This window comes from Harpegnathos saltator, unplaced genomic scaffold, assembly GCF_003227715.2.
Source record: "Harpegnathos saltator strain DR-91 unplaced genomic scaffold, Hsal_v8.6 scaffold275, whole genome shotgun sequence".
NCBI classification, from domain to species: domain Eukaryota; kingdom Metazoa; phylum Arthropoda; class Insecta; order Hymenoptera; family Formicidae; genus Harpegnathos; species Harpegnathos saltator.
This window is the reverse complement of record NW_020230067.1, coordinates 69,623-127,500: the sequence shown is the minus strand read 5'-3', so window position 1 is coordinate 127,500 and position 57,878 is coordinate 69,623. Positions and strand designations below refer to the sequence as shown.

Below are 57,878 nucleotides of genomic sequence, written 5' to 3'. Positions count from 1 at the left end.
ACGAATTGCGATTTACGTTCTCATGACGCGACGTCGGTGACGCTCAAAGAGCTCTCGGTCGTCCTCCGTGTCGGTTTTACTTGATAGCTACCGATGGACTTTGCCAAAGAGAACGTTCGCGAGGACGCTAACGCTAACGTCACGTTAACAATACCGTCTCGCACATGTGCGCATTTTATCGAACCTGGTCGATATTGTTACACGTCGTGATGAAAAGCGTCGAAGCACGAATATTATGATAAATCAAGCTTTGAATTGGCTAATGAAGGGCACGGAATAATGACACACGTAATTTCACTCATTTTCAGGAGTACAAAGAGCGCGAGGCTCGCCATGAGCGCGCGTTGCGCGCCTAACGTGAGAAATCTCACTTCCTCTTCCTTTCTTTTTTCTCACGTCGTAATGATAAAACGTCGCAACACACGACGTTGTGCTGGGCGTGCTCGGGATATCCCAGAGACATTCAGGATTTTACACGTACATTTTTTCCTTAAACCGCATGAGCCTATTATAGTTGTCATCTGTCCGATCGTGCGACCGCGCAAAGATCGACGTGCACGTCGAGTCTTTTATTTTCACCAGACCGCGCAACTTATTTACCGAATTATTTAATTAGGCAAGTGTATATTGTGCGCTCGCCTCATTCTTTTGCGTATGATACTTTAATGCGGATCGACAAGTTTATATCCTCGTAGCCCGAAAAAAGAGTCGCGGATCTTCGCGCGAGCAAAATCGCCGCGGCGATACGAAGTCACGGTCCTTCACTTATTCACCAGGTCGGTGAATAAAAAAAAGACTGCACAGCGCGCGGCAAGTGCATAAAACATTGAAAACGCTTAAAATCGATTGCGTTTCATTACATGGCAGCAGCGTGAAGCCGCGCGAGCGCGCACGTCACTCCGCAGGATTTTTTTACTTTCGCGAAGATACCGTTTTAGGTCGCGGACTCTCGCGCGAGTTCGTCGACCTGCGCACGAGAGAGAAAGACGGAGAGAGAATGAAAGAGAAAGAGATAGAGAGAACAAGAGCAAGAGAGAGAGCGAGAGAGAGAGAGAGAGAGAGAGAGAGAGAGAGAGAGAGAGAGAGAAAGAGAAAGAGAAAGAGAGAGGGAGCAAAGGGGAGAGGAAGAGAATTCAGTCATCATCGGAGGTCCTGCGAGAGATAACGTAAAATGCGACGCCGCTTTTCATCGTTATAAATAAAACGATTGGGAACGATTAATATATATTTAAAGCGAGCGAGCGAGCGGGCGAGCGCGGGCGTACGCGATACCAGCGGTGACGGGTGCGCGATACCGTCGCGCCGCGGTCCTTTTGGGCATCGACCCTGGAAAACAAATAACACGGGTCGTCGCGGAAAATGTATAAGTCGAAAAAGCGAGCGACCAACGCCGCTGCTACGCGCGCGCAGGTAGTTATAAATTTTATCGCGGGGAATGGTGGATGTATTTTTGCGATCAATTTTCCATCACCAATGACGTTCCTCCGTTTCCATCGAACGCGTCCGGCGTCTCCTCTCTTAGACGCACACACACACACATAGACATATATACACGCATGGACACGAACGAGCCGGTGAAATTTTTACACGTCCAACAACGCTCGAGTGACCGCTGAAAGATGCAAACGAAAGCAGTCGCATCGAAACGAGGCGGAATTGATTCGTATATAAATGACCTGGCTGTACCAAGTTCGATACATTTTTTACGCCGAAAGTCGAACCAGTTGTTTCTAATTCCGCGTTATCGCGCGATTGTCGTATCGCCGTTCCCGAATTAACCTATCAAAAGACGTGCGCGGACGGAACGGTTGTCGCTCGATGTTGAAAATTAAAGAAAAGCGCCGAATTATCCCAACGAATTATACGCGAATCCTCTCTCCACGCATGAAGCTCGACATTTTCGGAAGGTATCGCTCGCAAATGCGGTCGATTACGAGCCGACAGGATCAGGGCTCCGTTGATTCTCGTCGAAGCTTCGAGGACGCGTTCCCGGACCTGCCCATCGAGCACAGATCGAGAACCGATCGGGCCACCTAGGGAAGGAGGATCACGACGACAACGAGCTGGCGGGGGGGGGGGGGGTTGGGGCAGGAGGTGCAATATAGCGCCGCGATTGCCCAGTAAATATCGGGGTGAGGTTATAGCCGGCTCCGCGACCCGTAAACCAAGACATTAAATTTTATAATATTGCGTCCCGTCTCTCGCATCCCGTCCCTCTCTTCGACGTCCCCTTCGTTTCGTTCTCCCCTCACGCTCCACCCCCCTGGTCCCCAGCTTCTCTACGGCAGCCGCCCCCCTGGTCCTCCTCTTCTCGACCCATCCTTCTCTCGATGTTGCGTGAGCGCGCGCGCGAGCGCGAGAGCGCGCACAGCGTGCTTTTATTGGCTATTTACAGAGGAAATGGCCTCTAAATTAACTGCAGACTGCCGGATTGCTACCTATATCGAGCGGGCTCGTGTATAACGCCTCACCCGTTCGCCCGGTCGCGCCCGTTAAGATCAAAATCGCAATGACAGCGCAGCATCGGGCAACGATTAATCTCGCGTGCCGAAATCCGCGGTCGGCCACTTTCACACGGCGAATTCGGCCGCGTCGACTCCTTGACGACGGGCGAGGTCGATTTCCGAGTCCCGAAGGAGGTCAGATTGGCGGAACATCGAGGGATGATGCTCGTCCGATGTCAGTTTTCACACTTGGCGTTCGATCGCTCGCGCCGATCGAGCCCGACAGAGCTGCGAGGTGTTTTCACACGGCTGAACTAGTCGTGTACGCAACGGTAGCCTTGGAGATGAAGTGGCGCGCATAAAATCGCTGATCCGACAAAACAGCGCTCGTCCATTTATGTATTATACATTATGAAGTGACGCAGCTACACGAGCACTGAGTCCAAGTCGCGATGATTTCGAACACTTTTCGGCGGCAATAATGTGTTAATATTATCGAAAAGACCAACGGGGCTATTGATTTTATTATCGAAAAATAACACCCGAAAAAACGGCGTATTTACGCGGGCTAATTATCACCTCACTTTGATTCGTGAGTCAGCCCAAAATGCCAGTACCCTGGCAAACCGAGTGTAATCTTCCGTAATTCAACCCACGATGACCTAACTCCGTTAACATCCATCACCTTCCGCGCAAAATAACGTTAAAGTTTGACGAAGAAGAGACGACACACATGGAGGTTTCTTCTGCAGAAGTTGCCAGAGAGAGAGAGAGAGAGAGAGAGAGAGAGAGAGAGAGAGAGAGAGAGAGAGAGAGAGAGAGAGAGAGAAGGAGAAAGAGAAGGTGAGAGAGGGAAAGAAATAGACGCATCGAAACAACATTATTTTACGAACCAGTGGACACGAGTAAAAGTCTCAACGAATGTCAAGCGTAAACGACAATCTTGCTCCGTCCGCGTGATTATTTCGAACCCGAAAGCGTCCGTCATTTTCCGGGAAGATGTCGGCCGGTGCGAGATCTTCATCGAGACGTAGACGCTGATCGGTTCCGACTCGGGAGCTCCAAATAAATTTCACGTCTCAATTAATTTTTCGGCCACGTGTCGCCACGTGGCCGTCGTCCGCCCGGCTGCTCGTCCTCTCTCTTCTTCCTGCTCGCGCTCGTCCTACCGCCGCAGGCGCACAGAGGGGCGTAATTCACAAACGCAAATATATTAAGTGTTATCCGCGCGCCACGGACGCGACCCCTTCGTTGCAATGTCTGTTCTATTTAAACGGACGATACGCATCTTTCATATGTCTCGTACCTGTCGACGAGATCGTAAACGACAAAACGGCAGTATCGTCCCGGTGCGATATCTGACAAACGCATCGTTCCTTACGCATTTACTTTGTAGCGTAGTTTTTACGTTACCGTTGTCAGAGCTGGAGCTCTAACAACCCGAAACAGAGTCAGCGAGTGACGTTATAGTTGACTAATGGGATAATCAAATTAGCGGGCTTAATCGTGAAAACATGATAGCGGAGAATTTATAAACCGTGCAACAAGTACGGCATGTTGGAGAGATACGTCTGTTACACTAAACGTGTAAACTATCCATTATGATTAATTCGTGCGAATGTCGGTTTATTTTAATTATAGTTCTATCGATTCGCGCGCATCTCCTCTCAATTGTAACTTGAGGCAACGGTAGCTAACGATTGCGGCGATTAGAATCGCGAGTACGCGACGTGACAAGTGATTCATGTTTTCCGAGAAGAGCGTTGTCACGCACAAACTTGGGATTTTGTAAAGGTTTCAAATATATAAAAACTCGGGGAATCATGTAAACATACGTTGAACAGCGGTGCTACTTTGAAAATAAGAAAAGTGCAGGATCTCACCGCAGGACTAATCCAGTCGGATCAATTGCTATTTGCGCAAGATAACGTTATAACTTAACGTGACTTATTTCCTTCATTTGAACCAGCATTGATGAGTCGTGATTCAATCATTGTCGCGTCGCGTCGCGTCGCGTCGCGATTCGTCCCAGACTGGTAATCCTGACTGGTTACTTGATATTCGAGTCGAAGATCAAAAAATAACTCGAGCATCTTTTGCGCGAATTATATGGAACATGATTTTATTTTCCTCCGTAAACAAAATCCGCCAAGTTCGCTCGCGATCGTGGCGATGCGGAAACTGCTCCCGCTAATGGAAAGTCGAGGGCCACCGAACGCTCTGAAATCAAATAAGTTCTGACTTAGCCGCAAAAACCATCCACCGCATCAACACGATCACGAGGGACATATGTTTGAGAACGGCCGTGGTAATATATACATACTTCTACCTCAGACACATCCTCGCGTACAACATATTAACAGCTTAGCCGGTAAGCCTTTTATATTACATTTTTCCCTCTATGGGGTCACCTAATCCAATGGGGTAGCTCGCCTCCCTATAATACCAAGGGTGCACGTAGAGCGAATTCGACCTTGCCCAACGCTTGAACCTCGCACACGTCGAAACCGAACGACTACGACGACAACTACCGTGGATGGAAGGAACGATTTCCACAAAGAGAGAGAGAGAGAGAGAGAGAGAGAGAGAGAGAGAGAGAGAGAAACAGTTTTATTTCGCGAATACAGAAACGACTTCTCGTCAGGGCGAAATTAGCCGTATTACTTTCGCATGCGGGCCGAAGCCCGTATCGAATATTTTCGTCAGCTCGTCCGCGGTTTTTCACGCTAGAGAGGAGTGTGTTTACCATATCGCGCAGTTTCCCCAAATAGCACGAATGAAGTGACACCGCGAATAGCCACGATGGACATCTTGCGACGGACAGCCCTCGTGGCTCGAAAATCTCGTGCAAGTGAGACCTGAGACGCGCCAGCGCACGATCGCCAGTCTAATTTGCTCGCGGTCGCCGCGATGGATGCCTTCCTCCCTTCCTGCCCCTCTACGTGACGTTTCGCTGTTTCCCATGCGCGCGAGCCGCCCCGAGAACGCACCTCGGCGCGATCCGGCAAATCGTTCTGGCCCGATAACCGCTTCCTCTGACTTGACTTTGTGAGCATTTCACGCCCGCGGCTCCAATTAACTAGAATGACTGACCGCACGCGCCGTCGTAAATCTGTTGGCCTAGCCGAGCGCACCGAAAGTGCATTAACGGAACGGACAGAAGTTTAGCGTGCCGGCTTGTGTATTTGCCAGGGGCGCACCCTGCCCTGGGGTCGGCCCCATTGTTTGCCCCGAAACGCACGCAACACGGAATCATCCCTTGACGCGTGACTTACGTGCCCGTAAAGCCAAACACAGCGGGACGTATCGTACACACGCGCGGGCGCGGGCGCGGGCGCGGGCGCGGACGCGGGCGCGGACGCGCGAGAGGCCACGGAAATGTTTTATTTTGCCGATCGTGTGGATTTTCGCGGGGTAGCCTTCGAATTCTGTCGATGGAGCTCTCTCTTGGCAAAAATTCTTCGGATCGCTCGATTCCGGAGCCGCGCGATACCCATCGCATAGTCGCGTTGAATTCCGAATTTAACAAACGACGGCAGAGCGGCGGCACACGCGAAAGCGCGCAGATTGCGCGAAGGACGGGATCGATCGGTAAGAACTTGGAGACTTTCTCGCCTTTGGTCTCCATATTGAATAATAATTTTTTTTTCTTTAATGCAACAACTGTAACTTCACCCCGACGAGATTGTCCTACTTACTTACTGTCACGACTGTCACGCGTGTCTTATTTGCGGACGATTTTGCAACGATCGCCGACACGCGAAGGCGCGACTCCCGGATCTTGCCGCGAGAATCGGCGCGACGGTATTTTCGCCGTGGAACGACGAAGAGACGTTTACCGGCGCAGGAACTGAGGAACATCAGAATGCAGAACACTACATCGACTCGCCGGGATAGCGCGAAGAGAGTTTGAAGATATGAAAGGGCGGTAATAAATCTTTAGCCGGGACTTAAGTTCCGAAGTAAATCTTGCCACGTTTTAGCAGTAAGTCCAGAGCTCACTGCGAAAAAGGATCAAGCATGCCGACTTGCCGGATAACGTCCTGCATGGCGTCTTCGCCGTCCGCCACCGGCGGCTGCGTAGTCCGCGAAAGGTGCTAAATCCACTTGCGACAAGTTTAAAATCGACTCCTCCATCCATACTGATGTGTTTCGCTTTAATCCTGGAAGGAAAAAGAGACGCAGAGAGAGAGAGAGAGAGAGAGAGAGAGAGAGAGAAAGAGAGAGAGAGCCGAATCCAGCGATTCGCCGGAGAGACTATAAATATCGATAATCTACTTCAGTGCTCAGAATTACTTTCACCTTTCTAGCGATTTTTGGAAGTTTCCTCTAACTTACTTCCCTTTACCTTCTCTTTATTGCACCCACACGCCTGCTGGTCATAGATTAGACAGTCGCGCTCCCCGCCTCAGGGCCGTTGACATCTAAGAAGCAATTACCAATAGTTATAAAATTATTTGTAATTTTAACAGCTACTGGTAAGCGTCTATGCCGGTGATGTTGCCGATCTTAAGCGCTCCTTAAATAAAAAGAAGTAAGTGGGAGAAAACTCTCGAAAACCGCCTGAAAAGGGAGAATAATTTCAAGCACTTGATTTACTTCTAAACGCTTGTTTTCGCGGTACCATTGTTTCACTAAAATTACAATAGCTTCGTTATCTGCCTCTCTTTCCGCACATTTTTTTCTTATCGATCGTATTTCCCCGTAAAATTTAAAACGACATGCCTTACGACATGCAAGTACGACGCACTTCGTTCGACAAATACTAAATTTATAAAATGTTTGCATTTTATCCCACTTGAGAATTCTAGATTCTTATTTATTATCACGTGGTTCGTTACGCAGCATATACAACACGCTCTGCTTATATATAATGTATTCAAGAATTCGCCGAGCTAGCCTGGCACCTGTCTCACCTTATTATGGCGGCAAACAGTCGGTCGGTAAAAAGATGTATAAAAATATACTCACAGTAAGAAGTTGCCGGTGGAGTTTCCAATGGACGAAGGGAGATAAACTTCGGCCGGACTAGGAGAGAGAGAACGGCATGATTTAGATATCGCCTTCTTACGGTAATCAATTTCCATTAACAAAGTCTCGACACAGTTAGAGAGAAAGAGGACTGCAGAGGTGAGGGGGAGATACGAGAGGAGCGGTTGTGCGCGGGGAAAGGCATGGGATGGAGCGGCCGGGAGGGGAGGGGGTGTTGCAGGGACTCGAGCGAAGCGGTGGGAAAGAAGGCACGAAAATAGAAGACGGACCTTGGGATGTGAGCGCGCGATGTAATGAGGTCTTGTAAATTTTTATCTTAGAAGAAATCACAAATTGCCGTTGGTGAGAGACGCGGGAATTCTTTCCTTTTAAATGCCCTGTCAGTTTCAGTAATTGCGAGCGGTAACGAAGCAATCGCGCGACTACGCTTCACGAACGAACGATGGCCGGCGGGGGAGGGGGGGGAGAGCGGAGGAAGAGAAGGCGGGAGGGAGAGAGAGATGGAGCGGATGCAGAAATTTTCAAACGCGCGAGCGAATGGAAATAATGCACGATATCGCATATCAGAACGTGAGATACATGTGAGATATATTTTCGTATCTGCGAAACTTCGTAGCGAAACAGAATAGCCGTGATTTTACCCGCGATGCACGGATATAGCGCGGATTTGTTTTGTCACGCCTCGTTGTGTGCGCCCGCGCCGTTATTTTTGACGAGCGTAGCGAAAAGTCACGCGCGAACCGCTTTCCCGACGCGCACGCTTTCATTAACGTTTCGTCGCGGCAATCGTTCCAGCTTTCCCCGGGGCTAGCAATAAACAAATCTCGAACGAGGAAGAAAGTGTCGCGGCGCGTCCCCAGGCTTTCCAGATAAGTTCGTGAGCCGAGAAAATTGAAAAACTTCTCCCGGTAAAATTGCCCCGCCACTGCGACTTGCACTAAACTTAACCACCCTGTGCTCAATACATTCTGAAAACTAATTAAACTTTGGACGTATACACAAAAAGAGTCGCTGGCATGAGTTTCCTCCCCTGTCCCCAATTCCGCGAGGTGGATTAAGCTTTAGCGGCGGCCTATCGAAAGTTAAAGCGTACGAAAAAAGCGCACGCACACGTAAGATTGCCGCGTGCCTGTCAATTTTGCGGCAGATTCGCCTCAGCGATTCGAGCAACGCGCCAACGCGCCAACGCGCCAACGCGCGGCCGAATGCTCGAGTGTGAGAGAACGCGCGCGCGCGCGATATCTTCGGCGAGCTTCTTGCAATATTTATGACACAGAATTAATCGCTCTCCCGCTCTCCCGCCCGGGCACTGTCGGGAAACAACGCGGGCGCGATAAATAGTGTATAAATATCGACTAATTTAGAAAAATCAAGTCGACTCATTGCCACCGTAACGAATCTATTAATCACTGAGTCGAAATCGCCCATCAGAGCCGTAAAGCGCTCGTTACACGGGTTCTGATTAATATTAATAATCTCACTCGCGCGTCTCCCATCGACGCGACGTGTATACACGTATATTCCACGCGAATCGAGGCGAGACTAGGCTCGAAACACGATGAAATGTATCGCTCTTATTCGGACGAAGAAGGAGCGAGGCAGACGCGATAAATCGACGTTGAAATTCGGGGATCGCTTCGGGTATCGCGTCGGTTCGGCAATTAGGCGAAAGCCGACGGTATCGAGTGGCAAAATATTTGCAGAAATGTGGCATCGCCGATAACGGCCGGTAACTCGTTGGTAGCCGTACTAGGAATGTGAGATATGGGTGGAACTCGATCGACGTCCAAATGAAGCATGCTACAGAGTCGGCAAGTGCCTGGCTAGATATTATAGACCTGTGAACGAGGCTGAGGGGTGGTTTCGCGCTAAATTGAAACGCTCGAAGGTAACGTCTAATGAAAGCACATTCTGTGCGCGGGAGCTAATATCTACCCCACTAGAATGTAATAATTTCAGAATGGTACTTCAGAGAGAGAGAGCTGTACCTGTGCAACAAAGGTTAACCACGCGAACAGCAATTCGCGATCGCGCGCAGCGAGAAATCGTCGAGTCCGGCGCGGAAAAGTACCGAGACCCTGGAGGTGCGCGCGGATTTATTACGAGCTACCGAGCCGGATGATCCGCATATGCGTTACGTCGGCTACGCTATCCGGATGATAAGGATCATTGAGACCGTGCACGGGAAGATGAACTCGCGTGACCCTTGGTATTAGATGGAGGAGCAGGACCGGTAAGCGAGGCGTGTGGGCGAGTCGAAAGGTCGAAACTCGTTTTCGAGATTGTTGGAAAGCGAACGACCGCGACGATCACTCTATACTTGTTTGTTCGCTACAACTGCTTAATGTCCGCCAAACGAAAAGCGATTGCAAAGTTTTAGAGAGCGCGAAGGATCAAACTCTTGACTCTCATTGGAGATTCTTTTTCTTTTACGAATTATTATATGACGCGGTGCATGGCTGAATGCACAATTTTCATCGCGAGCGTATCGACAGCTCTCTCGACAGAATGCAATAATTACTTTGGGATACATGAGTCGGTTGAGAGATTCTCAGTTTACTCGGCAGACATTCTCAACTCCCAACATATCTCTTCCTCCCTCTCTCTCTCTCTCTCTCTCTCTCTCTCTCTCTCTCTCTCTCTCTCTCTCTCTCTCTCTCTCTCTCTCACTCAAAATGATACAATACTTACTGTGTATCATTTGAAATGTTTACCGACGGATTAACGATCGAATCTTATCGGATTTAGTTTTATCGCTTATATAAGAAGAATCGAGACGCCCTCGGAGCATATCGAGTTCCGTCGGTTCGGAGGAATAAGCGAATCATACGATGTAACTCGATGAAATGTTCAAGGAGGTACTCCTTTAAGTCTCAGAGACGCGCTGAGATATCAAGATATATTTTCGAAATACATTTCGCCGCATCTTCGACATTATTCTAGGTACAAGCGATCCGTCTGATGTCAAGACGTCACTGGAAATAAAGTGACCACCGTGCGCGCAGTGCACCTAGTGCATTCGCCGATGCAAAGCAGACTTATATACTACGTGCTCTAAAAGTACATTTCGAGTCGTTTCGTTTCGTCTCGTCTCGTCTCGTCTCGTCTCGTCTCGTCTCGTCTCGTCTCGTCACAAAGGCAAACTCAAAATAACAATAAATTCAATCAGGCCGACCGACAGAACGATCAATTTGTCGTATCGATGAGCTAGACGGTCTTCTAGTCGCACCAATTAACTGTCCATAAAGGTTCTTATTCCAGTGTCAGTCGCGAGCGCAAATTACGTGATATTAGTTACAGCGATTACGTCGCAATCAAACGAAGCTTACGCTTTTTCTCCACACATCGTAATATCTCGTTGCAGCCGGCAAGTTACGAGTAGCCAGTCGGATAAACCTTGATAACTGACAGTAATCCACTCCAGACGGGTCGATTCGTTACGAAAGCCCGGTGTAAAAATAATATCGAGGAGCCCGAGAGTGTAAGTGCATCCGTAAAATGAATTTCGTTGGAAAGGACCATCTCTCTCACAAACGTAAGCGCGCGTGCGTGCGCCGACAGGGCGTGCGGAGGGGACGTGAGAGCATGTAGGTGCTGTAAGCACAAATTGCCACAAATTGGAGAAAATTGAATGAAGCTTACGGCTTAACGAAGGCACTAAACCCTCGCAGAACGACCTATCTCAACATGCAGCCCATTTTCGTGACAAGTGAGGAGATGTCGCGCGTTTAAAACACTCCAACACCGGCGTGATCGGCCGACACCGATTCGTGTCCGTGTGATTTGCGCCGAGTCGGGGCGGGGGTTACGAGAACCCACCTTCCTCTCCGTCGCCACAGAGGAAAAGGAAGATGGTTCATATTCGCAGAGCGCGGCTAAGCGTCCGCGACGTTTCGTTCTCGCCGCGGCCATGCTCGCGACGCGAACCGTTTGAGCCGGCGCGGCGCGGCGATCCCGAGCGCCAGTCATATTTTCCGCATTTCGGCGAACGCGAGAAGCTCCGCTCTTTCCCCCTCCGCCCCCCGAAGTATTTAATAAAAAATCCAGCCACTTTATCGCGGTACTTCTTTGTGACATATGCCGTAGATAAAAACTAAAAATTCCACGTCGCGACGGAATATAACTACGCGCCATATGACGGTTATAAGTGAATTTTATTCTCATTCATTTTTACTCATTAGTCGGCATCACTTTTCCAGCCGGTCGGCTCATTTACGGCATTCTGATGCTCGAAGTTCCATTTGCGGCGAAAATTTGTTAATAGGAGAGGACGGGGCGAGGGGGAAACTAGTCGAGGACCTGTTCGCATTTCATCGCTAATAGATACGCGAAACATTTGCGCGAGCGATCATGTCGGGGCTGCCAAAGTTTTTCGCTCAAATGTGATGCGTGTGTGCGTTTCTTCCGCATTTTAAGCTCCTAGTTATATAGCCGGGTGTACATATCGACGCAGATATCTGCGCCGTCGATTGTGGAATATCGGACAACGGCGTATATGCGTTATCGTCGTCGCGGCGAAATTTTCAATTTTGCGCACAATCTTGCTTAGCGGAGGCTTAGGGGGGGAGGAGGGGCGCATCGAGACATCTCGAGCGAAGGCAACAGATCCCGACACTTTTCTACGACGGGGGGCTACACCATGGCGCATTATGGCGCGAGTCTAGACCGGGCATCGAAAAACGCGAGCACTTGCCGGGAACGACAAAAAAGTTTTGATTTTCCGATAGAAAAGGGTCGTTATTGAAGTACTTTGCCGCCGCTGAAGAACTCCGAAACGACCGTAACCGGTGGAAACTGGGAGGGAGGGCTCGTTCGTGTCCGACGAGGACGGAACGAGAGACGGAGCGAAAGGGAGCGCGAAGGGTGGGCGAGAGCGAGGGCGAGGGCGAGGGCGAGGGCGGCTGCGAGGCGAAGGGAGAGGAGAAGGACGGAAGAGGGCGAGGTTGAAGGAAAAAGAGAGGAAAAGGAGGAGAAGGGCGGCATGGCGGTTTGCAGCAAACGGGAGACGACACTGTGACTGGAGCGAGAGGCGTGCGTGCGAGTCGCGGAATATGTCTGGCGTATGTGGAGAACCTTGTACACTCCCCCGGGATCGTTATGGGGGCATTCCGGCTTCTGGTATGTAATATCAGAAATTCCTGTCTACCTGTGTGTCGCCTGTTGCCCGTGCGCGATGTTCCAATTGGAGCGGGCGAGGCGCGCACCGTGCGACTCGAAAGTGGTATTACTTGCGTCGGCAGAGTTGGAGGGCAGGGTGAAGGGCCAACAATGGAGGCGGGGGGGAAGGGGAGGGGAGAGGGGAGAGGGGACTCGACAGCCGGTGGCGTCGTTCGACGCGGACGAGAGCCGACGTTCGGTCGAGCGGAATTATTCGGCGCGACAAAAATTCGCTCGCATATCAGATGCGACCGCGAGCCCGACGGGGAGAGTCCGCGTTTCGCGGAATGAACGGCATACCCTCGATGGAAAAAGAAAAGTGTAGCGCGCGACCCTTCCGTGCACGGCAGTCTCCTTTCCCCACTCATCCATAGGCCTGCGATGGGCGGTGAAACTATAATGACTGTTGCATGCGATTCGTTCATTAATGTATTTTTCAAGCCGTTTTATGTTTAATTAAGCGATGAATAAATAAATAGATGAATAAGTGAACGCTAAACAATAATAAAAAATTACATATATACATATATATATGAGAAAAATATAAAAATTGCGCGAAGTTGTGTCGTCGTCTAAGCAAGAGAGATAAATTAGACACTTTGATTACTTTGATCATTATGTCGCTTGCAAAGACGCGTATCCACCGAGTCGACCGACAAGCGATCGGCATACTATAGACGTGGCTTTATATCCATTATTGGCTTGTATGCGATATACAATATACCGAGTCGATATTGTCTATCAAGCCAAGTACTGACAGCATGTCGATCGGTTGACGACAATGTCATCCAATCGCCTAATTTAATGAGACACACCGGGTAATTATTTATTAAACCGGCTTACACGCGCTGTACGATGTAAATTTTAGTTAATGTTGCTCTTTGTCTTTTTTAATATATTCATTTTGTGCGACCCTCGGTTAGTTCGATAATTCTCGTTAGAAACGCAGTGAATGATCTTGAAGGATGTGCTGCAACTCTACGCGAGATGCAATGCAGCAACGAAGCGCACGATACGTTCACAGAAAGGACCTCGGTTTCGTCGCGCGGCAGGGTAGTTTTAGCCAGAGGCATTGGTTGTCTGCATTCGACACATTGTCAATTTGCCGCTGTTCGTCTCGTCTGTTTAAAATCGATCGTGCAGGAGAGAGAGAGAGAGAGAGAGAGAGAGAGAGAGAGAGAGAGAGCACATACCTGCCTACCGAATACATTTTCGGTTTACGAGTGCTGTAGACGTCATTTCCCCGTTCCCTAACAATGCGCCAAAAAATAGTCGCTTTGTTGAATTTCTGTCAACCACGCTGGCGTATCGGACCGCGCATATTATTGTCGCCGACGACTTTCGACAATTTCACACAACGATTCCAATCGAGACTATTCTTATCAACATTGAATTCATTTTTTACATGGAGCTTTTTATTTCACACGGCTACGAATGAGTAATGTCGTTCGACGACATTATCGACCATTCAATATCTACACCCGTTTTTATTCTTTGATTTGACATCGAATAAACTTATATATATCTGTTACTTTGCAGAGAGAGAGAGAGAGAGAGAGAGAGAGAGAGAGAGAGAAAGAGAGCAAGAGAGATGTGTATAATTAAGTACTCGCCTATTATATTCGTTAGCTAGACGAGAGGGCTGATTACGGTAATAACGCTTAACGTTAATAATTATCTTATGTAAAACGGTTTATTACAGAAACAGCATGACACATCCCCCTCCCGTGAAATATTGCTAAAGAAATCCCTGGAATTCTAACGAACTGCGTTCCAACTGTTCCGTAATTTAAAAAGAGACTATTCCTCGGAATACAGTCGAGATTCGCACGGAACGTGGATACGGAAGTACGATGTGGAAAATGTTGGATTAACTTGCGACGATATTCGCAGTTAATAATGAGCCGATGCCGATCGGCAGCAATCTTGTCGTCCAAACTATGATCGAAAATGAAAACCGCAAACGGTGATACATTTGAAGTATGCCGCGACTGAGAATTCCGTACGGGCGATCAGCGCATACCGCACGATATCTATTTCATTATGCCAGAGATTCCACGGTATTTTTGTAATTACATGCAACGATCATCGCCACTAACACAGGTAACACAGGTTACATCGCTCATATTGTGTTAGCGAATATTGTCGAAATTTCTCGGGGACGGCCTGTGATCGAATACTCGGTCCAGCGACATTAATTATCTTTAATCCAATTAGCCGTGTATTTGCATATGCCGACTACGATGTTTTCGAGCGCTCGCTCGAGTCTGCGCTCATTAGTGCGTTGGATATGACGCAAATGAATGAAAAATAAGTCCGCACCAGTCGCCGACGCGTCATTTGAAAAGCGTAATTAAAAATCGTGTCCCCGCCCATTTCGTGGTTTTCCTTCCGAACGCTCGGAGAACGGCGAAGAGCGGCGTTGCGCGAATGCATTATTGTACGCCACGTTGTGCGTCCCCCTCCTCGTCGTCGTCGTGCCGATCGCACGAGCAGACAATTTGTATGCTAATAACAATAACCAAATAAAACCGACCGTTCCGCTAAATCGGAAACGTACGTTTCGCCCATAATAAGGCTACCGCTTGAAATTCCGTTCGTCTCAGCTTAGAGACCACACGGACCGACGCGGTCTCTCAGACCCACCGCGACGGATATTTTATGCACGAATACGCCGAGAACGTCGCTGGAAGGGAAATGAAAAATTGAACGTTGATTACCGTCGTAGGTAAGCGGGTTGTATATCTCCCTTCGGCGATACGTAGCTAATTAAAAGACACGAGGCACACACGTGGAAAATATTAACCCACCCGTTGTCAATTATTCCCAAATTAACGGAGGAATGTGTAAGTCTGGAACGGCGGCGCACCGTGTTTATTAAATATCTTCGACATCTGCCTGCGTGTCCCCCTTTCGCGCGAGACGCAACTTGTCTCGTTTGTGCACGTCCGACCTGAACTTACATCGCGCGTTACGGAATAAGTAAACTTATTACAGCTTTCATAACTCCGCCGTGCTCCGGAGCGCGCGATATCTCTCATCAGATGCGTCTCTCATTGGCACCGCTTTGTGCGCCGCTCTGCTATATTTATATATCCGAGTTGCTGAATCAGTCATTGACAGTTGCATTGTAAATCCAAGCGTGTTATCTTGGATCACTTATAAGCGTGCAGTTGGCTGCAAGCTTTCACTCGCATGTTACTTCGTCGTTTTGAATCGCGTCAATTTGATACGTCTCTATGTGCAAAGTAATGTCTATATGAATTAAATGACGTGATTTAAGACGTTAAAAAAAGAAACGTAAAAAAAAATTCAGCCAATCACATGCTTCTGCGCGTCGGAGTAACACGCTCGGATCTGCAATATGTACATTGACCCAGTTGAGAAGATGAGAGAAGGAAGAAGTTACATAAAAAGTTAAGCTTCCTGAAATTACACACTTTACACGACGCCTTTCGATTCGCGACTGATCTTTTTGTGAAAACGAGCTACGACGACGTGGCTCTCGTATAGCCTCGACATCATTCCGCGCAAGTAATACAGTTTGGCAAGTGAACGGCGTATTTGGAAATTTCACCGTGTTATATATTACGAGCAACAGCCGTCGCGCTAGAGCAACGAGCTAGCTGCAACGCGCTATCGATTTAACGCCTTGATAAGACCGTTATTTACAAATTGTTAATGCAAACGGCGCACGGCAATTGCTGCGAAATGACGCTCGTGCGAATAACTGAGCGACTTCGAAATTCGTCAAAGTATCCGTCGTCGAAATTCGACACGGTGCGCGAGTGGAATACTCTATACACCAATTCGTGTGATGTTAATAATTAAGTGCACTAAAAGCGGCAGCAGTAGCCCAAATCCGTTTGTGCGATAGCGACAACTGCGATGGAACTGCAGCAAGTATTTACGCAACTAGCGCATATTGCACACACACATACAGAGAGAGAGAGAGAGAGAGAGAGAGAGAGAGAGAGAGAGAGAGAGAGAGAGAGAGAGAGAGAGAGGGAGGGACAGAGGGAGAGAGGGAGAGAGGGAGAGAGAGAGAGAGAGAGAGAGAGAGAGAAGATTAATCGTTTAATATTATAGATACCGAAATGGTATCTGTATTCCCGGAAAATCGAGGCGCAGTTTTAAATGCGACAGCCCGTTCTGCGCGACGTGAAACATCGCTTCGGTGCTCCTGAAAATTCTCCAAGATCGTTCGAATCTGGCGCCGGTCACGCGCTGTGTGCAAGCGCGATCGACCACACACGTGTGTCCGATATAGCCGTGATGCATTACCGCGCGAATTAATGATGGGCTTCATTTCTCGTGAGATCGCAATTTCTCGTGAAATCGCAGTACCGCGGGCTGCGACGGCGCGAGATATATTCTGCAAGGGTGCGTGAGTGCGTGTGTGTACATGCACAAGGATCCAAGGATCGATTTGTCGCGAGCGAATCTGACATATCGCGAACTATCCTATATATACGACGATATCCCGTGATTATGAAGACTGCAGGTGGATCGGCTGGCGGATCACGTATCTTTTACGCTGGTCGCAAATGAGGTAGAACCGCGCGCTCGCGATTTCGGCATCGCACGCCATCGCGAAATCGCCAGTGCTGGTCAGTGCGAGTCAGCCGGCGCGCGTCAGGCTCTACCGCGATTTCCGTTCCCGCTGCACAGGCTGCCGCGTTATAAAAAGAGGTAGCTATTGAATTAAAAGGACGTAGCGAATAAGGCGGGCCGCAATGAGAAAGTGAGATCGCGAGCAAGCGCGATTCCAGAGAGCGCGGGCGCGAGTGAGCGAGCGAGACAGCGCGCGCACGAGGGTGCGAGGGTGAGAGGAGAGAGTATTGGCGAGAGAGGACGACAAGGGTAGCGATGCGAAGCGGCAAGGACGACAGGGATGGAGACAGACTGACGGGACCGGGACGAGGAGGGAGGGCGACGGCAGAAGGGGATGAAGAGAGCGGGGGTGGAAGAAAGGCGGAGGAAATGAGAAGAAGAGGGCTCTCTCTTCGCCTTCGGCCGGCCGTCTGCTCGCACACCCCTTCTCACCCCCGCGACTCTGCGAGCGGCGCGCACCAGCGCGCGCTTGCCGGCCATAAAAATAAAATTTCAATAAATCTCCGCCGTGCGAAAACTAGTGGGGCATCCCGAGGGCGGGCAACTCGCTCATTGGAGCTGCGTTGGCGGTGGTTACCGCCTACCACAAAGCGGAGACGGCGAGGGAGACAACGAGAGAGAGGGAGAGGGAGAGAGAGACGGTAACCTGGATAGAGTTTACCTCGGGATATAGGCAACCCTCGTACAGCTGCCAACCACCGCGGCCCGGCGACTGAAAATCCGATGGTAGTACCCGCTGGGCCTGAGTTCTGGTTCTTCCTCTCTTGTCGTTTCCTCCGTCCATCTCCACCTGCCTGCCACCTTATAACGCGCCCGGCGCCTCTTTTCATCCCCGATTTCTTTCGTCGTTTTCGCGCCCGAGGTCCCGGCTTACCGTGTCGCTCCTGTCCTCCTGGAGGAGCGTGCACTCGCGTGACCCTACAGACAGACGCGTGTTCGCGCAGTTACGCGTATCGCGTCTTCGCGATCGCCGTTATATAGGACGGCGGAAGGGATGCGCTAGTCAGGGATAATTTCTGACGAGGATTCGACCGAGTCTTCCGCCCGAAGGAAACGGAGGAATCTTAAGCAACTTGAATCTAAAGCAACAATTTCCCCCCGGGAATTGCTCAGGGTTAGGTTAGGTTAGGTTCACCGTGAGATAGCAACCAACACTCACATTTGCGCATCATCTCGATCGCCGTTCCAATCGTCGTCAAGCGCCATCATCGACTGTCAAATGAGCGACAAATTTTCGGTAATCTGCAGCTAATTAGTGCCCTCCTCGCCCTCCTCGTCGGCAGCGAAAGAAAAGAAAATCTTGATCGCGATTTCGGAGGAAGGTACCACGAACGGCTAGCTACCTTCCTGATTCCAGGTTCAGTACCTGTACCTGAAGGATAGGAGCGATTTAATATCACGCCCACAACGCGGAGAACGCGACGGAGTAGGGACCCTCGCGAGCCGGGAGTGCGAACGAGAGACCGCTGGTGAGAGCGTACACACGAGCGAGACGTCGTCACTCCCGCTAAAGCAGCCGTGAGTGGGGGTGTTCGCATATGGCAGTCGGCCAGTCGGCTGTTTGCCTTCCTGGGGCACGGGCCGTTCCTCAGGCTCGCCTGTAGACTCTGATATACTCTGATCCACGGAGAGACCGTGCGTTCGCGCGTCCGTCGCCGCCAGTCCTAGTTTCCTTATTTTTCCGTGGTTCCTCGAGCTCACGGGGGTGAGGTGCTCGCGGTGTGGCGCGGATTTCCGCTTCCGCGTGCTGTATCGGAGCTACGCTCCCCGTGAGCGGCATGCTCAACAATATCACCGCTGGCGGTTCCGTACACGGTATTTCCGGTAAGTACCGTACACACTGTCATCTCATCAGTGCGCGTTTCAACGATAACAGAGAGAGAGAGAGAGAGAGAGAGAGAGAGAGAGAGAGAGAGAGAGAGAGAGAGAGAGAGAGAGAGAGAGAGAGAGAGAGAGAGAGAGAGCACCATCGAATCGGCCTACCGAGTACCTCACCGAAGTAACTCACTGTACGACAGGGGTTGATAGCCCGGAGCTGGCCGAGAGACCCGCGAAACTCATCGATTCCCGTCGCTGCGTTTCGCGCGAGGGTTCTATGGACTAAACGTTTCCGCTAAATAAACAGCCTGTATTTCGTTATTTCTTGGATTGGCAGCGAAACATGGTAAACCCAAAGCGCGAGCGTCGGTTGCGAGTGGATTCTGTCACCCTTCACCCTTCTTGACTGCACACATATACACTTACACACTCGGACCTACCAAATATCTCTTATTGTGCGGCTGTCCTCGGTGTGATTTTTAGATTGTTACCTCAACGATACGCGCAGATAATACAAACATACTTGCGCGAGCGCTTTCTCGACGAGGGCTTTCCTCGAGTCACGGTAGCTACTGATGCTCTGTCTGCTGTCGCCATCGCGCACGCCGCGCGTTCAACTTTGCACTGGTCATTTTTGTATATCCCGTCGTGTATTTCTAACTGATACTTAAAGAAGATTGGCGTGAAGAAGGTGTCGAGCGCGATTTGATCGGATTGCGAGATCGGACGAGCTGGCACTTGCACACTTGATCACCTTCAACGCGAGCTCCATCGTCCACACGCTGGAAGACGATCGAATCGTCGAGTTATATTCTCTAAATTACAGACTGCGAGAAGCTATCGGATCGAATAGTAGTATAACGTCCTTTAATCACGATCAATGTTGCCGTAACGAGGATATCTTCAATTCATTCATCCGTTGGTGCGCTTCGTATTATTACACAATCACGTCACAACGTTTCCGTAATTCCCGAAACAAACGCTAAAACGACGTCGACAACTTTCGCGAGTTCAGCTCGGTCCCGCATATTCGAACGAGCGTGCAACGGGGGTGAGAAATGCGACGGCATAATATCAATGCGGAATCAGCGCTAACTCTGCCGTTTGATATCCTCAATCTTGGATTTAAAGAGCTACGAGCCGAGTAGCATTGTCAAGCATCAGGTGTCCCATAAGAAGCACGTTTCTTCGCGGTTTTTATAGTGCGAGCTAGTCGCCGCGTTTACTCGCTGCAGAATTCCAAACCCAGCGTTTCCCGGACGTTAATCCTTACCTCGGCGTTGCGTCTTGTTGTGCCAGCGTACCACAAGCTTCTCGAAAGTAATTTCGTAAATTCGTTCATTAATCGAACAGCGAGCTAAAGAATCGTTTGAAATTTCCGTTTCAGGTTTCGGATACCACTGTATAAGAACGAACAATTATTTATTCGAGATTGAACAAGATGCAGCGTCCGGCATCGACGCCGAGCGCCCAAAGGGAAATGTCAATTCCTCTTTTTTTATCATCGCGAGACGATAATCGTGCTGAAAACAATGCGCGCAAAAACCTGCGGCTCGAGCGTTAGCGACGCTGGCGAGGTTCTTCGCGAAGCTTGTGATCGCTTTCTGCGCGAAATGTGCGAATTAATAAAATAAATAGCAGCCCTATTGTGAGCGGCCGGCGAATAATTATTACCAAAAACGCGAGCACTAGGCTTCGCGACGTTTGTTTGAAATGCTACCAATCGGGAAATTTCGCGAAGCGGTATTTTTTTTTAATGCGGCTTTGTTACTGAGCGTGTCGCAATAAATCCACATTTTTTATTATGCTTATCAATAAAATATAAATTTGCCGAGTGCGAGTTCGCGAATTCCATGCTTGATCAATTTGATTTCCATCGTCCGCCGGTTGGCGTAGGGACTCTTTCGCCCGGCTAATCCACTATGAATATAATCTTACCGAATGGCTGCGGATTCAAATTAATATTGTGTTTTTCGCTATAAAATAATGATCATTTCAATCAACGTTCTCTCGTGTTCGTTCAAGAGGAGATGCATTTTTTCGCACCTTCGGCAAGCGGGGCGACATTCGCAAAACTTCCGTAAAATGTCTAACCTAATTATAAGACAATGATTATGTCTGGATAATTAACGAGTTGCTCGATTTTTATACCATGTACGATACATGTACTTCTGACGCGCGTCGCGTATTATCGTATCCAACAGAGCTGCAGAATATGGAATATCCTTTTTCTCTCTCTTCACGCGACTATTTCAATTCTCCCAAAGGTCAGTGGAGTAAAAAAATCCACACTAAGGACAGACTAAGAGTAGACAATCGTGCGGAGAAAATAGCGTGTTGTTGCGTCGGTAACAACACGTGACGCACGCGCGTCTTGCTTCTCCTCGGTCTCAAGAAAGCCGCTTCTCGAGTTTGATGATCTTAATTACCTCAACACTGATTACATTACGCGGGAAGTTGAGGAACGATTTAGAGAGTCAGAATATTGCAGGGTGAAACAAGAACTGGGCGCACGCGTTAACACGGCTCCAGAGGATCACGCGCGCGATTCTTCGTGTCTTTTCGTCGCGACCGACCGCGGCAGCGTCTCGCAACGTTTCCGGCCGGCCGTTCGTATCTCTGAAAAATCCTCGTGTCATCTTTCGCAACTTGTAACATCGTCTTTCGTTTGGTCTTGTTAGATAAAACGCCCTCGCAATCGTCGGACAGACTCAACCTTTAAAGCGGTTTGCGGGATTTACTTTGAAATAATTTGAAGAAATCCCTCCTTCGACGCGAGGGATTTTGCCCAAAGTTTCGCGTCGATCACGCAGCGCTCGCACGTGATTACGGGCGAGTTCACGCGAACGCTTACGATGAATCTCGCAAGCTTCTCGTCGCGCTAATCGCTAATCGCGCTAATAAGTCGCGCTGATCCATCTTCCGTCGAATGCGATTAAACATATACATAACGGCTGATCAATCGGCAACCGCGCGAAGAGAGACCACCGCCGCCTTCAATTATCTCCCTTCAAGCAGTGCGATATTGAAAATGCGAAGTTCCGCCGTCGGAAACGGGTGAGCGCGGTCGCGCGTTCGAACCCGCGCACACAATTTCGCGTCGGCCTCGCTTCAAGTGCGCGTCCGTTAAAATTTTTTATGATATACGTTAATTGCATTTGGTGCGCATCGGTGCCATCCATTGAGACAAGGCGGGCGCCGCCGCTCGTGAGCGCTCGTGACACGCGAATAAATACGTCTGTCACGACATTTCCGGATAGTAATGTGATTTATGACTTTATTATTCAGACGTTTCTGCGCGTGGCGGACTGTCAATCACGAAGTTTTCGAACGCCGATAAATACGCGGCCGAGTGTTATCAAAATTTCTTCCTCTTTTTTTTTGCCGTCGCCGCAGCCACCTCCTCGCGTATCCTGAATTACTGCGGAATCGAACCGAATTGGCGGCGAGTAGTTACGTCGCTATATTAGATGAGAGAGTAACACATACACACACACACACACAGAGAGAGAGAGAGAGAGAGAGAGAGAGAGAGAGAGAGAGAGAGAGAGAGAGAGTGAGAGAAGGAGAGGGAAAGGAAAAAATACACGCGCGCGGAACGGACAATTAGCTGCACGTCGCGGGAGCGATCCTTTAGTAATTACCGTCTTAATTTGATTAAGACTTCCGATAATCCGGTCAATTAATGCGGGATTAAATAATCATTCTCAGTCATTAACAAGAAGAAGGAAGGTACGGCCTCGAAGTAATGCGGCTGTAATTACGCGCGAGGACGGTAAACGCATCGGCGGGGCGAATTGTTCCTTTTCCATTAGCTGGTATAAGTTGAGTTGCGCGCGACATCGCATACGAGCCACTTTTCGAGTTTTCCTGTGCGATGAGACAAAGTTCGCCATCGTAAGGGGCGTAAGGGGCGAGGGGGAGAAGGAGGGATACGCGACGAACACATCAAAGGAACTCTCACCGAAATCTAGCAGTATAAAAGGGACCCGTAGACACCGTCGCTACTACGTCACTAAAATCCAAATAAAATCATCAGGGCCTGTAAAACTAAAACACGAATAAAGACCTGTCGTAAAAAGTTCATTCATACCGGGTATTCCGTTCAGCGGCGAAGCCTCGCTACACGGTGGTCCGATAATTCGGTATCGATTCTGGGGATTTGTACGGCTCCGTAATTACGAGCGAATGGAACAAATAAAAATTTTAACTTCATCAATTATGTTGCATATGGACATAATTGTACGATATTTAGCCTCTGCGCTCGTTTATTGTTAATAATTAACGCAATCAAGTAGATTAAATAGAGAACGGTCGAGAAATAACAAATGCTTTCGAGCACACCTTGCAAAACGAACGGACTTCTCGGAAACTTTTTTCATTCAATTTATCTAATTTGATGGGAAATAACAGCGCGCGTCTCACCGGAGAATTCGACGTTGGCTCGTCGAAATTCACAATCGTAGAAATTGAAAATACCTCCGTGCGATCGGCGCGGCGGGAGCTTTTGCGCCGAGCGCTCAACTTTATATGAAATTCCTCGTGCTTGCAAATGCGCGCGTCTAACAAACGGCAGTTTTAGATAAGCCGTCTCGTCGTTTCAAACTTTTTTACATTCGCCTGTATCTCGCACGAATAGGGCGATTCTCGGAGCGTAGGCGGGCAGACATTTTTTTTTATCGGCACTCCTCTTCTCGCTCGCTCGCGACAAGCAGACGCATCTTCTGCGTCGCGAACGGGTCTACCTGACTAAACTAGTTTACCTCATTACGTAAGCACCTTCGACAATGCACAACGACGTGCGATACCGCCGCGATCAGGCACACGGTCCGAGAAATGTGGATGTTGGTCTGACATGGCGACCCTTCGCAACATACACACACACGTGCGAGTTCAACATTCACATATACACACGCAAAGTTATACATACATGTGCACATGAGGCTACATACACATACAATCACATCCACACACATCATGCATATGTGCTCATGTGACCGTGTAAGTGTATATCTGCGTGTGTACGTGTGCATGTGGAAAATCGAGACATGTGTTTGCTCGCCTAGAAGCCGAAGTACGGTGACGATTCTCGCACCTCCTCGCTAAGTGATCCGTACGCCCCTCGGCCAGCTTCTGCTCCTATACAAATTTAAACTACGTAGAGCGGACGCGTGTGGGGAGATGTGCGTGGAGCACGAGGAAGCCCGGCGAAGAAAAAGTGAAGGGAATAAGAGAGAGTAGAGTAGAGTAGAGAGACAGGCAGAAAGCGAGAAAAAAAGAAAGAAACGTATCGGAAGAGAACTGAAGCGGCTCGTATTTTCTTTCTCTTTTTCCGCTTCTTATCCTCCCTGCTGCCTGGTGCTCGCAGGAGTGAAGGATGCGCCGGATTTGAAGCGGTACGAGAAGGAGCACGGAGTGCTGGGTGTGAATTTGGGCTCCAGTCTGTCTGCGGGTGGTGGCCTCGCACTTCATCAGGAATTGATCATGACTATGCCCGGCGCAGGTAAGCTAGCATTTGAGAAACGTCCGGCTTCGTTAGTCGATGAATCAATCGCGCGCACGTAGAAAGTGAGAGAGAGAGAGAGAGAGAGAGAGAGAGAGAGAGAGAGAGAGAGATTGAATGGCTGGCGCGAGTCGCGAACTTTAACCCTCGATCCAAGGACTTATGAACGAGCCTGTCCGCGAGTGTCTGCTATATTCGTGTTCGGAAAATATTTCCACAACAGAAAAGTGTGCATCGCGAGGTGGTTACAAATTTACAACGGCGGGATGAGAAAGAAGTTAAGAATTTGATTGTTTTGTTTTTCGTTCGCGTCTCTCATTTGCATTACGATGTGAGGTAGCGTCGTCGTGAACTGGTTATGAATGGCTTGAAGTGAGATAAGTATAGATAATCGCGCCCGAATTTATACGTGCATATATATACACACACACACACGCGCGCGCGCACACACACACATACACACACACACACACACATAATCACACACACATACATTTGGATTATATTTATTCATTAAGTGAATGGGAGAATGACGATGGCGAATGTGAAAATAAGTCGCATCGATCTTCTATGAATCCTGGGTGAGCAGCCGTGATAAGCGCGCGGGATATTCTCAGAATGGATTGCGCGATATTTGCATCGCGAGTTAGAAGATCGGGAACCATTTCCCTGAAAAAGTTCACGCGGACGACGCCTCGGATTTCTCCTCGGGATCGTTTCAAGGGACGCGTAGCGTTTCGGCCGTTTACATCGAGAAATTCACCGCATGTTTTTACCAACGCTCTTTTTATATTTACCGCAATCAGCTGGCTACTACTTCTCGAGCCGAATTCCTTCGACGTACATACGTTAAACTGTAATCGCAATGACTGAACTTTGCACGTGGATAATCTTGATTGTTGAACACTTAGAGCGATGGAAAATACTTTGTGCGATAATACATATTAATATAACAGTAAGATAATAACAATCGTGTCTTTTAACCAATAGCCCCTTAACATTGCGGATTAAAGGATAACGTATGTCGCAGAAGGTCGATCTTTGCAATTGCAATGTTATTTCGTTTACGTTATCCGACGGTTGTTGCGCGTTCTAGGGAGCGCAGCGGTGATCGGGCAAGGTGATGACAAGCCTGCGAAGCAAAAGCGACATCGGACGCGGTTCACACCGGCACAGCTCAACGAGCTGGAAAGGTGTTTCGGCAAAACTCACTATCCGGACATCTTCCTAAGAGAGGAAATCGCTCTAAGGATCGGCCTCACGGAAAGTCGCGTTCAGGTAGGTGTGGTCGGAATGATATAGTCCCCCCCTCTGTGTTGCTCAGTCTCCCCCCGCCTTCCCACGTTGCCCACCCGTCGGCACGAAATGATTAATCCAGCATGCGGCAGAGCTTATCGCGTGACCGCGCGTTTACCGTCGTCGTGCCGGAATTACGCGAATTTCTATATGCAGACGTTGCACGTATTAAAATGGAGCGGTAATCCGCGGCCGCGCGCGTGACGTTCCCGACGTACGCGTCCGCTCGGCGTATTCTCTCGAATCGCGGAAAGACAACACCGCGTGATTCAACTTTCTTGCGAACCGGGAATTCATTGTTGCTTTTTTTTTTTTCCTAGAGAACTGCAGAATTTCACCATTTATGACGCACGCGCTCGCCGCGACGATTGATTTACTTACGTAAACGGCTTGACTGTTTGTCGCACCCTGACGTTACGACGTTACGATTGCACGATGTTGATTGAAATATTACGCGAGTTTCAAGGCGGTGTTAAGAGCGGTGCAAAAGCGATGAGCAAATGAGAGAAGAGTTGCGCGACGTTGTGAGCTTTTGTAGCCACGGCGATTTTGTAAAGCTCTCGCGCCGATGTGACGTACGGCGTTTGATGCGCGAAAGTTTACCGACACTCGCGTTTCGCGTAACTGAGCGATACGAAACGGTAAGGGGTTACAAGGTAGCACATAAATTGTCGCGGTGACCTCGCGGGTATCCTCGGAACGCATACCCAGACAGTATAGCGGAACTCCGGCGGAATCAATTGTGCCGGCCTACTGTGGCTTTTTGGGATTAAAGTGAAACTTGGAGCAGCGGCTAAGCCCTCGCTCTGCGGGGTTCCGAATTTTGGTGGTGGGTTGTGAGACGACCGCGCAAACTTTCTGCAAGCTCGCAATTCCTGTGTCTACCGTCAGGAATTTCGGGATCGAAGATCGGGAAGTCTCGAACGCGGTTTCCGCTGCTTCCCCTCCTCCGCCGCGATATGCCACGATCTTCCCTTCCCTTCCGCCTTTTTTGCCTGTACGATAGACCAAACTTGTTATCATTCGACTTCTAATGAAGCTCACGGGATTGAATCCCGCGAGTTAAATTCGCAGAGGAATGGCTAATAGTCCTGCGGTATTATATTAACAGGACGAAATGCAAAGGACCGAAAATAGTGGCAAACACATTAGCGAGGAGCATTAAAAATAGACGGCTCGCTCATAAACGTCAAATCAGATTAAAAAGCATCGCATATCGAGTGCGCCTTCCGCGTTACTTCTTAACGAGGATAATGTGTTTTTCGAAGCAAGAATACACTCTTCATTTCCGCAGTTTAGCTAAATACGGAGTCGATCGAAATTTACGATATCTCCTCGAACGAAACAAAAATTTTCGCGTATCTGTTCCAGTCGTGTAAAGATTCAGCGACTTTACCGTTTGGTATAGTTCAACACTTCTATTGATATTCGTTCGCTTTAATAATCGAACTATTTTATCAGACATTTTCTTCGCGGAATCAGATATCTCGCGCGAACGAAACGATCCCATTTGATGAATCACCGATTCGTTTAACGATCGCTTCAACCCCATCGCGAGCTTGATCCAACGCTCTGGAAAAAACGAGAGGAAACGGCTTTCCCTCTCCGCGGGACGTCAGCTGACAGAACTTTTTTAAGTCTCCGGGGCACGTCCAGAAAAACGGAGTTAATAGAAATTCATGAAAATTTTATTCGCAACTCTGAGGCGTCAGTCAAGCCGGGCGTTGTGCCGCATATCAAGCAGCCACGCTGCTCCGTCCCTTTCGCGCACGTTCGTGTATAAATTCGCACATGTGAGTTATCAGATATACATATATATATATATGTATATTGTATATTTATTTATACATACGTATATATATATATATATGCATGCCCCCTTGTTCTTCGCTCTGCGTACAATAAAATGGCATATCGCGCTGACGGTGGGAATAGTTATCCCGATAGGTAGGATCGTAGAGAAGATATTCTCTACGAGATTTCTCTAAGATTTATTCTCGTGGAGATACCTTTAGCACACGGTGAAAAAAGCTTCTAAGATCGGTCGTCTGACGCCAGAGACTGTAGATACGTAAATTTTAATTTACGACCTTTGTTACTTATTGATTACCCCTTTTCGCTAGCATGTCTAAAATCTTTTCCAAACACTGATACGTGACTATATCGTGTTACTCTCAAAAAAACTAAATCAGACTAGACACTCGTCTTTCTTAAATTTATGATTAAACACGCGAGGAAAATTGTGCTTTATTGGGTTTCTGTTGAATGACCGATGATAAATTTCCGCTGTCACAAGCAAATTATCCGACTCGCGTCTAAGTTCGACCGACGTTGATCAAGCGCAAAAACATGCTGTTGAGATATTACGCTTCGGGCTAGGATGTGAAATTATGCGAGTCTTTGTGAACTCAAACAGCGTTATAACAATTGCCCTTACTCTATGTCGCCGGAGATCAATGCGATTTACGTGTACACATGCACTATGGAGGATGACGCTTCGTGAGCGTTGAAGTTGGTCACTCACGTTCATCGCACGTTGATATTCAACGACGTCCAGGTCCACCGGTGAAATTCTCCGTTGCGTCCCGCTCGTATCACTCCGCATTCGTCCGGCCTCCTCAGCATTCGGCCGTTATTCCACGTCGATTGCACTTCGCTTCGCTTCATTTCACTGCACTGCGCTGCATCGCACTCGCGACCGCTCGCGATAACTTCGACGGCGCTTAACGATTTAACGAAGAGTATATGGTAAACTCCGGCGCTCGAACAATACACTCGCGAGTCGCGAATCGCGAACCGCAGATTATGCTTTTTTTTCGTTCTAACTTTCAATTTCCTTTAAACTTGCAAGATCAACGGAAAATCGCGAGATATCAGAAAGTAAACAGAGGCAAATATAGCAAAAAAGGAAATAAACAGAAGTGAAAAAAAAGGTTAACGAATTATTAGAATAGAATGTTGATTAGAATGTTAGATTATCAAAGCTGTCGTGAATATAAACTTAGATTCATAGTTTCGGCTTGTGTATCAATGGGAACTGGAAAAAATATCTCGCGTCCCACGGACAAAACAAAGTTTTCGTCCCGTGATTCCCAATTTAAAAAAAAAAAAACTAATGTACGTATTGAATTTAGCGATGACGTCAACTAAGATGACTTTATAATCCATTGTGTATAAATGATCCTAATATTTCGAAAAACGAATGTACATCTCGAATTTAATGAGGACGTCAATCAAAACGACTCTATAGTCCGTCGCGTATAAAAAAATTCTGAAAATTGATGATCGCAACGGTATCGTGAAATCTGCGCGTGATTTACGCATGATTTTTGAGTTTAGCGACGCAATATTGATGCACATTTTTACATCGCTTGAGACAATCCGGGGTACGCGTTATGTAAATAATTTCATCAAAAATATCTTTTACGTCTTATATCAGAGATAATACTTATTCACAACTTTTATATGCACTCTTGTTTAATATTAAAAGATTAAAAATACATTAAACGTACAATTCTTGTATTGGGTGAGTGCAAAAGTTCGTGCGGAGTTTCAATAGATGGAGTTATAAGCGTCGTAAAGTGTTGTCATTAATACTTCCATCTACATATTATATAACGTTGGAAAGGTGACGCCTTCAGCTGTTATTAAAAAAAAAATCATTTGTTTTCATACAAACTGCTTCGAGAAATATCACTTTAAAAATGAGTATCGATAAGGTGCATTTACGGCATGTTATGCTTTACGAGTTTCGGAAGGGAATAAACGTTGCCGCAGCCGTAAAAAACATTCAGGATGTTTATCAGGATGAAGCACCAGCTAAACGAACTGTGGAATAATGGTTTGCTAAATTTCGGCGCGGAGAATTTAACCTTGAAGACGAGCCACGCTCTGGTCGACCTTCTGACATTGATGACGATGTTTTGCGTACTTTAGTGCTCAATAATCCGCGAATTTCAACAGAAGAAGTTGCTACAGCACTAAACGTTGACCGATCAACCGCTTTTCGGTGTTTAAAAAAGATGGGATTCGATTTGAAGCTCGATATATGGGTGCCCCATTTGCTGACCGAGAAGAACAAAATCAAACGAATTTCTGCAGCCGTTTCTTTACTCGGGCGGCTCAATAACGAGTCGTTTTTGGATCGACTAGTGACGGGCGATGAGAAATGGGTCCTCTACAACAATGTTCAGCGCAAACGGACATGGAAACAATCAGGTGAGCATGGTGACGCAATGCCAAAGGCCAGTTTGCACCCGATGAAGGTGATGCTCTCTGTTTGGTGGGATTGCAAGGGCATAATCTATTTCGAGCTTCTCCCCGCTGGCGAAACGATTGATTCGGACAAATACTGTCGCCAATTAATCAATCTGAATCGAGAAATAAAAGAGAAACGTCCGATTTTGTCAAATCGCAAGGGAGTCGTCTTTCATCACGACAACGCCAGACCACACGTTTCGAAAAAGACGCTGCGCAAACTGAAGAGCCTGAAATGGGATGTCTTAACGCATCCACTATTCTCCTGATATCGCACCATCTGACTATCACTTGTTCCGGTCATTGCAAAATTATTTAAATGGAAAAAACTTTGACTCTTTGGAGGCCTTAAAAAACGGCGTCTCTTCGTTCTTCGAATCTAAACCGCGCAGTTTTTATGATCGAGGCATCCGTATGCTGCCAGAACGTTGGGAAAAGATTATAGAAAACGATGGAGAATATACCATTGATTGAATAAAGATTTTTGTTTGCCTAATCACTGTGTGACTTTTACTCACAAACTCCGCACGAACTTTTGCACTCACCCAATACCTGCTAAATAAGGCATTTATAAAAAAGCTATCTCCTGATTGTTTCGAGCCATGTATTTTGTGCAAAATATCTATAAGACTAACAAGAGGAAGCTACGATATGGAGGTCACCGTTTTTAGTAAAACTTTAGGAGGTGACTCTACATCGAAAAAAAGTGTACACATGTGCGAGCGTTTTGTCCAATGCTCATACTGGACCGGGAAATAAAATATTTGGTTTTTGAAATAGCGTTATTTACTTTATTTCCTTAAAGTAACTTTGCAATTTAAATATAATGAGAAATCATATCATATCATTACATTCTATATGATTTGAGTTTTTTTCTTAAAATGGAACAAGAAGAATATTATGTCTGGCAGTCGTCGTTTATAATGGGAAATCACTCATATTTGAAAACACCTCATAATGCTGAATTGGTATCTTTCTGAACATAAGATTAATGCGTAGGTATCTCTACGTCAGAACCTTCTCTATCTTTGAGAAATTTAACGAAAATGTCTTCGGACTGGTAGGTTCTTAAAATTTAAATCTAATACATCTAATACATCTAATACATTTCTACATCTTGCAACATTTAGGATAATACATGATGTAGAAGCATTCAAAGCATAGTGACGAATTACAGTAAACACAATTTACGAAGGAGGGTTTCCTACAAGTTTTTCAACGTAATGAGCTATTTTTTCGCCAATTAAATACGACCTGCGAGATACATTTTCTCTGTGAGACATTGCGATAACACCTCTTTCCAATAAAATGTCACGACAAACTTTTAATACGTCTGCTATGTCATTATGTTTCATCACACCGTTATTCATTCTGTTCGTGAGATTTTGAGACATGATGAAAAACACAAATTATAAGCTACGTAAATAAGTGAAATTCAAGTCAAGATTCAAAAAGGCCGCCGAATTCAGAATCAAATTAAAATCCAAAGGGAGATCGAATTCAAAACAGAATTCAAAATGAAATTTAAAATTAGGTCAAATCTAGAGCCAAGTCGAAACCAAATTCAGTTGAAGTGTAATCGAATTCAATCCAAATTCAAGTACGAAGATAAGATGAAATCGAGAGCTTAAATGTATCTGTAAAAATCAGGAAATAGCAATTGGTAAGACAATGACGTGCAACATGATGAACTACAGAAAGACTGTGATAGTACTTGAACAAAATGTAGAATATGTATGCACCTCCAGACGCTATAAATCACTTACTTACAATTAAATTGCTTACCTATTTTATCAGATATAGGGTTCAAATGCTTTGTAGCTTGGACGTAAAAAGATTCAAAAGCTTGTAGCAGTCCAAATTTTGCAACATGCGAAACAAATTATCAATCAGTCGACATCTTTTAATAGATTTTCAAATGTTTTTCTTGACTTTCACGTAAAAAATAGAAAAATTTATATGATTTTTCATTATATTTAAGTTGCAAAGTTACTACAAGAAAATAAAAATATTTTATTCCTCGGTCCAGAATGAACATCAGACAAAACGCTCGGACACGTGTACACTTTTTTTCAATGTAGAATCACCTCCTAAAATTTTATTAAAAACACAGTGACCCCCACATCGTAGCCTCTTTTTGTAAGTAAATTAACTCCGACAAATTTAATAAACACCTATCACTTGCAAACCTAACGTCTTTCATTTCGTGACTCACCGATCTTCATTTTTCTGACTCACCGATAAATCAGGAACTCAGGATCGGCCGCGTTCAGCTACAGATCTGTAGTACAATTTCATTGATCAGAATTACACGGTCGATTTCACGAAAGAGTTTGCATAGACACACGCGAGTTAACCATTCGCGATCGCACAATTCAACAAATATTATCCCCACAGCTATGTCCCAATTTTCCGATCGCGAAGGGCTGAACGCGACAGTGCGGCAAGAGTGTGGTAAATCTACTTTCAAGCCGACCCTGCTCGGCCCGAACCGGATCCTCCGGTACGACATCCGCGTCCTGCGTCGGAACTGCACCCCCGAGAACCGCACCCATCGCGTGGCCGCGAGCTCTGTCGAATCTGGAACAAAGAGCGAGTTTCCGATCAGTCGTGAGAGATGAGTGTCGCCGCACGGAAGCTGCGTGCGTTTCTTTAAAACCGAAAGATATGAAAGCATAATATCTTAATAGTCATCAAGACCTCGGGATATTGCCGCTGCTTAGAACGACGCTGGCACGCACTCGCGAAATATGTAACGCGCAATTTTTAGCATAAAAAGTTTAATACAACGAACCTTTCGCACGATTGACTCGCAAGAGCGGAGAATCGTGCGCGATGCCTCCCGATCCGCTTACCTTCGCGTCAAGGTTTGTTATGATCGCTCAGCAGTTACGATATATACCTCACGGTGTATCTTTGCGACTGTGGTCACGTGTCCTTTAACCCTCTTGTGGTTCTGTTTACTGGTAGAAATTAATATCAAAATGGTTAAATTTTTTCTGCGGAGGAAAATATTTATTTTTATATTTCATAATACTTTTTTCGAACGTGCTGATTTCAAATTTGAGATTGTCCTTGCAAACTTCAAAATGGCGGATCAAAAATGGCGGACCTGGAAATAATAAATCTTACCCCGAGTCAGACTCGGGTCTAACCGGGTAAGCCGGTTAAAGGTCGACGAGACGCGCCGTTACGTTATTTATTCGCTTGTCTCACGCTCGCTACATCGCGCTATTAATATTACTGCCCCGTGCGATATTAATGTTACACATTATTTTGTAATGTTATGCTTTATGTACGTTTATTGCGGCGTCTCGTTCAAACCGCCGCGCCGAAGCGCGTAACGCGAGAGACAAGCAGCGCGCGTCGGGTTTCGCGTCGGGATGGTCAATTAGCGTCGCGAGAAAGACGCAGCGACGAGTTCATGTGTGTCTCCTGCCTTTTCAACATGGAACATATTTCTCCGCGATTTCGACGACCTTCAGCTTTTACGCGCGGCGATTTGCAAAAGTCGGACGGAAGTTGAGCCCGACGTGTTCGCGTCACTTTCACGCCCCGCTCCGATCCAGTCCGCGACTTTCGTCGGCCGAGATCGCGCGCGCACGCGACACATTGACCCCGGGCGCGCACTTTCCGGAAGTGTTTAACAAATTAGTGGTTTCAAAGTCACCCAACCCCGGGCACCTTCCTCGGGCCACCCCGCCGGAGGCCGTCTTGTGCGTGTTCCTCGTTCGACGGTGAACGTCGGCAAAGGTTCGCGTCGAGCAGGCGGGAGTGCGGAGGGAAGAAGCGAAAGGAAAAGAGATAAAGCAGGAAAAAGGAGGGAAAGCGAACTGGGATTCGTAGGTCTGTCGGGCGGCAGGCTGCCTAATTGAAAGAGGTTTTCCATGGGCGAGGGTAGACATCAGCGTGAACGAAGCGTTTCCAAGGAAACCCGGCGGCGGGCACTCGTGTGGAGAGGGCCTTCGGCACCAATGGGGCTGCGAGGGAAAGGCGCCGGCGCTTAGCATCGCGCTATACTATCGAGCGTCGCTATCAAAGGTTTCTTGACTTGCCATGGCGGATCCATCGCGTATTTTGAGAACGACTTAAACGAATACTTCGTCGTTCGCTCGTCCTTGCCGCGCTTGTCTCCCCCCTTTTTTTTTTAATTACGCGTCGTCGGTTTATCGACTATTGGCTCCGCCGATGACCAGTCTCCCGCTGGGACACCCCGATCGCGCGTTCGCACCTTTCTCTGCTCTCCCCCGCCCCCCCCGCCCCACTGCACCCCAGAGTCCGCGTGAGATACTTTCTCCGGCCGAGACGGCACCACTTTTATATTTAGAGATTCGAGACGTCGCACGTGCACCGCTGAATTATGAATCGCTCAAGGGTCGAGGAATTTCCTCCAAGCGTTCCTCGGGGTGGACGCGTCGATGCTGACGCGCGTTGCGCGCGATCCGGAGGATCGTGGGCGCTGATGAATTGTTATCATTCGCCTCTCTCTCTCTCTCTCTCTCTCTCTCTCGTGAAAAATCCAATTTGAAAGCTCGCTCCGCACGCGCGTTTTTGCAGCACGCGCGGCACCCCCCGCCGCCGCCGCCGCGCTGTACGCGACCGGCGTAAGTTGCGACACTCCGTGCGCGTCATTGACACGGTAAATGTAATAGCTCTGTTGTATAATCGTTGCATTAATGGGTAGAAAATTGCTCGTTACGAGTGCGTTGCGCGTAATAGCGAGCTCTTCCCTGCCCTCTATCTCCCTGATAACTGCGATAGGTGCACGATAGTTACACGCCGATTGTTCCGCTTGGCGCGCCCGATAGGTATTGCTTATCCAATCATCCTTTACGCGCGTGCTGGGCCTCTCTTTAAATTTCATCGAGCGGTCCTTCGCGTGGACGCTCGGCGAGGGTCGCGTGGCGAGGGCGGTGTCGGTCTCGAAAAGAGAGCGCGCGCGTTTGTTTTCCCTTTTTTTTTGTTTTTGACCTTTTCCACGTTTCATGCTCCGTACATACCTCGGAGCATGAAAAACGACACACGCGCACGCGTTGCGCGCGCTTGTGCGACTCCGCGATTACTCTATTATTATTATACAAAGAATCGAGAGGTATTTTTACATACGCGCGCGCACACACACACACACACATGCACGGACGCAAGCGCGCACGTACGCACGCACAGTGCGCCGCGATATCGTGCGTATGGAGCGCGCGGCGATTAATTCCCAAACGAAAGGAAGCTTTTTGTCGTTAACTCTCGGCGCACTCAAAATTCATCAGTGCCGCGAGTACGCGCTGCGCGCGATTGGTAGGATTTCGCGTACGAATCGGCACAGAGCGAGAACGGTCCCACACGGTGAGATTAATCAGTCATCATTTTTCCGGATCGCGCACAATGCTGCGCGGCGTAACAATGAGAAGCATCCGTGATTAGCAACAAAATACTTGAAATAGTATAATGAAATATTACTGTGGGTAAGCGGGGGTGGGGTAATGGGGTCAAGAGGGGGTGACGGGGGACCGGGGGGGGGACCGGGGTCCATCGATTTGTAGTTTATTACCGTTGCTGCGCGAAGAGAGCCGTAATTGCTGTTCCATCTCTAATTCCCGTTAATGAACAACTATTAAATTGCACGATAACGCATCGTGAGAACTGCTGTGCAAACAACAATTACTTCGAAGTGGCATTACGCAGCTATTTCGAATTATGTGTAACATTTAATTAACGTCTTAATACGATTATTGTTGCGCTGCGAACTCGTTAGCGCGACGATACGTATTGCTTGAGATAGGCGACGAAGGAGACGCGGTGTCGACTCTTTCTCTCTTTCTCGCACAGTGTTGCAAAGTTTCGCGGCTATAGCGCGACTATCGCCGAATTCAGCAGATGTGACAGCGGCTATGTATCAAATGGCCCCGCGTTCGCTCGAAATAAAATAATTAAGAGCCGCCGACTTTATCGCTGAAAAATGCACAAGCTTTTGGTGAACGTTCACTCCGCTTAATTAGCCGTAATGGATATAATGAATTTTATATTAGACCGAGTTTTATTATTTTCGAATAAAAAAAGGGAACGTGCAAAAAAAAGGGATAACCCGCGCGCACCTTCCCCTTTGTAATCGCGATGCACCAACGGCGATGTGGCGCATCGCGCGGATCATCCCCTTCGTTGTTGCGTCGAAGCAGCCGCGAGGTTGCCGCTGACGTTCGGCATGCGCATGCGAAAGAGCGAAAGAGCGTAATGACAGACTCGCGATACACGCTTCGACGCCGATCATTTTAAGAGCTCGGTGAATTGTGGAGTGTAATTTCGAAGAGAACGAAGAGAGAGAAAAAGACGGGGTACGGGCGGGGGGCGGGGGCGGGGGATAATTTGATGTACGACAAATAAAAACTGTCGAACGATCAAGATGATTTTGCAAAATTTATCGGCGATGGAGCGAGAACGCTGACACGCTTTACGCTGAATTCCAAGCGAGTGATAGAGAATAGAAGAAGGGGAGGGGAAAATAGAACGGGCACGAGAGGGATGAAAATAGTCGCGACAAAATATCGACAGAAATTGCGCGTGCGGAGCAGAGCGTCCGTTTATCAGAGTTGCCATAATATTTCGGAAACTATTCCTCAATGGAGGCGTCGCTCGGCCATGCATTATTTCGCGCGCGGCGGTAAACACCAAACGCGAGACACCGCCGCCGCCGCCGCCGCTCTGCCGCCTCAGCCTCGCGAACGCTCGCAAGCGCGCCGGGAATTCAGTACTGACACACGGGGTCAATGGCTTTTTTTCATGCACACGGTTGTGCACGGTTTTAGAATGCGCCGGAGCGGCGTTATTCCTTACCGTCAATCATATCCCGAATATTAATTCGCCGCGTTCGACGCTTCAAATAAAGTTCAATCATCCGCGAGATCGTCCGGTGCGAGCGCGAGTTTGAGACGAAAGCTTTTTTCAGCCGGACATTTATTGCAAAGCCGACAGTTTATTTCGGGCGGCGTATCGGCACTTTACGGTTTTAATTACGCGTATTTTAATCCACCCAGGAGACATTTTCCGTTTCGAGGGGGAGAGAGAGAGAGAGAGAGAGAGAGAGAGAGAGAGTGAGAGAGTGAGAGAGGGAGGGAGAAAGCCGCACCTGGGCAGAACGAGCTTTATTAGACTGCACATGGTCGATTTAAATTTAATCATAATGAAGAGGCGATTAAAATTGCAATCGTCGACGGAATAGAACCCATAGCGCCGGGCAGTTAACGTCTGCTAACAGGCATTTAACTTAACTGCCTCAGGTAACTGCTCGTTCCTAGGCTGAAGGGTCCTTTCGATTGCTACCGCCGGAAATTTTATGGGGCACGACCTTTCGTCGATGAGCGCGAACTTTTGGGGCAGGGGCAGGGGGCGGGAAAAAAGGAAAGCAGGGAATGTTCGCCGTGCGCGATAGTTTCGCGTGGATTATCGTCTGTCGCCTCGTTTCGTCGCGTCGTGCGCGCCGATTCGACGAATCTCGATCGATCGTTTGAACGCCGAATCGGTGTAAAATCAGTTAATGCGCGAATTGCTCCAATTGCCGTCGGAGCATTTCCACGATAATGTCACTTTACCTCGTGAAAACACCGTGAGGTGCGACATGAGGATCGACGAGCAGCGAAAACATTGTCGCGATATTCTATGATAGAACAATGTAAAAGCGAGAGAAAGAGATCTGTCATCTCGTCTCGCTTTTGATGAGCCAGACTAGTCGTTACGAGAGAATACAATCGAAAACTTGACATCGACAACGCCTCGACAACGAAAATAAGAACGACGGATTTTGCGTGCTTGTTTAACGCATCGTGTCACGAGACGAATCTCGGCGAGGGAAAGCCACGTCATTGTTGAAGAATCTCAATCCCCAGGAAAAGCCGGACGGCTAAATGCGCGACTTTTCTCACCACGCGATACGTCGCAAGTTCTAGGAGTCACATATGCCACGAGAGATGGTAGCTCGTCCATGGCACTGAGTATTGCTTTCAAAGTATCCCCCGGGAGCCGGATGAATGGCGATGTCATTCGGCCGTCCTTTGGGATAAGCAAGTGACTGCAGTGAGGATAAATGTAGTTCGTTATTGTCTTGCCTCGAGAAATGGGAAATGGTTTCGTTGTCCTCGCGACGTGGCGCAGAACTCACTGCGACTTTTTCCAACTTAACATCGACGTTCGCTCCGTTGCGTGCGCAAGCTTTTTTTTATTTCTCATGAATTTCGCAATTTTAACGAATGACAATTCTGCAAACGCGATTGTGCGTTTACAATAAAGCGCAGAAATTGTTTGCAATTCGCAAATTAACGTGATCACATTTCATCTGTTTTAATCAAACGCATGTTGTAAAAAGAAACCTTGTTTTGTCTTTCCCCTCTCTCTCTTTCTCTCTCTCTCTCTCTCTCTCTCTCTCTCTTTCTCTCTCTCTCTCTTTCTTGATTTATTCGATATCATTTCGGTCGATTAGGATATAGAAAATATTTCGTAGATGTTAATTATGTACCAAGATAAGACATATCGTGCGTCATTATTGATAATCTTTTATAAACGGGAAATTATACGCGCCGGAGAAAATATCGAAGCCGCGTAATATCGTCTCTCTCTCTCTCTCTCTCTCTCTCTCTCTCTCTCCCTCTCTCTGTTGCGCGCGCGCACGCGGAGAGTCGATAATTCCGCCGGTGGTCGACTGTGCGAAAAGGAGGCGCGAGTCCGAGAACGTTTATTGCAAAATCAATACCTTTAACACAAAGTTACGGTATCGCGCGCGCGGCATCGAAAGTCGAATATGATCGAGATGCGATATTGAGTTGTAAAATTTCCGCGCGATAAACTATCACCGATCATTCGCTCGTAGGTACACATTTCGCGTGTATAGCCGGACATGTGTACGCGGCAATCGAGTGTTTTATGACGGCGCATCAAACACGCGAGCGTCAAGTTACCGCGCGTCGCGAATCACTCTCGATCATGAACGTACGTCGCGTTAAATCATCGTCATTGTTGCGCGTGGTCGGTCATCTTCTTTTCACGATCCACCCCTTTCTCTACGTGCCGGCGATACAATTACCCCGTGTCGATTTTTCGCATCGCCACGACCGTGCACCGTGCTGTCATAATCGGTCGCTTTTTATTCGACGTGTATCGAGAGAAGCGTTGCCGACCAAGCGCGTCGCGAAGGTTCCGCTTGTTGCCACCTTTGCCACCTTTCTCGTTATCGAGCACTCCGCAATTACGCTAAATTCTCGTCCGTCCGAACGCCGTCCGAAATTTGCGCTAACGCAACGTCTCGCGGATCACGGATGACGTGACTCGTATAAAGTCCGCATCGATTCGAATCAATTTGTTCGTCCTTGCGCGCGAAACCGGGGCTTCCCCGTGAGCGAGGTGAAAAAGCGTAAAACGCGTGCGCGGATCTCGCCTCTCGTCGCTTTCGCCTCGGCGTCGCGCTGCGAAGATCCAACGCCTCTGCTATGCAGTGGTCTATGCATTTTAAGGGAGGGGTGATTTTTAATGCCGTATAAATATGCATAGGCCATGATATTAGCTCTTACGTGTCGCCGGCCGAAAAATATCACGTGTGGGGTACGGCGGGTATACGTTACACGCACAGGGTTGCGCGCGTGCGTGCGCGTATACCCGTGTATGTGTGGGCGGCATGCGCGTGAGACACGGGGAGGAAAGCATCCCCGTGTAGACGCGAGGTCACAGGACACTATGGAAGGGCATTAGGGTTCTCGATGGATAAATTGTGTCGCCGCGATGACCCCTGGGAGCATCGTCTAACGCCCATTTTGTTATGACGTCTGCTGCACTGAATAATTCCGAGGCGATAAAAATCTGCAGGTCCGCTTGATTGATTGAAAGGTTTGCGAGCACCTACGTTCACGGAGAGACGCAGAGAGAGAGAGAGAGAGAGAGAGAGAGAGGGCGGGAGAGAGTCAATCTTACGGATGACTAAAGCGAAAATTGACAAGTGCATAACTTAGATAAGTAATTTACGATAATACGATATGCAAGAAATATTATCGCTGCGACGGCAAACGATAATCGATAATTCACGATCGATGGGATTCTAGAAGAAGAGATTCTGTCGTTGTTGGAATTTTGAAAAAATTGACAACAGTCGGACAAAAGAGAGAGAGAGAGAGAGAGAGAGAGGGAGAGAGAGAGAGGGAGAGAGAGAGAGGGAGAGAGAGAGAGGGAGAGAGAGAGAGAGAAAGGAAGGGAGAGAGAGAGGAATAACTCAAATCATTTTATCATTTTATAGACTGTTTTCCGTTGTCACGTGTGGACACTTTTCGATCGGTTTCCACGGTAAATCTGAAAATTAGATAACAGGAATATAATGTACTCCAAAGAGAGAAATTGATATCAAGGAGAGACATTTCTGGAGACACATTATCATGGTCGCGTCGCTTATTATCCCGGTACAAAAAAATGAAACGAGAAGAAATGCACGATCGCGAAGGTGGCATCTAATATATTCGGTAATGAGAGAAAGAGAGAGAGAGGGAGAGAGTGAGAGAGAGAGAGAGAGAGAGAGAAAGAAAGAGAAAAAGAAAAAGATTGCGTCAAAGTTACTCGCGAAAAGTACGAACCGCGGGAAAACGATTGATACGTCGCTTTCTTTTTCCGTAAACGTATGGTGTCATATAGAGCTTTTGCGAGCGAGCTTATTCCGGCAAGTAAATCCAGTTCCACGAGCAATTCGAGCTAATTTGACGACAGGTGTCGTAAGCCGGCGATATTGCGCCCGTGAAATAATAATAAAGTATAAATGGATCAAGTTTATGGTCGCGGTGCATGTGAGAGCACCGAGTATGCATTTTATCGCCGTGTTACGCGTCAAACCCTTTACGAGATTTGCGCTCTAGAGGAAACCGCCCGCGTTTCCTTGTCACGATCAATTTTTCGAGCCATTCATTAAGCTTCCCGTCGTTCACTCTCCGTCCTTCCCAACCCCTCGCACGTCAATAAAATGGTTAATATTTCTACAACTCGAAGGTGCAAAAAGTATATTTTTGCATCTGCGAGCTGAAGTATGAAATTTGAAATTTACATCGAAGAGATTAGAAGAAAACATGCACGGAATCTCGCTCTCGGCGTGAAAGCAATATCACAATAACTTATTATTATTAATAACAAATGATAGATCGTGCCTATACGACGCGCATGTCTCAAAGTTGCGCGATGAAAGAGCCGATTTTTAATTCTGGCATTAGAAGTCGGGCGCTCCACTAATGGCGCGGTGGAAATCTCTCTCCTGATGGCGCAACGCAACATGAAACAGTGGGAGGTCTGGGTAATGCGTCTTGCCACCCTCAGACTCTGTCTCCCGGCCACCATCATCAATCAGGGTCACATTCTGCAAACTTATGTAGTATTTATTTTCATTAAATTTATCCACCCGGACCGGCGCGACGGAGCGACCTTTTGTTCACTCACGGAGGAAGTTCGGCGTCTATAAAAATATATTACAGCTAGTAATGCGCATATTGATAGAGAAGAGAAAAGGAGCTCGAAATAGAGGGGGAGAGAGGGAGAGAAAGAGAAGAAGAGAGAGAAAAATTTTAATTTACAAAATGACGTTTTAATCGATAATTTTGCGGATATGAAATATTTAATTATACGGGAAATATAGAATATGCTTAAAACACTAACATCGCGTTTGCAGACGAAATTGGGTCATACGCTCGTGTCACTTCGAATTCGTTAAGGGCTGCTCGTTAATCAATCTATACCTAACGGTTTAATCTCTCGTTCGCTTCTGCCGCGCGAAATTTCAGTATGCTTCCCGAATTGCGCGGGCCTGGTTTATTTGGAAATAAGTTGCAAGAGTGACATTGCGCAAATAGCGACGATATCGGCGACAAATGTTGGATCACGATCGGTCAGGGCACTCCATTCGGGCGAGCGAATACGCGGTCGTATAAATTCGCCATATCGTCAGCTCATAAACTATTCGCTTCTCGTGTTGTTGCAAAATATTAATCCCGTAAATCGACTATCTCCGGCAGTGAATCAAGATTTCATCGCGGAAAGCTGCTCCCTGTGCGGTATCACGAAAAGAGAAACGTTATCTCGTTTCGCGGCGATTTCAGGCGTTTTTCCGCGAAGTGAGTCGGACTATTCTTCAATGGCGTGCTGAAAGCTACTCCTATATATCTTGGAGCCTCGGGCAGATCCCGCCGCTTGCCTTGATGGCAAGCTCAATTTATATCAGCGCCTGCTGAAACCCCCTTTACGAGGTCTCGCCACCTCTTCTTCACCCCCTAAACCTCACCCTCACCTCAAACTACCCCTGCCTGGCCAATGCTCGCGCCATGCCACCTTCGACCTCCCCTTGAGGGCTCGAGGGCTCCTTCGGAGTTAAACTAAGCCATTCGCGATCGACGAAAAGAAATAGAAAAAGTCGCCTCCTCGAAAGATTCGCGCTCCTCGTCGTTTTCTATGATCCTCTGTCGTTATGGAAGTATTCCCGAGAAGCGTTACAGTTTGCGTCACAGTCAGTCCGATAAAGCGAGTCCTGCCGGATCGGGATGTACGATACGCCTCGGCTTTTTCTCATACGACGGAGCTCGTTGCGCGATCAGGTCGTCGGAGATCCGTCGGAAATGGATAATTTTATCAACGATCGTTGCAAGGTTAACGACGCAACGCCGCAAAGGCAAAATTCCTCGAGAGGATCAATCTTTCAAGAAGGATCTTTGCGCGCGCGCGCGTGCGACGCCAATATATCAGAAATATTGAACCGAAAGAGGAAAGAGAATAAATTATTATCTCAAGAGGAAAAAGTTTAAAATTAAGTAACAGCTTTTCTTTTTTTTACCAATTTAAATACATAAAATCGTTAAATGTGAATAGAAGTGAATAGAAGTTATAAATGATTATTTCTAGTAAATAAAAAAATCGCAGTTTTTTCTCACGTTTTATAACATTGTTGAATAGAGATGCGCGCGCGTGATTTAATAACACGATATCGTTATTGAAATATCGATCGCGCGCGTATTACACAGTCGCGTTACAAATATGCTGAGCGATGGGAAATAACTCATTTAACGGATGGAATTGCTTGAATCTGAAATTAATGAATAGCGAATTATAAATGTAAATAATCTGTTATGCAAATTTCGCGTAAGCTTCCTGTGCAAAAATGCCGGCGGTTGAATTTATGGCGACTTTTACAGCGGCGGGCGAACCGTCGAACGCGTTCACGAGATATAAATAAACGGACGATATCGCGCATATTATCGCGTTTATCTGATATGCAATATCACTCAAACGTCAAGACGTGAATTGAGGCGAACTGCCTTTCAAATACGTATGAGACGACTTGTAAGAGATGCATCCCAGTGAACATGAATTTCATCGCCGATGTTAATCGCAAGTTTATATAAAAACGCAAGTATTATTTTTCTTCTCGATGTTAACCAATAATAGACACTCGAGATTTCTTCCGTATATCAATATCCTCAAATATGTCGCTAAGATTTTATATCTTTTGAGAGGCTTACTTCTCAAGCGATCGAACGTTAAGCCAACATTCATATCGAAAGTCTGCGTAATTCGCGTGGGCTTGCTTCGAGGTATTCGAAAAACTCGAAACGGACGAACCGTCTCGAGCAGTCGGACTGTCAGGAAACTCAACACGTCGATTATACGAAAGCAGCAACGTCCCGCCCGCGCCGTATCCACCCTCATCCTGATCCCAGGTGCTTCCTGGGAACAGCTGCCACGGCGCACGCGCCCTTGCGCCAGCGGAGCAGTGATTGATCAATTTTTAAAAAGCAATGTTCCTAATTGACCCGCCGCGCCGGTTCGCCAGGACGCTCGTATCCTACGAAGAGGCATCGGTCGAGGCATCTTAGTCATCGAAAGGTGTGTTCCGTCACGAATCACGCCAGTTGCGAGCCTCGTCGGACACCCTTTCGAGTCCGCTCGCCAACAATGAAGCATCAATATATCAGCTATCGTCCATCGATCTTTTATTAGTGTGTTCACGATAGTGCATAGAGGACGCTTCAACTTTTGCGCGAACATCATCGCGATTGCGCAGTCCCGATAAATTCTTTATCAACGATGACATCATTTTTACGTGTCAAATGTACGCGTACGCGTACGGTGGTAATATATGGCCGATGTTAGCCCGCCGTTTATTTTGCGTTGCGTATTTTTTTCAATGTCACGATGTCTATTGCCTTGTATACAGTTGCATTTGGTTATGTTCTTCCGACTTGCTCATTTCCGACTCGATTACTGTTTTTCGAACAAGCTGAGACATCGGTATAAGCGAAAGTGTCGATTCGCATCTTTGTTGTTCCTTAGGCAGTTCAAGTTTGATTCACGACATCGTGACTGTTCATGACGCAGTATCGCACTATTTTTGCAGTGCGCTTTAGTCGTGCTTTAGTCGATCGCGGATTTTAATTCGCTCGGAAGAACCGCGGAATCGCTCAGGATACGAAGACCGTTCCAGGTGTACTACATGGGCTGAAAAGTCTTTGGCTTAACAATGAAAAAACGATTTTTTTAATGAAAAAAGTGTTTTATTCCTCGACATAATCTCCATTTAGAGTAATGCACTTAGTGTAACGGTCCGCTAACATTTCGATGCCGGTCTTATAGTGCTCGGTGTCAAGTCCCTCAAAATAGGCATTTGTTTCCAACTTGACCTCCTCATTCGAGTAAAATCTTTTACCAGCGAGCCACTGCTTCAGTCGGGGAAAAAGGAAATAGTCGCTGGGGGCCAGGTCTGGAGAATAGGGGGGATGCGGGACCAATTCATAGCGCAATTTCTTTAATTTATCGGTCGTATCGCGAGCCGAGTGAGTTGGAGCATTGTCTTGGTGAAACAAAATTTTTTTCTTTGCCAAATGTGGCCGTTTGACCTTGACCTCGTCGTCCAATCGATCCAGTAATGTACAGTAATATTCTTTATTGATAGTTTTATCATGTTCAAGATAATCAATGAATATTACGTTATGCGCGTCTCAAAAAATACTGGCCAAAACCTTGCCAGCTGATTGTTGTGTCTTCGGGCGCTTCGGACGGCTTTCACCAGACAATAACCACTCCGCTGACTGCCGATTGGACTCCGGTGTGTAGTGATGGATCCATGTTTCATCCATTGTGACAAATCGACGCAAAAACTCCTTCTTATTGCGGTTAAACAGGGCCAGATTTTGCTTTGAAAGTCGAACACGTTCCGCTTTTTGCTCAATTGTCAAAAAACGCGGCACCCAACGCGCGCAAAGCTTTTTCATGTGTAAATATTCATGAATGATATGACCAACGCGTTCCTTTGAGACTCCTATGTTAGCTAGTTCACTCAATTTCATTTTGCGGTCATTCAACACGATTTCACTGATTTTCTGGATGTTTTCTGGAGTAACTGCCTCATTTGGCCTTCCTGAACGTGGTGCATCATTTGTGCTCGTACGGTTACGACGAAACTCAGCAAACCAATATTTGATGGTTGAATTCGGTGGAGCAGATGTGCCGTAACATTTATCAAGCTATGCCTTTGCTTCAACAGTGTTTTTCCCATCAGGAAGCAATGTTTAATCAAAACACGAAATTCACTTTTTTCCATAGTAAAGATAAATTCAGAGGTAACGTCACTTCGAAAGCTATAACTTGTACACGAGTCAACGAAATATCATGATATTTTTACAGCATCTAAGTTAAGGTTGGTACTCTATAGGAAATATAAGGATTTTTAGTTTGTGGCGCCATTTATATGTCAGGCCAAAGACTCTTCAGCCCATGTAGTAGACCTATCGATCCCATCTTGCGCGCGACGGGCTGAAGTCCTGCTGCAAAGTATGCGGTACGCAGCGACTCGTGCTGATCTCATCGCGTCATAATGCGCTCCTCACGTTGGAGTGTCCATGGAAATCTCGGTGTATCGCCGAGTGATAACTTGCCTGACGAGAATGCCGATCGGTTGCGGTGATCAGCGCTTTGTCTGTCATTCTTATCGGCAAAATGTGTGAGCAGGAGCGCGGACGTTTATTTTTACGCTTAAGTGCGCCGGAAATATATAAACATATATATAAATATACAAACATGTCGTTGAAATTCGCAGAGATAGCATTTCCATCGAATATTTATCAGCGGAATAACGGCTGCAAGTTTCCTTTCGTCACGTTATAAAACATGCACGACACTCACGAAAACCGCTGCGTACCTCGCTGCACCGTCTCTGAAGTTAAAACACGCGGTGATGAATAATCCCAAGAAAATCCCCCCGTCCTTCTCCATGGGGAGATCCAGAAGCGCATGTTTTCATGTATCGGTCGCTTCCAAAAGGAAACCATCGTGTATCTTTGATATCGGAACGGTCGTAATTATGGAAATCCCGTCTATTTTCGGCGCTCGTGACACTCGTCAGCGCGTTAAATATCGTTTATCGGTTTTATTATCGGGAATTATGCGACGCCGAGTCACTCGTGTCTTTTCGTGTCTGGCTTCGTCACTCGTGCGCCACTCGTCGATATATTCGCGAATTTAGCCGCGATGGTGTCACGGAATGCCGTTCAAATACACATAATGAAATGCGTTCCGCTTTCTTCGCGTTCCACCATTTCCGCGACGACGAATCTCCGGCTGTCAGCGTTTGCCGAATAGAGCGATTAACCGAATAGATCCGAGTATATTAACCGGAGACGAGACTGCACCGGCTTTTCAGCGACGAATTCAGGTTGAAGACAGCGGGACGATTGCTCGTCGCCGCTCTCTGAGAGCGAGTGAGAATCCGCGATTCCGGGGCGAAGTAAAGATAAAATCATCGATCGCGCGGTCCGCGCATTAACTTCCGGTATCGGATACGCACGTCGAAAGCACTCGTTCGCGCGTTGTTGTTTCGTAACAGGAGTCATTAGCATCCGCCCGCGTTAATTAGCGGAAGTTCTGCCGTACGTATATAGGCTCGATGCAGCGGCCGAGCGAGGTGGCGGGGGGGCGGCGGTGGTACGTGATAATGCGCGATATATACACGTAGGCAGTCTCTCCGCCGTGCTTTTTCCCACTTCTCGACGCGTATCGGCGCGTAACGGCGAATTATCCACGGGCTTTTAGCCGCGGTTCCACCGTAGTTCTAGCGTGAAATCGACACGCCCACGACCGAGGCGAGATTTGTCGTCGACGGGGTGAAGACATTGTGAATATACGAGCGTAGGGCGGCTCGCGCGTCCATCGCAACGTCCGCCCTCGTGTGTCGCGTCGCGCGATTGTATTTAAAAATGAAATATTGAACGCGTTTTGAGACACACGCAAAAAGTCGCATCTTGCGGTTAGCAGCTCGATGAGCGGATAGCACCGACAGGACGTGCGAAATGTCCGAAGAGAGAGAGAGAGAGAGAGAGAGAGAGAGAGAGAGAGAGATGAATGTCCAAAAAATATCTTTCCGTTCTGACGTTCCGACCGCGACGCTCCAGACATTTACTTGTTGTCTGGACACCGCGCGAATGTCAACGGTGGAAATAACGCACGAAGTTGCCCATCCATTTAACAAAAGAAAAGAACAAAAGGGAAACGGACTATCACATGTATAGCTGCGAGCACGCGGAAAACCATAGCGATCGACCGAGTGACACGCGTATGTCGCGATCGTCGCGAAAGAGAGATGCTCTAAAGGATACGAGAAATGGAGAATGGCGACGCTAATATGCAGTAGTGATTGGCAAACATGAGCGCTATTTAGATTCTAACTGGCATAAGTGACGGTAGTTAACGATTAAACATTAACGGCAGCGGGATTCGCGATATTGTCGCCGCTCGCGCGCGCGCGCGCGATTGAGTGTAAATTACATAATTTTTATATAATCGTACCTCTCCGCGAATAGGCAGCTGGCCGAGCATCTCGAATGCGACCCCAACAAGCTCGCCGTGAGATTCCGTTTCGTTCAATCTCGTCGCATTTGCACGCGACGAGAGAGAGAGAGAGAGAGAGAGAGAGAGAGAGAGAGAGAGAGAGATAGGGCGAGAAAACTCGCCGTCACCTCGTCGCGGTGAGAGAGACGCGAGTCCGCGCGCGAAAGCGCGAGAGCGCGGGGACCGGTACAGTCAGCTTTTGTCAGGGCGCAGCGAATTTTATGGAGATGGAGGAGAACTGTATTCGATTCTACGCCACTGACTGATATATAGACGCTGATTCGGTCCCAATGCACTTAACACCACCCAGCTCTAATGCCATTCTCTCGTCACGAGCGTCCATCCTTGAGAGTCAAGAGACCCGCCAGCTGTTACGAGCCGCCGACAAATATCACGGGACGATAAACGTTAACTTAGCCAAAAATGACGTCACCGTCTTAGATTGAACGTTGATGTATTAACAATGTGATTACGCGCCAGGGACGATTGAGGGACACGCGGCGGGCTGGATCTTGGGAGATGCTCTCGCGTTCGTGACCCGATGAATTCTCGTCAGCTTGTCCGCGTCTCGCGCGGCGATCGGCAAAAGCGAGAGCAATTAATAACAATCGACGATAACAGACGGATACCTCGTCGACGAGGTGTCGAGGCTCCGGACGGACGAGCCAGAGGATCGAAGTTCGTCCCGCAGCCTCTCCGGACGCTGTCCTTTCTCATGTGTGACACGAAATCGTCTCCGTCGTAAGAGTGCAGCGATTGCCTCACGCTCAGGCGATACCTGAGGTGTACGTTGGAGCGTATAAATCCCATATATCCAATTAGATTCGTATAATCCCCGTATGTTAACGGAGGGTGTTTCTACCCCTCGGGCCGCAACCCCTCTCGGTCTCCGGCGGTGGCTCCTCTTCTCCATGCGTGTCTCGCCGCCGCACGTGTGTGGTCGTACGTACGGCTGCGCTCTGGCGCAAGCGCGCATCCCGCTCTAATACTAAAGTACTAATTTATGGACACACATGAGATGGCTATAGTATGCGCTACCGCGCCAGAAAAGGGACTATAGTCTGCGGAGGACAACAGAAGCGGATGAGGGGGTGGTAGTGGCGATAGTGCCGCCGCCGCCGCCGCCGCCGCCGTCGCCGCCGCTGCTGCTGCTGCTGCTGCTGCTGCTGCTGCTGTTGTTGCTGTTGCTGTTGCTGTTGCTGTTGCTGTTGCTGTTGCTGTTGCTGTTGCTGTTGCTGTTGCTGTTGCTGTTGCTGTTGCTGTTGCTGTTGCTGTTGCTGTTGCTGTTGCTGTTGCTGTTGCTGTTGCTGTTGCTGTTGCTGTTGCTGTTGCTGGTGACGGTGGCGGCGGTGGTGGCGGTGGCGGCGGTGGCGGCGGTGGCAGCGGTGGCAGCAGCGGCGGCAGCGGCGGCGGCAGCGGCGGCGGCGGCGGCGGCGGCGGCGGCGACGGCCGTGGCGGCGGCGACGGTGGTGGTAGTGGTGGCGGTGACGGTGGTGGTGGTGGTGGTGGCGGTGGTGGTGGTAGTGGTGGTGGTTGTGGTGGTGGTAGTGGTGGAGGTGGTGAGATAGGGCGAGGGTATATCGGAGAACACAGAGGCGGGCTTTGCATGCGATATCAATAAATCAAGTCCCCGGGACCCCGGCAGCTTAGGGGGCCACTACGTGGCCAGAATCAACAGCTCATAACGTCGGCTAATAGCTACCCGCGGTGGGGTCGAAGATATTGTCGTAACACCGAGGGACATCTTACCGTCGCAATGGTTGGATTTGGTTGCGCCCTATCTAGAACAAAAAATGTTATCGCGCGGCCGGAGCACGGCGGGAAGGAGTGAGATCGTTGCGAGCGAAAGGCGCGATTCTCGATTGCATAGGATCTCCGAACGGGGACGCCTCGGCGCGGCGGCGAATTAGTGCTCGGAGGTCGATGCGACTTTGTTCCTCTCGTTCGTCGAGATCGAGCAGCGACTGGGCCCGTTGAGGAATCATTAGAACCGACCGACCGGTGCGATTCTCTGCGTGACGAGAGGCGAACATTTCAGTTCGCGCGGGGGTTTATGCGTGTTTGTAGAGATCTTCTTCTTCTTCTTTTGTTATATGACGACGACGACTGATCTCTTGCCCCGTGCCGTAGGTATGGTTTCAAAATCGCCGGGCGAAATGGAAGAAGCGCAAGAAGACGACGAACGTGTTCCGGTCCTCCGGATCGTTGCTACCGTCGCACGGCTTGCCTCCTTTCGGAGCGATGAGCTCGGATTTGTGTGGCGCTGGAATGTTTCACACTCCTGCGGACAGATGGGGAATGGGAACAGGTCAGATATTAATAGGTTTTATTAATAACTAACGGTACAAGTAGTGCGAGATGAAAAAAAAGATGTACATGTCCGCTTACGTTGATCGGGACAGGAAACGTTCTTTCAGTCGCCTTGTATTATTCGTCGCGTAAATATCCGTTATATTCGTCGCGGTGAAACATTAAAAATGAGACTTGCGTCGCGAGGTCCATCGGAAATCTCCAAGCAACCCCCAGTCCGATATTTATTTCCGTAGCGGTTATTAATTTCACGAGTCATTTCGAATTCAACCATACGGATAAAAAAGAAGCGAAGAAATGCCAACGAGATTTTTTTCTAGCACGTAGAATATCAAACGCGAAATACGAAACGCGCTTCTCTCGCAGGGTTGTTGCACGTTTCTGCCTGAAACAACCTAACTCTCCCGCCGGTGTGAAAAGTTTAAACAACTAAATAATTATACCGTGCGCTTCAATTAATCAACTTCAATCAATCGTATCTCTTTCTATGCAATTTATGACTCTTAATCTTGCGTAATATAGTACGATCGCGATTCTCGATGCGCCGAAAAACTCCACCGCGTCCGCAGCGATGGCGGCTGTAACGGCGACGCGAGGAGGTCCACAGCGCTCGCACAGCGGATATCGTCGAAAAGTGCGATTTAATCGAGACACATCATGCAAACGTCGCGTTCATGCAAATCGCACTCGCGATTCGCCGTGTGTACGATACTATTAGCGTCCTGTACGCACGTTAACTGCCGGGAGAAGAAGCAACACGCCAGAAGGTAACAGCGATTCTCGTAGACGAAGTCGCGACGATGCTTGCCTCTTAATTTAATTTCGCCCGTCCATTGGCTCTGAGACAGCTGAAATTACTTACGCGTATTAACGGTCCCACGGTTATTCACCGGCAACGTCGTCGACGACGACGACAACGGCGACAACGACGACACCGATAACCAATCCTACCTGTTTCTTTGCGTCCTTCGCGTGCGCGCGCGCGCGCGCTTAACCTCGCACTTATATTAATTGTCCTTCGCGCATTCATCATCGACACTCCACCGATCTTCGCAGGTCTCGGCCAGCTGCAGGGCGGCATGACAATGAGCAGTTTTGGGCAACTCGGTCAACAAAGCACGGGAAGCCTGGGCTCGAGCCTGAACCTTGGCAATTCCGGACTCCCCATCAACAGCCCGTCGCAATCCGTCTACCACACCAGTTACGGACTCAACTCTATCGGTGAGTTATGGCGAACTTTCGCAAGAAGTCATGGCCTACAACTGGAATAGTGATTCTGTCGCAGGCAGATCGACGGATAACATTATCGCCCGATGCTCTCCGATCTAATCGAATTAACCGAAAGAGTTGATGCAGGTTCAAACCGAGCGCCATGAATTAAGAAGCAAGCGAGACGAGTGTGTCTTTAGATTGATTATTATCGATGATATCAATTCTTTATTTCATTGTTTCATTGTTCACGGGATTGTTTATCTCCTTGGCACGAGCCTCGACTATAGTCAACGGTCGCTCAGCGCTTATTTTTCTCTACTTTGTTATTAATAAAAGTGACTTACGTTTCGAAATAATCCCTTATTTCTTGCCGTAGCAACATTTGCACTTTTTTTACATTTCAATACACTTCACAATTCACAACACTTCGTCGGAAGACGCAACAGACAGAAATGCTCCGTTTCTTGCGGATTGTTATCTATTCGTCATTGATCATTCTACTTTTCGAGTTTATGCTAGCAAGTCAATACAGCTGATGTTGAACTTGGCAGATATATCCAAGTTGGGTAAAGAGAGAAATATCACCTTGACAATTAAACTCCATTAATAAAAAGCGAGAGGAAGAGATGAGGAAAGGTGTATATACCAGGCATCTCGCGATCGTCGCTTTCGGTCGCCGGTCATTGGCCGAGTATCTGCCGCACCGAGATGATCAAGGCACGATTTTGCAATACGTACATAGATTTTCCAGAGTGCCCGGACGTTAGAAACATAGTCGCACAGCCTAACCTCGCCGCTCCGGCGAGACGACTCGGAGCGAACGTAACGCCTCGCCTCGTATTTCTCGGCGCTTATTCAAGTAGCACAAGCTGTTGCCGGGCTGGCGGCATGTGCGAACGCGAGTAGACACACCCAGAGACGACGTCTCGACGATGTTCGTGCCGTTTATACGCCGCCTGGCCGCTTATACGCGCGCCGATAATCGTCTTGCCAAACTTTTGGACCGTGGCCCTCTAAAAGACGGCGCGCAAACAGCGCGCCGTGGAAGTCTCTTTGACGAAGTCGTTAAACGTTACGGTGCATTAAGGTCCGAAGGGGTTATGCGCTTGCACGTAAGGAATTTGAGACAGAAACATAAACCCCATCCTCCCGTCTGTTTACGCAGGCAAACTCCGAGCCTGGTCTCGCACCTAGGTGCGAGATCTTTCGCTGTATATTTACCATAACATCTCGATGCAACCTGTCTTGGTTGAGTTACGCTCTGCCTCACCTTACCCGGGGACCTTGTACCCTCAAAGGTGCTTCGGGGGATAAATCGCGTGTGAAATTCCTCCTCTCACCGAATCGCTATCGAGTAAGGCTGCCGGCGCGGCTGCAATTTCTACACCGAGACGTGCGAAAGCGAGATTTTCACTTCAATACAGAAACGTCACGCTTCAGCGCGGGAATATCGACTTTCTTCTCTTCGCCTTTTCTTCGTCTTTCTCTCTTTCTTTTTTCTTTCTTCTCTCTCGCTTTTTTATTCTGTTCGCGAGGTCCATCGAAATTCTACGACGTGAGTCGGATAAGTCGTCGCGATTTTCGGGCTACGTCGAGTCGTCGAGTCGTCAAGTGTACTCACGGGATGACACGTGACGTGTCGCTCGTTACACATTGGACGCTCAGGAAACTTACGTAATACTAAATTGCGAATGAGAGTTTCTGCGGGTTTTCGCAATTTTCCACGCTGTGCGGAGTCTAAGGTGCAGCGGGATGGACCGCGACGTTCGTGAAATTTGAAAAATAAAAGTTCGCGAGACACGAGTAATGAGAAAACCGATAATAGAAAAAAAAGGAATCTCGCTGTCTTCTCCGGTGAAGTAATTTTTCCATTTAAGCATATTCCTCGGCGACTAACAAATCGCATGTACTTCAAGGGAAATGTTACGATACTGCGCATCGTTTTTCTTTTTAAAGCGCATATGGTGCACTCGAATAGGACGACTCGTATCGTTATGGGCACGCTGCGACGTTCGTCAAGCCCGCTGGGCTCGTCAACCCGAAGACGAATCTATCGAAGCATTACAAATTTTGTTGGCGAGCTCATCAGATTCTCTCTCACTGAGCGCGAGTTGTGTGTGCGAGAGGACAGTCGAGCAATATTGCAAACGCTCCTCCTAAGTTTCCTCACGATAATCGCGTTACCGTAAAGTGGAATTCCCTCTCACGCATGAGAACTGTATCGAACTTATTAATTTCTCATTGGCATATTTGGCACAAAATTACAAAAACGTGTAACGATGTAATTCTACGCTTTTCTCTGCGACAATAAAATGTTTCTGAAGGAAACTCGGAAAAATCAGCCTCTCCGTGATTTCACAAGTTGGCTGCGAGGTACATCTAGATCATGTGTGTGTGTGTGTGTGTGTTTCTATGTATATAGCCGCACGTAACGCTTATACAGTGCCAATTACTGAGCATTATCGTCGAGCAGCGTCACTCGAGAGAAAAAAAATCAGCATCCCACGAGCGGTGTATATATGTGTGCGTGTGTGTTTGTGTGTGTGTGTGTGCGCGAGCGCGAATGCGGTTTTAAGGTGAACACGTCTCTAGCTCGTAGCCCGTAGCCGGCTACTCGCCTTTATTCGTGGATAATACACAGAGCAAATAGCTTTTAGAGCAGAGCGTTATTTTTCGGTTACCGATGATGATTAGCACTGCAATGTAACCCGACGACACGAAGCCGAAGCGGCAGCTAGTCGATCGAGGAGTTCCATTTGGTGTCTCTGTTACAACGGCCACTGCTAGTCGACCGGCGCAAACAAGCCTCTATAACGTGTAAATTAACGCTTCTCAAAACGCCCAATTTTCGACGCACTCCAACGCTGACGCGGCGGCGTGAAAGTCGCGTATCTCGGCTACGACTGTTAAAACCAACGTGATTTCTGCAAGTTGCGGTTTTTAACGCTCGCCAGATGCGCGGAAATCACAAACTCTATATTTGTTTCCAACGCATTTTGAAACAGGAATCGCGTATTCATTCGCGCATTCACACACGTATACAAGTATGTTCGGCTTTTACGTTTACTTTTAAACTTTCACGTAGAACTTCGTCGATCTTGCGTAAGCGCGATAAATTGCGAATACTCTCTTCAGCGGGCACCATTGGGAGAGTTTCGGTTCGGAAAAAGAGAGAGAGAGAGAGAGAGAGAGAGAGAGAGAGAGAAAGAGAGAAGGGGTGGGGGGGGAGACTAAGAGTCGTAAAATCACGTACATCGCCGCCATTAGATATCCGTTCCTTCGTACGGCTTTTGAAAAGCGGCGGCCGGTCATAGTCCTCCGCAAACTTGTGTTCGGCGCAGCAACGTCGTAAAATGGTCCCTTTTCCCCGTTGTCTTTTGAGCCCACCAGCGTGAAGAGCGCGAGGAGGCGGAAACGACTTTACGACACCGGTAGCATACGTACCCCAACGGCTCTTTGTCAGCCTACCGTATTAATATCTCCTGCGGAGGAACGAAGTAACGTTCGCTCGCTCGCTCCTGCACCTGCAATATCGCACCTGTAAATTGCTTCTCTCCTCTACCTGAGCTGCCCCGGGGGTGAGAGCGAGTCTAACTCGTCCACGCACTGATGGAGAGCACTCGTGGACGAGACTCCATCACTGTAAATATTTATCCTTTATCATTCGCCGTATTCATACAAGCAAATATATTTTCCACTTGGCACTCTACGATCGCGCAACTTTCTTCCGAGAAAAGTCCAGTCGTGAATTCACAAAACAATCTAGTCGTTATCGTTCGGTAGTCGTTCGGGAGGTCGTTCAACCGGCGGCTCATCGGTAGGCTCGTACCAACATGATCAAGCTGTCCTGCGGAGAGACGCATTAAATCGTCACTTTCCTCGACTTTTCAGGTGGCGTTCACGTGTCGGCATCTCGGGGCTCGCCACCGGGTAGCTCCTCGGTGGGTGGCGGTCAGGGCGGCGGGATGGGTTCGAGCCTCAACTGCGGTCAAGGTTCGCCAGGTACGCCTTCCGGCAGCGGAGGAGGCGGCGGCGGAGGCGGTGGCGGCGGCGGCGGCGGCGGCGGCGGTGTCTCCTGTGTCGGTGCCGACGTGAGCGCGAACGAAGCGTCGGACTGGAGAGGCGCCCACAGCATCGCGGCGCTTAGACGCCGCGCCTCGGACGCGTCGCAGCAGTACAGTCCACAGCCGCCACCACCCCCAGGACCACCTCAGTACACTCACGACATGGAGTACAGTTCCGTTTACTGAGGCGTCAGCCCAAACGTCCTAACGTTCAGTTCCACGGAAGAGAAAAAAATGAGAAACTACCGATCGATAGGAGCTTGTGGTAATCCCATGGAACGAGTACTCCTCTCTCTCTCTCTCTCTCTCTCTCTCTCTCTCTCTCTCTCTCTCTCTCTCTCTCTCTCTCTCTCTCTCTCTCTCTCTCTCTCCCCCCTCTCTCTCCCCCTCTCCCCCTCTCTCTCCCCCCTCTCCCCCCTCTCTCTCTCTCTCTCTCTATTTTTATCTATCTATCTATCTATCTCTTCATTTTCTATCCGTCTCTTTGTCCTATGAAAACATCACGAAATGATGATACTCTCGTGACTGATTCTGCGGAGGAACCAAGGGGCGACGAAAGCGCAATTAGGGAAGCTAATCTAGCTGGTCCATCGTGAGTTTAATCGTGAAGATAGTGCGGCGAGGTCAAGATCGACGGAATATCGTAATGATCATTTTGCATGATGCGGAGGTCCGAAACCGCTCTATGTTTTAGATTGAACGCTGAAACAAAGCCGGAATTGAAATGGTTATATAATTCCGGGTGGTTGTATGTATGTGTATATGTGTACGTGTGAGCGTATGAGTGTTACAACCGGCAGAGATTCACGGCTAGTCGACAAGAATACATAATAGCTCAACGATTGCGAGAGCTCGACGTGACGCCTGAATTTTTATATTCCCGAGGTAACGCGAGCTCGTCGTGACGTGTAGAGTTCCGTCAGAAGAAACAGGTACTAGAGTAACGCGAAGAAATCTCTATGAAAGGAGTACTCTTCTATGAGTGAATTGCAAGGTTGAAGTCAGGGTAGAGGATCGAGAAATTGCTGGCAGCATCGACAGCGACGATTCGCATACAATATAGATTCTCGTCACAATCCTTCCCGGGAACTGTCGTCGTAGCATGCGTATCTCTCATATAGACTACAGTTTCTGCGAGTGTGTCTTATCGATGCTAATATATTGGATTAATTACCGACTCGATATTATTAAATGGAACGAGGACAGTGGTTGACGCGAACGATAGAGTTGTCGTAACGTCCGAAATCGAAATTTCCTAATTGATCACGTAACGAACGTAAAAATTCACCTGACATGTAATATAATCTAGTCAAGTACTCCTTGAAATCTCAACAATCGGGAACGTTAGTCAATTATTTCGTAGGGAAAGAACTAGATCGTTCGCGTGGGACTTTTAATCGGCATATCATCGATATCCTTGACGTTTCCCTCTCTCCATTCAGATGATAGAAGGTTCATAGAAAGTTAAACAGAGAAACGGTTCCCTTTTCTCTCGGATCGAATCGTTACGGCGAAGCCGTATTAACGAAAAGTTATTCAATTGGACGTATAAGCGCAAATCCCGCTCAAATATATTCAAAAATTGATCCTCATCGCGACAGCTTCAATAACGCTGCTCGACAATGGCGATGGCCGATCTCTTCTCCGTACGATCGGCTTCAATATGATATCAAGCGCGCTCTCTTGGACACCATAAGTCCATTGCAGTTATCGCGAGTCCGAGTGTTAATGACTGAATTATGACTTTCATCGCGATCGAAAATGTACCTTTTCCGGTAAAAGATCGAACACGCTGTTTTAATAATCGCGCTGTTGAGCTGTCGATGACGGGAAAAGGGTAATATTTCACGACCTGTGCATATATTTGTGATTCTCGTGATATGAGGAGTATCGCGGTACGTCCTGAAGAGAGGAAAGATCGTTGTAAACAAGTACGACCAGCTTCGCGAACGGACTTTCTTTGGGTTGGCGCTGTGCGCTGGTCAAAAAGAAAAAAAAAGAAAGAGAAATATCAAGGTGGTTATTTCATATATGCGTGTATTGATATGATCACCGTGTGCCCGTCGAACGATTTGGTCAACTCCACGTGCTCATGTACACGTGTGTCGATTTATTTTCCTCCGAATGACCAACGAATCCCGATACTCGTACACGAGCGACGCGATTCGTCGCGGCTGGAACACAGTCGTTAAACTCCACTCGTTTCGCCCTCGTTAGAGGCGTCTCGAGCGTCTACGCCGGCGCTAAAGAAACGTCGATGAGATTAAGGCCTCGCTAATTGTAAATTATTTAACCACATTCCGAGGAGTGACTATGTGACAAACTGATTAGGGCGTGGGT

At 48.0% G+C, this 57,878-nt stretch overlaps 2 protein-coding genes across 2 annotated transcripts in view; both read left to right on the top strand.

Moving 5' to 3' along the window:
• The window catches only part of LOC109504620 (putative uncharacterized protein DDB_G0271982), a gene marked incomplete at its 3' end in the record, with an annotated part of 5,622 nt that extends 4,525 nt beyond the window's left edge, over positions 1 to 1,097 (top strand). Inside the window, 1 exon segment of the mRNA XM_025299427.1 lies at positions 1,044 to 1,097. Coding sequence (XP_025155212.1) covers positions 1,044 to 1,097 — 54 coding nt within the window.
• Positions 1,098 to 18,690: 17,593 nt separating this feature from the next.
• On the top strand, positions 18,691 to 55,836 carry otp (orthopedia homeobox). The gene is made up of 6 exons (XM_011154540.3): positions 18,691 to 19,031; positions 24,394 to 24,528; positions 25,625 to 25,806; positions 50,083 to 50,260; positions 51,319 to 51,483; positions 55,366 to 55,836. The coding sequence occupies exons 1-6, from the start codon at positions 18,986 to 18,988 to the stop codon at positions 55,722 to 55,724; spliced, it is 1,065 nt and encodes a 354-aa protein (XP_011152842.2). The 5' UTR covers positions 18,691 to 18,985; the 3' UTR covers positions 55,725 to 55,836.
• The last annotated feature ends 2,042 nt before the right edge of the window (positions 55,837 to 57,878 follow it).

Bases quoted from the DNA above. Each gene is read 5' to 3' on its own strand.
- otp (XM_011154540.3), top strand. From the start codon at position 18,986: ATGCTCAACAATATCACCGCTGGCGGTTCCGTACACGGTATTTCCG. The intron at 19,032-24,393 runs GTAAGTACCGTA...TGGTGCTCGCAG, and splicing joins TTCCGTACACGGTATTTCCG to GAGTGAAGGATGCGCCGGAT. The intron at 51,484-55,365 runs GTGAGTTATGGC...TCGACTTTTCAG, and splicing joins TTACGGACTCAACTCTATCG to GTGGCGTTCACGTGTCGGCA.